Here is a 51510-nt window from a genome sequence, read left to right as displayed (position 1 = left end):
CGTGGGGCCTACTTCCGGTCAAATACAGTACTCGATATATTAATCAGGGGCCTCACACACACACACACACACACACACACACACATATGCACGTACGCATGCTTGCTGCAGACTACGGAATTACAAAAATTGCAAGTGTACAAAAGGGATAAACAGGCACGTTGTGTTTGAAAACTTTAGCTAGCCATGATATAGTAAATCGAACATAATAAATATTGTTAAATGATGTAATCTGAGATGAAAAGTTGATTGAAACATGCAAGCAGTTTTGCGTTAAAACTGGAAAAATTACATATCTTTATTACTCTGTGAAAATTAATATGCATGTATCGGCAGTTACCATAACGGCATTTCTATTAGAACACCTCGCCTAAATTTAACTTCGGTGACGCGTGTACCTTTTTACGAAAACATGCGACAGTTGTCGATTGATGCATAATTATTATTTTGCTGAGAATGGTCAACTTCGCAGTTCTTTCATTCCGATGTGATATATTGGTAAATTAAACTACCATTCTATGAAAATGTGCGAGGAATCCCGTTATGTTCCAAATTCAAGATGATTGTATTTTGGCAGAAGAATGCATCGACTACAAAATGTGTAACTCGCGCATGCTTAGTTTAGTCAGGATGCGGTAACAGTTAAAAACAAAACTGCATCGCGTACTGTATTTGTGCTAGGCCTAAATAAATTTTAAAATTCCAGGTGGTCTGACGGACAATCTAATTAAAATTAGCTCCACTATTACATGTGGATCTAACAGCAGCCCGTTGGAACTCATGTCCAGTTGACCTTTCATTCAACCAATCAAAACCTTACTTGCAAAATCATGCCAGTGATTTGAAAAGAATTTGAAAACATTCGGATTTATTACTGCACTTTTCCCCCTGTTTTTTCCAGTGCTGATATAGACCAACAAGTTCGCCTATTGCATAAATAGTCTCCGATATTTTTTGAATTTATATGCTCCCGAATAACGTTATAAAAGACGAAGTGTAATTGGTTGATATTTAAATTGTTATTTATAGATGAAATGTCACCTGGACATGGGAGTCCACGCAATGCTGTTAGATCTACTGGTTAGACCAGTAGAGCTAATTTTAATCAGACTGTCCGACGGACTACGTGTTTGCAGCTTCAGGTAGTCCTGTTAATTTTCAGGTATATAGTCTCAGACTACCGGACTACCGTTAAGATCGAACCCTGTAAAAATACTATATGAAATAATAATTTTAAAAGAAAAAAGTAAATAAATGAAAGCCTTAAAATAAGTAATGACCTGTAACTCACAATTAAAAAAAGAAGAAGTATATATATATATATATATATATATATATATATATATATATATATATATATATACATGTAGATATAAAAATAAAAAATACCCCCCCCCCCCCCCCAACTTTTAATGGCATAAATTTTACTAATGCATATAATGTAATCCACACAAAGCACACAATTCCATTCAGTTCCAAAATATTTCTTTTTATTGGCTGTACGTAAAATGCTCGATACGAATAATTATTGTTCCGCCATATTTTCATTCCTCATTTTCAATGTGCCAGGATAAAAATAACTTTCAAATTGTGGAAATGTGTCCTCTTCAAACATCTAATCCTGGAAAGGTTACCAAAGGTATAATGTACTGTTAAAGATCAAGATCGACTTTCATGCCGATTTACCCATTTTGGACAGAGTTATGGCCCTTGAACTTAGGAGATACGAATATTTGATTTCTGGACTTTTGTGTGCAATGCCTGAAGATATTAAGATGAAATTTTGTTTATAGCTTTATCACGTACTGTTTCGGATCATGTTTAACTTTAATGGTGATTAGAGTTATGGCCCTTGAATTCAGGAGATACAAAAAATTATTGGGTCCGGTTGCAGACATGTATTGCTTTAGAATGCTTGTTTTTCTCAGACATCATTCTCCATTATTAAATACCAGTTGCTTTCACACATCTCATTAAGAAATTCAGTTTGTTTGACCGGCCATCTTTGTTGCACATGCACAACTATAAAAGTGCTGTGATAGATACATGCATTGATGTCCACCACAGATACTGATGGTCTTGCTGAATCTTTCTTGCTGAGAATTAAGTTTCAGATAAAAGTTTGCCATTGAGCCATTTAAATTTCAAGGCTTAAAATACATTTTGTGGAGTGGGAAACAATCTTTGCTTGTCATATTTTAAGATGGAAACAAATGCTAGAAAGTGAGAAGTAGATCAAGTAATTAGTTTCGAAATTAGACGCCTAATTATACTTATGATGTAAAAAAAATTAATAGTCATGGAAAATAACAGCTGTTTGTGAAACAGATTATTCAAATTATTTAATATTGTGCATTTTAAGTGGCATTGGTTTTTCTAATAGAGATATGTGCAGTAGGGAACTTAATAGTTGACCATACATGTAGTTTTGATGTTGATGTAACTTGTGTCTTCAATACTGGATACCAGTACCATGGATGGATGGATGGATATTCAACCTTAAGAATAAGTGGCAGACAAGTCAAATATTTGAAAATCAAAAGCATTTTGATTATCATACAGGTACATTGTTCAACAATTTGTTCAAACTGAATTGACAGATCAAAGCTATTGTGGGTACTAGCTGTTTTGATGTTATGGATGTGGCATTACAATGTAAATATATATGTTACATTGTGTATATGCTACGTCCATAACAGGTTAATTACACAAATTAATTGGCTTTTTAATATAATATGTATGTGGTTGAATATAGTTAATTAAGTTATCATTGCATAAAAAAAATAAAAAAATGTGTGAGTTAATGCATGAAAATTAAATAAACTGTTGTCATTTTATTGTTGCAGACATGGCAGCAACAAATCTTAAAACATCTATATTTGAACTTCAAATTCTGAACATAATACATGATAAAATTAAAATTTAATAGAAGTGAAACCCTTGATTAAGTAGACTTTCCTATCTAAAATCACAAAACTGAGCAATTACTTCGTCCCAAAGAAAAGAAAAGTATCACTTTGGTATTGTGAGTGGTCGTTTTTGCTTGAACTTACCCTACCAATAGGCGTAATAATAAGCATTTTTTCTTTGGATTTTTTTTAAAGAGAAAACTATTATAACTCCATTTTGTTCTATTGATGCAAATTGAAATATATTTAGTTAAATAGTTTATTATACTATCAAGTCATTTATGTTGTTTTACAAGTCAGGTTGATGAAAGCGAAGCGCCTTGTTGTAAATTAGAGCGTTTGTTTACACTGTGCATAGAGGAGATGGACGGAGCTGACGTCACTTCACCCCAAGCTATACCACCGGACATCACAAAAACTAAACAAAATATCTGCCCCCAGTTAGCAGCAATAATCATGTTTTTTTATTTTTTTAAAATTACGCATTTTTCATTTGTTAAAGTGTCAGTATGTGTTGACTCTTGTTTGAGTTGACTCTACCTTTAAGGTAAAAAAGAAGCACGAAAAATACTTTCATGTACATTTAAAATGATTATACACCTCTAGCTTTGCTACATGAAATAATGCACCACTGATCATATCTGCTTTATATTTTACTATTAGAAAGATGAAAAACTACATTTTATTTATTTAAAAGTTCTTTACTGTTATTTGCTCCTTTTTATGATAGCCTAAGTGTATACTAGTTGATAACATTGTCTCATAACATTGTTTAGGTTCTAAATACATCTACATTTGTATATAACTCATATGTGCATTTATTTATTTATTCTGTAATGATTATAAGTTAATTAACCTTCTCTAGTTAATGCAGGGAACATTTTGTTCAGTATTGCAATTCGCTACACAAATTTCAGCGATCACAATATAATTTTAAAACATTAAACAGTAATCACTGATAAAATTTTGAAAACAAATGTTCCCAGTAATGTATTTGTACCGTGTCAGGGTTGTTTTTTTTTTTGTTTTTTTTTGTGAAAAGTGTGATTTTATTGTCACATAATTAATAATAATAATAATAATAAGGCGAAAATAAAAATTAAGTTTGTTTGTCCTCACCCGACCGACCCACAAAAATCGGCCCGTGTCAAAATCTTTTTTGACCTCTTTTCAAGCATTTTTTTTTTTTTTAAACTAAGTTGTGTCAAGCAAACGTTTTAAAACCCAGATATATTTAACCAAACTTTATTAACGTTTGTCGATTCGTTGAAAATTAGAAATTCTGTAGGCCTTGCTTTTAGTATTAACAATAACGAGAACACGTATTTCCCGTGATAGCACGAGATCTCGCAGTGCATGTTGATGGCACGTGCACGTGATAATGGCGTTTCGCTTGGACATGAATGAAAGTGTGAAACGAAAGCATTTGTGCAACTTTACACTGTGTTGTTCCGTTGTTCTACACTGTGGGACGTTATCAAACATTATATGCAGTAATGTTATTTCCGATTTCGGCGATGATTGTAATTGGAATGAGGTACTCGAGTCATTAATTACGCATTGTGACCGTTCAAAAAGCGGAAACGACTTGTTTCGATTGATGGAATCCGACAAACGTTCAGTGTCTTTGACTTCAACATTGAATGGAACAGATATGTTTTATCCTAATATGCAGGAGAAAATAAGTGTCGTGCATCACTTTGACAAATGTTTAAAGTACGCCAAATTTGAAATTGAACGATGTGTTACGGAACCGTCAAACGACGAGAGTGCTTTGTTGACTGGCGGCGGTGTGAACGCATTTCGAAGGATGATGGACGCTAGAACCGAAACGAAACCACCGCCACTAAAGGACGTCAGAAGTGGTAGATTCACAGGTATGTATTTATGATTATTCAATACTCCTGAATAAAAATTAAGATTATAATTGGTAATAAATCTTAAAATAAAACATTATACAGTTTTGTGAATTACGTGTAGAGGGTGGATAAGGGAGAGTCTTCAAATAAGTTACTATTCTAAAACTTTTACTTTAGTTGGTTCATTGATTTATTGTAAGTAAGTCGCTGTTTAAAATGTCTATTTGTAGCATTGAAATGTGGAAATGGTTGGCATAACGTACATTGAACAACTTGTTCATGGGTCAGTGGGATGGGGGTGTTTTTGTCAGAGCATTGCCTCCCAGACCAGGCGGGTTAGCCCGGTGCGCGGAAGCTATGCTCAATTTTTTGTAGAAATTATTGGACTTTGTACATAAATTATTAATATATAATGAATGTTTTAGGATACCCCAACGCCGAGAAAATATCAGATATTGCATGCCAAGCAATGGTAAATAAGTGACGAAATGAATGCTATATAAATGACGATTTCATTTATTAAAGTGACAGCCTCTGGAATATTTTTTATTATTTAAGCATTTAGAACAGTTAATTCAATCACGTTTCGTGCATAAGTAGCAGCGCACTCCACATAGAATACGCTAGCTTTTCGTAGTCAATAACAGTGTCTTTCGAAACTGGGACGAGAAGAGCGGCTCACTTGAACTTCTGCTTTCATTGGTTGATCGCAAGCGTGAAATTCTCCAACAAGAGATACTTGCTTGTTCGATCAAGTCTTCCATATGTATGACGTCAAATACCGATAAAAATAGAACGGTTTAGCTAGACTGCGATACAAAATGGCGTTTTTGTTTTCTTCAAACTATAGTAAACATTTGATGATAGACGTTAATGGCAACAACTCGCCAGTAAATTAAAAGTGCAGTTATACTTGAATTTGAACTTAGAACTTGATTTTATTGGATTTATTCCAGAGAATGTCACTTTAAGAATTGAACATGATAATTTTTGAGGTTCATGCTAGTATGAAACACAAAACCGATTTACACACTGTATGAATGGCATAGCACAATAGCACGAAGCCATTCCTTCTAAAATGTGTAAATAGGTTTTGGGTTTCATAGTATCATGAACCTCAAAAATTATAATGTTCAATTCTTATAATTCCAAACATGGAAAATGTTATATAATGCAAATCGTTTTGATCAACAATCACACTAAATTCTCAATGTTACGTATTAACGCTCGCTTTAGGGGAATCGCCAACGTCATTCAAAATTTGAGCTTCTTGCAATATGAAACTCGATTTTTCAAATGACGTATGTTTTACAGATTTGAATCATAACCATATATATAATATGTTTTCCAGCAAAAGACAAACTCTACAATGACGTATGTGTGTAACTGAAACGATCTGGAGCAGAATTTCCAAAATCTCTTCTCCCTGATGAAGTTATGAAGCAGGTTGGGGCGATTGTTGACCTGCTCTGGTACATTGATGGGAATGTATCTACTATTCAGGAAAGGTCTACACACGTACCAACAGAGATCACACCAGTGCCAAATAGGTATTGCTATTAAAAGCGTATATACTAAGGCCTACAATACTATCCCCTTTTATACATGATTGGTGTGCATTTAAAAGATCCATTGCTGCTATTAAACCAATATGTGGTGGGAGTAGTTTTCTTCTGAGACCAGGGATCGAATTGTGTTCAGTAGGTCAAATGCTAATCTGAGGAGCTTGGGTCGTTGGATCGAACTACCTCAGTTTGGCTTTTTCCTCGTTCCAACCAGTGTCCCATAACTGGAATACCAAATGTTGATGTAAGTACTGTCCTGTATAGTGAAGTGCAGATAAATGATCCCTTGCTGCTTGTTTGGTAGTAGACTAACCAATTTCCCATGGCTGGTACATCAGGTTTGGTATGTACTGTCCTGTCTTTAGGTAAGTGCACATAACAGATCGCTTGCTGCTTAATAGCCTAAGTGGTGTCCCATTACTGGTATACCACATCTGATCTCCAAAACCGTCGTACAGTCAACATTGTATCTGCATATAGTAGTTGAAACAATGTTTTATGCAAAATAATTTATGATATGTAGTGTCCTGACTGTGGGAAAGTATATAAAAAAGATAATTGCTGCTTTTCCGGTAGTAGCCCATGGAGTTGCAGCTACAGGTTTCCCAGACTAAATATATATCAGCCAGACTAGAAATTAGTAAAATATGCAAGATAAATAAAATAATGCAATATCTGTTTGAAATTTGTGTTCTACGTTTCGACATAGGATTCCATATTTCAGCTTTTATTTATGAAAAGTAGGTCATTATTAGAATCAACCACAAATTTAAATAACAGTGTAAGAAGCATATGCATATATGTATAGTCTGACGTTAATTTCATCTGTTACAAGTTATTGATTTTTTTCTTCAGGTTCTTGAAGTTTGAAGGCTACAATGATTGGAGGAAAAAGAAGTCAAAGAAGCCACAGCTACATGCAAAAGATCTTGATATGCATAGCCAAATTGTATTTCGTTTGACAAGCAAGCCCTATGTACAAGTTTGGAATAATGAACTTAAAAATGATTTAAATTCCTTGGCAGCTTCCCTCAGCTCTTATGCCTCCTACTTGAAGTCGAGCAACATCAAGCAGCAAACTAGGCAACAACAGCTTTATCCAGTTCGACAGGTAACTGATAATGTATGGATTGAGTACAAACCTGCTTCAGCAACAACAGTAGCACCAGAGTATGCAATTTTAGAAACAGCATTAGGCGAGTTAAAAGACTTTGAAATCCTATTCTTTGATCCAGATTTACACCAAATTTCAAGTAAAACTGGATCACAAAAGTATCAAGAAAAGTACAGATTTTTTGACAATCTTCATCTTTCGCAAGACGTGGCTTTGCTGTCCTATGATCCAGGTGGTTCACAAACATCTAGTAAAGTTATTTGGAAAATTCCAGCAGGAGTCGGCTCTTCAGAGTTAATGACTACTGCAAGTCGTGTTGTAAAAGACCTCGGTTCCAGACTGTCAGAATTCCATACAAGGCAAATGAAGCGAGATTTCACAAGAAAGTTCTGCAATGTAGCAGGAAGCAAGATTCCATCTCATGTGTTAAGGGCAATATATGCCGAATTGACTCTTGATGCATCATCAGATCAAAATCCTGTCATAGACGCCAGAGTTCGGCAAGCAGTACTGGCTGGTGATCCAGATTTGGTGGTTGATATGCGCCATTTAAATAAAGGCCGTCCAGATGATGCATTTGATGCATTTTTCCAGGAACTAGAAAAGCAAATCGAGTCAATAACTGCAGCTGATGAAAGACGTCATAATGTTGAACATATTTCCAGATTTATTTCTGTGCGGGACTTGATTGAGCAAGTAAAATCTCGCCTTCCCCCCAACACAGCAGTACCAAGTGAATCTACAGTCCTCTTTGCTTTTGTGCCAAAAAATTCTCATACTAAAGTAGCAAAACTTTACAAAAGTCGAGTGCCTTTGAGATTTACTGTGCAAACACGACAGCTTCGGGCTTCACACCAAGATGATCACTATTGTGCAGCACAGTTCAAATATATGCGTGAGTTTGCTGTCAAACATCGAGACAGAGTTACCTTTGTGTGTCTAGATGACAAATCAAAACTAGATTTTGGAGAGCCGGGTGCTGCCTTATCATCAGGAGTGCGCGGAAAGAAATCTGTTGTTCCTACTACATCAACTCTTTCATGTTTGGATCATGATGTAGGCCAAAAGGGCTCTATCACACCATCAGTGTGTCTGAATGTAGAGATACCTGAAACACCAGACGGTTCTTTCTACAGAGGCCAAGTAACTGTTATTTTCAAAGATAGCATTTTTGAGCCAAGCTCACCCTTTAGGCATGCTGTTGAACTTCAGAATATCCTAGCACAGGAAGGTACCTTCAAACCAGTCTTGATGTTGTTCACAGATGGTGGTCCTGATCACAGAGTCACATATCATGCAGTGAAACTTTCACTCATCATTCTCTTTCGGCGTCTTGGCTTGGACATGATAGTTGCTGGTCGAACAGCCCCAGGGCACAGTTGGGCAAATCCTGCAGAAAGAATCATGAGTTTACTTAATCTTGCATTTCAGAATGCAGCTCTAACGAGGAATGAATGTACTAGTGCTGTGGAACAGGCACTGAGGAGTTGCAATTCAATGGAAGACATCCGGAAAAAGAGTCGGACTGTACCAGGACTTGAAGATGCTTGGGTTGCATCACTCCAAGAGATGGAAAAAATGCTTCAGGAGAGAGTTGAGCGGATCCAGTTGAAAGGTCAAAACTTTAAATGTCTCAGTGCAGCTACAAAAGATGCAATCAATGAATTTGAGGATGATATCCAGAACATTGATCCAGAACTTGTTAAGGGACAATATCAGCAAGTGAATGTGAACAAAAGGCAGAAATATCAGGACTTTTTGAAGACTCACTGTCTAGAGCGCACATACACTTTTCAGGTCAGAAAATGTAATGATGCGACATGTTGTGTTCCGCCAGTTATTCAGTTTCCTTGGCTGCCTGACCCAGAAATTGCCTCGGATGGTCAGCACTTCAAGCCCTTTGATGAAGTACTTGGCTTTCCTACGACTGAAAAAGACCGTCCATCTTCTCAAAGGCAAACCCTGACTGCTATTGCGGAAGATCAACAGGTATGTGAGATAGACTATGTATAGTGACATCTGTTTAAATTGCACTTGACCAGCCTCGGGGGCGCAGTGGTTAAGCTATCGGCTCACAGGCTGGTAGGTACAGGGTTCGTATCCCAGTACCGGCTCCCAACCAGAGCAAATTTAAAGACTCAATTGTAGGTGTAAGGCCACTACACCCTCCTTTGTCTTAATAACACGTTAACATCTACTAACAATTAACCACTGTCCTGAACAGACTGCCCACATAGCTGAGGTGTGTGGCCATGACAGTGTGCTTGGACCTTAATTAGATATAAGCACGAAAATAAAGTTAAAATGCGATTGCACTGTATACAAAATATATTAACAGTATAATACCAATATGATTATTGGTATTAATCTCTTGACTAAACATATGTAAATATTAACAATATATTAAAGCAATTTATTGCCACTCTTTAATTGTAACACTCAAGAAATGCTTAAGATGTAATACAGTATTTATATTAGATTTAGACATCTTCAAAATAGTATTGTATTTAATACAAACAAGAAATCACATACTTGCAATGTTTATTTAATACTTTATTTATTCAGGGCTGCAAGAATTCAGTACTTGTTGGTCAGAATGTCCGGCAGACGGTTCACTGCCATGAATGTGGGAAACCACGCTGTGTCTACTCAAAATCCTCTTTCACAAGTCGTGATACCAGGTCCTTCAAGCGACTGATCGAGTCTCATGACTACACTTGTGGGTCCATCTTGACCCCTGATGGTGAGTTTTCAAGATTTTATTGATGACATCTTAATTTGAAATCATTGTTTCTCTCCAATGTGTGTATCCATATAGGACTTTTCACTAGTCCTGTTATCAGGTCCTTCATGCATACCAAGACTACACATGTGCGTACCAAGACTACACATGTGGGTCTATCTTAACTGCTGATGGTTAGTTCAATGTCAAATTTTTTATTGAAAAGATCTTAATTTGAAATCGTTGTTTATCTCAGATGGGTGTATACATTTATTGTTATGCAATAAATACAAGTACTAGTATAAGCACAGCAGGAAAACTGGGTTGAAGAAATCTCAATAGTGATGGTACTAATTAATTTTCATTCTTTGTAACACCAGTAATAATATTTAATGGACAAAAAGTATAATACAATGCACATATTAATTTTCCTTCTATTTGCATTTTAGGTCACATACTTCAAGGCAAGGCATTTGTCAGACTTCAGATGTGCTGTACCACTCCAATCGAGTTTGCATATTTTGCATCATCGTCCATCGTCCGCAAGGATATATGTTGTCATTGTGGGAGTTTTGGGGCAGAACGAGACAAGGATCTCATGCAGAACTATCGCGTTGTATTACCTGTTTGCATTAATTGCAAGCACCTTGGATCTCCAAAGAGGAATCCTATTCGGAAATGAATATGTTAACTAGTGTGTTAATCTTAACTATAAAACAGTACACTTTAAGCTGGTTGCTTTGTTATATTATCTGTAGAACAAAAGGCTACATTTTACTTTAAACCAATAGTGGTGCAAATACCGGTAAGTTAAATTCAAATGATTTATTTTCTTGAATATGTATGGAATCCCCACCCCACCCCACACAACTCAAAAAAAAAAAAGAAGATTTTTCCTACCAACCTACCCACATTTGAAATTGCAGGTCGGAAATGGACAAACAAAAATATTTTTAAGGATGGCCTAATAAAATTCTTTATTTTCAGAGGGTAAACACATTCAGTACAAAGTGACTGGTCTCCCATGAGGCCCTCTCTAATCTATACATGATATTATAGATACATACATGTACATTCAAAGAAACAACATGAACATACATGTAATATCAGGGTTTGAACTTAACGGTCGTCCAATTGCCCCTGGCGACTGAAAATGACGACTGGCAATTTTAAACCAGTAACTACTAACATTTGCAACGAATAAACATGGCTGAATATTTTAGATTCGATTATCAACATTTGATCCATGGTTTGATTTATTCACAGTATTTTCCACAAGTTCACCAGTTATAACACACATATTTTAATAAACTATTTTAAGAGCAAGAAACTTTTTTTAATGGCCACATCGAAGTTGATTGTAAATAAATGTATCATTAAAGGTTAAAATCTGTCTTGACTAGAAAACAAAAATTAATTTTTTTACCATGCCATGATAGGGTGTTAAGTCTGGGATATTTGGGCTATGTTTCCTCCAGTTGAGAAGGTTGAAGGTTGGCAGAATACTAGTTAACACAAACTGAGTACTATATAGGGCCTAAAAATATATGTGTGTTTCCAGTTTCCTGCCCTACCCTAATTTTATGTATCGACCCTAAAATATTTTTAAGCAAAAAGAATTGCAATCAGCAAACTAGATTCAGAACACCTCGGCCTATTACGGTTTCTCGGTTTGATTTTATTTTTAAAGGAAAAAGGTTCCTACCTACCTACCTACCCTATTTTTTTTAAGGGTGATATCTATAGCACATTTATTTTGTTTTAGGTTTAGGGTCAAGAATGCAAGGGGAATCCTTCTCCATAACTTTTTTTTTTTAAATCCCGTTTCTTCTCAGTTTACATTTTCTTTTCAGAATCTTGATTAACCAGACCTTGCCTTTTCAGGTGCGCAGGTGTGATCGCACTTGTACAGCGCACATAATTTCAATTTGGCGAGTGTGAAAAATAACACGTTCAGGGCTCCTAGTGTTTTTTTAAAATCCACTAGCCATGGGATCAGTGGTTTTAAAAATGTTGCGAGAACGGTAGCGTCCATGCAAGATTTTAATATATGACTGGTACTTATCTTTGCTATACAAATCGGAAAGCAATTGTTTCAAAGACATCTTCGAAAACGTACCAATCCGATCAAAACTTCTTTGCCTATTTTATTTATTATTAATTAGAAACAGTTCACTTTTGTAAGGTAATAGATCACAACGTCTGATATAGATAACTCATTTATACTGTTCATATAGTTATGACAAAAAGAGAAAAGGGATTGAAATAAATAGTGTCTTCTGTAGCCTACACAAATGAACTTGTCAGGGAAACCAGCGAAGTCAGTAAAATTGTCTCAATTAGTTCATATCTGTTAGCCTACAAAGCTTACGTGAGGTCCTGAAAATGGCAATCGTGTAATTTTATACTTTATTATTTATTTTTTTTAAAGTAAAAGAAATTTAGACGGAATAATAAAAAGAAGGAAAAGAAATGATAATAGGTATGTAGGAATAAGCCTAGGTATTTTTTTCACGTCTATTATTTTTCTCTTGTTTTTCTTTTTAAAAAATCAAATGGAACTTCATTTAAATATTTGTATTTCAGCCAGAGGTTAATGAATGTGCATATGTTATTTGTATATGTATGCATGTACACACTATAGTAACAGTAATCAATGATCATCGCCGACTATTTAATGTTTGTTTCGTTAGAAAGTCACAGACCATGCATGTGACTGGAATATCCTTTGATGTGCAGTACTCTGTGGCATTTTGACCAATCAGAGCTATCGGGGTCAGATTATTTTTACTCTTGGAATTCTGCACGCACACGCTTGTCTACTTGACAACTTATTACGCATTGATGATGATGTCTAAAATTAAGGGTTTTTTATTATCTTTATTATGGCATCCCACATTTGAAATAAAATCCTTTGTAATGACATAACGCTGTCAGAGCTGTTTGTAACTTGTAGCAGTAGATCAAATGGCGTGTTATAAAATGTTGAGGGAGGGAGACTGGTTGAGTAATTGTTGAATTAAAGGGACACACCCTAGTTACGGCTATTTGTTAACCATTACAGCATTGTTTTTCGCTATTAAACCCCATTTTTCACCAATAAAATTGCACTTTACTTACATTTTATTATTTAGAATACACATTTCAATTCACCTGAAGTGCTTTTTGGTAATCCTGATGTTTGTAAAACCACGAAATACATTTTTTGCATTTTTTCACAAGACGTGCTGTCGAGAAAAAACCGTTAAGCAAGCGAGGTCCAATCTATTTTTAGAGGGAATCTTAAAAACGGACGCACGTTTGAGAAAAAAACGTTGAGCAATAAATAATTTTTTAAAATTATAATTATGATATTCGATGCCTTCGTTTGCAGTGACTGATTTAGTGTTAAGTATTTTATTATTTCAAATGCCGATGACTGCAAATAAGATTCAGCAAAGAAAAAAAACAACGTTTATATATTTTAACCCATATTTTGAGGATATGTCTGAAATAGAATACTACATACATACTCTTTATATATCATTTACCTTACAACTCGTTGTTTAGAAATGTATATACCTGACTTCTGCTTGTGAGATACGTTTTGAAGCAACCCATTTACAGTAGTTACTAGAACATGGGTGATCAGTTTTTGGCTTCTTATATACACAGTACAAGATTGGCTGTTAGATACTATTTACTGTACACCAAGATGTTTCCTAATAAATATCAAAAGTGCAAAAAAAAGTTGGATACGGTCCTAAACAAACAGTTGTAACATAAATAGGGGAGGAGGGTAGGTACGTATTTTAGAGGGAGGGTTAACTGCTCCCACCCACTCCCAGGATCCGCCTCTGCTTATAAATCAGAAATTTGTGAATGTTTTCCAATTGTAACTACTAGTAATTTACATTTCGGTTGACTTTGCACACTTAATGTTAATCGCTGATTATTCAGCTCCATTAGAGCGCTGTATTTTAAAGTTTGTTTTGTTTAACGACACCACTAGATTACATTGATTTATTAATCATCGGCTATATTGCCTGACATATTGCCTCAGAGAGGAAACCTGCTTATTGTTTTCATTACTAGCAAGGGATCTTTTATATGCACTTTCTCACAGACAGGAAATAAAATAAAGTTTTTTCATATATATTAGTCGTGGTGCCCTGGTTGCGGCGGGAAAACAATAAACGCAGCGTTGTGTAATACCAAAACCTTGCTCATTTTTATCTCCAACCAAGGCGTAGACAACGTGCATAGACCTGACCAATGATTTGGCCTGATTTAAAATAAAGGTTTTTTTGTTGATGGGTCAAAAACACGGTACCGTTAGTTGTGCTCACAAGATAATAACACCAAACATTGCTTTGGAAATCTATACCATTCTGCTTTCTGCAGCAAAAAGTATCTATTTTTAAGTTAAAAAAATAAGCCATACAGCTATTTAGCACCCTTTGCACTTGCATTATCTCCAATTTATTTGCCACTCTCCATTTCCATTCAAGAAAGTAATGAATCGCTCTCTCTCTCTATCTCTCTATCTCTCTCTCGCTCCGTCCCTCCATCTCTCTCTCTCTCTCTCTCTCTCTCCCTCTCTCTCTCTCTCTCTCTCTCTCTCTCTCTCTCTCTCTCTCTCTCTCTCTCCTATATGTCACTGTGCATGCATTTTAAATTATTTTTCTGTTAACTTACAGGTATCCAATATGGGCAAAGAATCAGATCAAGGTACTACTAAAAAGGTCTTGGATATTCAGATACGAACAGATGGAGATAAATACAAGTCAATTAGAGAAAAAGCTGTCGAAGATTGTGACAAAAAGATATACAGTTACACGCATAATTGTTAAGCTCAAAATAGTAGTCAAAAAGACCGAAAACACACACACACACACACTCACTCTCTCTCTCTCTCTCTCTCTCTCTCTCTCTCTCTCTCTCTCTCTCTCTCTCTCTCTCTTCTCTCTCTCTCTCTCTCTCTCTCTCCTATATGTTACTGTGCATGCATTTAAAATTATTTTTCTATTAACTTACAGGTATCCAATATGGGAAAAGAATCAGATCTACTAAAAATGGAGATAAATACAAGTCATTTTAGAGAAAAAGCTGTTGAAGATTGTGACAAAAAGACATGCACAATTGATAAGCTCAAAATAGTAAAGACCAAAAACACAAAGCCAGACGAGGAATACAGTACCCAGAAAGGAGAATACGCAGAATCACAAGTATGTGATGCTATTGAAGATATAAACCTCACATATGGTGATGAACAGCTAATGTTTTTAATATCTAACTGTTACTTTGAATATTATTTGAAAACAGATCTGTATCCCAAAATTGATATTTCCACCAAGATAGCAGGCGAACACGATATTCTTCTTCTTCTTCTTCAGCATGGAGTAGTGTTCATACAAGTGAAATCAGTTGAAGAAGGTAAACGCGGAGAAACTAAGAAAAAGCGTGATAACTACAACAAAACTATTAGGAAACGTGTGGAAGAGGGGCTTAGCCAGCTGGACAAGGATGTTGAAATGTTTAAACACATCATGAAAGACCTAGACATAAACATTCCAGTAACCAAAGTGTTGGCTTTGCCCAATATAAGTAAAAAATATATATCAACTCTCACGACCACGGTGAAGCTTCTGCAAGACAAATTGGGAGAGAATGCATTAGATATATGTCTTTTTCGAGATGAGATTAAAATTAACACAAATCATGAAAATGAGAAAAAAGAGCGTTTCCTAGAATGGTGGAAACGTATCATCAGCACGAAGCATGGTTTCCGTGATGCAGATCAGTACAACCAAGTTATAGGACGATATGTCAGTCTGGTGTCCACTGAGAAAATAAGAACATTTGGAGATACTATTGTTGAGGAAAGCTATTAGAACACGAGAATCATTCTCACCCCAGTGCAGGTTGAGATTCTACGCTCAACCGAGAGAAAGGTGTACATCCAAGGCAGCTTTGGTACAGGAAAAACAATTCTTCTGATTCTAAAAGCCAGGCAGATGGTACAGGATGGTGAATCTGTATTAATGGTATGTGGAAGATCAACAAAACAATTGATGCACCTTGTTGCATGTGTTAAAGCTGACATGACTGAAGAACAGAAAACACTGGTTCATTATATCACAGATTACAGAACACTTCACACACTGGATTCCATTGAACAGTACAACATATTTGTTGATGGCTGCCATATTTTTGCACTTTCTTATATCGTAAATTACTGGGGGAAAAACAACAAACTCTGTTGGTTGGTAGGAAGATGTCTCCCTGACGTCAAAGAGTTCTCTGTCAAACAGCTTACTAAGGAATTACGGTCACCTGAGACAGTAACATCTGTTTGTGACAAATTAGATGAAGATTTCCTGTATGACGTTGTGAAATCAAAAGGTTTTCATGTCATAGATCATTTATCCCATGGACAATTTGAAGAAAACATACCCCATGCAAATGACAGCATGTTTAATGGAAGCACTATTTGGAGATGTGAGCAATGCTGGAAAGAGATCATTGATGTCTTTGTACAGATGAAACTAATAAAGAAAAATCGTGAAATGCTTGGTTCTCAAGCTGTTCCTATACAAGGGTCAGATCCATGTGGACAAACTGAAGAGGCATGTACAGAAGCCACGTATGCTAAAATAGCTAACAATACACTGACAAACGAGTTGAAAGATCTGATTGAACCCCACGGCCTGTTAGCTTCGTCAGATATAGACATTCTTCTTCCCCATTACAGCTTTATTACCAACATGGATATTGAAGCAATTGATCAAATATCTGATAAATTTGGAATACCATTCAACTATTGTCTTCTTGGAGACAGCAAAACAGTACAAAAAAAGTTTGAAGCTCAAGGGTGTAGAGAAAGTGGTGATGAGGATATTTTCCTGGGAAATAGAAATAAAGTTATTATTTGTGCAAGTTCTCAGTTTCTTGAACTAGAGAGAAAAGTAATAATAGTAGCTGGTTGGGAAAATATCACCACCGATGTGGAGATGTCAGACTGCCAAGCGTGGATCTCTCAGCTTGATTTGACGAACATTTTAACTGTTTATAACTCTCCAAAAGGTATGACAGTTAACACATTAGGTGATTTTTCCAGCCAGGCACCGTTTCATCTATATAGTTTGTGAAATGCTGGAAAATCTTTCTATATTTTCTCAGAGTATGCTGCTTTTAGCAGATACCTATTTGGCCGACTGCGATAATAAATGCCACTTCAATGACATTGCACAGACATTTGCATGGACAATTTTGAGATTTCATTGGCTAAATTTAAAAAAGATTTTGACAATTGTTTCACAGAAATGGAACAAGACTTCAAATCACGCTTCTCACGCTACTCTGATCAGTATGATGAAGCTGTGAGCTGGGAAGTGTTTTTGCGACTCATCTCATTATTAACTAAACCGTCTGTAGTGAATGATAAGGGAACAACACAGATAACTGAGCGAGATATAAACACTTATTATATAACATTTAGTGAAATATCTTAAAATATCAGTGAAAAAAATGTTATCAGTGACGATAACACATTTTAGAGTGAACATTTCACTATTTCACTATTAAATGTGTTATCATCACTGTAGAAAGTATTATCTTCACTGTAAGAAAGACGGAACTATTTTGCTGCTGGCATTTTAAAAATAAAGATAAATTGCCAAAAGTTATATAATAAATAGAAAATTTCATATGAGATATGATTGCAAACTTCACTCGATGAGATATAAATCATATTTGACAAAAACGTGAAATATCCTCTATATCACAGATAACTGAAAGATATACAGAAACATAACAAATAATTAAAGGAGATGTCAAAACATTACAGAGACTATTTTTTAGAAGATATAAAAAAAAAAAACCCACCTCTAGATACTACAAATATTAGAGCGATCATAAGCACATTCAGAAATATTGAACGCGGTTAAAGAGACATTCCCGAGTTTGCTGCATTGTAAGATGTTTTCAACTAATAAATTATTTCTATGATTAAACTTACATATTAAATATATTTTCTTGTTTAGAATATCAGTGTCTGTTCATTCAATGTGTTCTGGTCGTCTTAATATTTGTAAGAAGCCCAAACTGGACTTTTTCTTCAAATAATTTCATACGTACAATTTTTTTTTTTATTAGGAAATAAAATTAAATTTATTCTACTACAGATATTAGAACGATCAAAAACACGTTTAATATACAGTCATTAATATTTTATGCAGAAAAATATATTTGATATGTAATTGCCTTAAAAATTGCAGCAAACTCAGGAATGTCTCTTTGAAACTATAGCAGGTGTTTTAATGACTATACAATGTAGCCATAGATGTGAATCAGTGGTCCAGACTAGATATACTTATATAAATAAACCAGTATTTCACAAGTCGGTGTTAAACAAAGCATTGGCTATGTTTAGTTGTGGTTAGTGTTATGGTATATACTAAACGTTTTCTAATCAGGTTATTTTATGAAATAATACTTGGCCGTCAGTGACTAATGTTAAATCTGATTCTTTTGTACCCTTCGGCTGTGTACATACGTGTTAGTTAATATAGTGAAAATAGGATAGGATAGGATAGGATAGGATAGGATAGGGTAGGATAGCATATTAGCATGCCTATATCCAATTAAGATTCAGGCACGTTTTAATGAAGAAAACATTTCCTAATTATAGACTGTGTTGGTGACATGTATCATGGTTAGGCAAGACACTTTACTTTCATGATCACTTAATAATATATCTGTTTTCACAGAACGTAATGGATAATAGTTAGACATTGTCCTCCGATAGGATTCGAACCATGGACCAGCATGTGAGAATCCAGCACTTTAACAACAGACAACAAGAACATTCCAACTGACGGCTTTCAGTAGAACTTTCTGCACAAACTAGTACAGTTTTTACTTTTAAAAATGTTTGATGATGTCATTTTATGCATATATAGTACTTTGCATGTTTTTAATGACTTTATTGTTGCTTTACATAGTGTGAAAACACGTTTAGGTATATAACAGTAGAAAAATACACGTTTCAAATTATTGTTATGTTTTGATGAATTATACATACGGTGTGCGTGTGCGTGCGTGCGTGTTTGTATGTGTGTGCGTGCGTGCGTGTGTGTGTGATCGATATATTATATTTATGAAAAGAATAGATGTTTAACATAGCATAAGTGGCAAAAGAGATAATATATGATGGAACATACACATGCACATATAAAAAAATCAGATGTTATAACACGTATTAATACATTTATGTCATAAAAGGTACAATAAAGCCAAATCATTACTGACTTTTCTCACGCACCCTTCGTGGAGAACAAAATGAGCCATTTATGATATACTGATATCATGTCAATAGCATACATGTGTGTTATAGATATAAAGGCATACTATTGCCTGCTTCTAGGTGATCATCTGATCGCCGCAGCCATTGAAATAAGCACGATCCACATCGATTTCTCTTTGACATATAATTGTAAGTGAACTTGAAAATTATTTCTCTGTCACGCATAGTTGGAGAAAACACTAAATTTATTTTAAACCTGTTTTTCTTGGATATGTCAGCAATTATTTTATGTCCCTTAGATACCATTGACATTTATCCAATAATTTGGTGTTTAAAATAGTACCCAAATAATTTTCGCTCATTAGATAGTTTGAAATAAGTCATACGATAAATTGTGTCAAACTCTGACACTGTCATTCTATGTTCTGGGGACAATAATTGTATTTTAAAGAAGAAGAAGATAAATGGTATCTAATGGCAACTCACGTTGTATTATCTATATAAAGATATTCGGCACAGTGCCCTTTTGTTATACCACTTCCACCACCTATGTACCGTTGTCATTAGCTATAAACTGTCAAAGACGAAACTGAATTTGATGAATATACATGTATGTGTAATTGTATTGATGATAAATTTAACAAAACCTAATTTTAGAATTAACATTTTTAACAAGCCTTTATTTACATTTAGCTAACAATATTTTTTACAGATTAAAGTGGCTTTTCGTTCATAAAGACACGCTTTGTTTTCATATGTACCTTATATTTGTTTATTTTTCACAATGTTTGACTTTTTGTACATTACTTAAATGAATGTAAAATATTTACTAATTACTTATATGCACATTATATAGTTTACACATTATTATTACTGATTGCAAAATGTTAGGATCGAATCCAGAATGGGTTCTTGGGGTGTGCATCACTTCTCAAATACAACAAATTCCTTAATACAACTCCAGCCTGCAATGACTTTCTTATCGATATTGACATCCCGCGTATGCTTTGTATTGTGCACCTTCCAAATAACCAAATTGTGGATCCGTCCCAGAATTTATATCTTTTATGTTTACACACATTTATAATCATTAGGGTTTGATTGTCCAATCGATCGTTTGTCGGAAAGGTAATAGTATTCTTTATGATAAATTATACTTATTTGTGTTTTCTTGCATTTTGTTTTCCTAAGACAACAACCTAACATAGCTACACGTTTTTCACAATTTTCTAAATTGTTAACAAAATAATATGTGTTTCTCTTAAACCCTGAATAATGTATTCCGTTATTTGTAATACAATATAAACGTTACATATTAGAACATTGTCTAACATTTAATACATAGTTTTTGTATTACATATGTATAGTTTTGCTTTATTATTTGTACATATAGCATACATATTACTCTATCTTGCACATTGGTTTTAATACATAGCATATGTCATACTATTATAATTTAAAACTTGCATATTGTTTTAATATAAAGTTATATGTTTATACCTGGGGTATTACTTTTAATATGACTTGGCCATGATTAATTGAATGTATGTTTGAATTTTATAAGTGTAATCCATTAGTCTTTAGGGCATCGATCACTAAACACAAAAACAAATTATATTTAATTTGATTTAAATAGTTTATTCTATAAAACTTTAGTCTAGACTCAAATATTTAATAACGTCACATGCATAATATATGTATGGCATTGACTGTGAACATTTTATAAGTGCCAGGCCTAGTCATGTTTGGTCATGTAAAATTTATTTTCGAATATAATTTATTTTCGAGTATAAAACATAATATCTGAATTAGCATTTTTTATTAGCTTTTTTAAGGAGTTTTTATTTAGCTAACAATATATTTTTTCATTAGTATAGACACATGCTTTGTTTTCATATCTACCTTATATTTATGTTTCTTTTTCACGATGTCTGACGATTTGTACTTTATTAAATTAACACAAAATATTCACTAATTACTTATATGCTCACTATATGGTTTACATATTGTTTTAATGAATGTCAGATGTTAGGAGCGAATCCAGAATAGGTCCTTGGGATGTGTGTTACTTCCCAAAGAGAGCAAATGTCATAATACAATTCTAGCCTACGACAAATGTATTAACGATATTGATACACCACGAGTGATTTACTTGTACTTTGGGTTGAACACCTTCCCAATATAATATTCTGGTTCCGCCCTTCAACGTTACTGTTTACCAACAACCGTGGTTTGATTGCCAAATAGATTGTTTAACAGAAATGTAATAATATTTTAATGATACTTAATAAGTATGTTTTGTTGTATTTTATTGTCCTAAGACAACAATCATATTAATATGAATATGCTCTAAAGATGTTACTTAGGTATACACCATAATATGTTGACAATAACTTTGAAAATGAAGATTTTGGCACAAAATGCTGATATAAATCCTACCAAATGCACCATATTTTTCAGTTTCCAGTGATAACTGTTAACAAGTGTAATCATGTGCCAGTGTCTTGGAGACTACACTATCTACACAGTGTTGTCTTGGAAAGATTTTGAAATATTTAAAGAAAAACAAATCAGTCATTAGATTTTACTTCATTTTTAATGAAATATTAAATTTAAATTCAAATATTTTGAAAAAATAAATAAAATCTGTATTTGTAAACTATTGCATTTTAGATATGATAATTCGAGGCTTATTAAAGATATTGTGACTGAATTCGTGGTACCTTATTAGAAATGTGTCAGAGGTATGGTGAAAGTCACAAGCCAAATGTTAACCTTTTTGACGTTAACATTTTCTGCAATAAACTTGACAAGATAAAAACCATTTTTGAAAAATGACTGAAGTGTGTAATTTACATAAATGTAGCTGAAATGTATTATTAGAGTACTTAATCTTGTTAAAAACTGTATACTATTTATTTAAAGTGTTTAGTTACATCTAGTAGTGATATATTCATTATATTTAGATCTTCCTTCCAATTGCAATAATTGAGAAACTCATTAAAATTCAATATTTAAAAAAAAATCTCAATATTGACCAACAAAATACAACTTTTGTAGACCTTGCCTTTTAAGGTGCGCGGGTGCGATCACTCTTGTACAGCGCACATAATTTCAATCTGGCGAGTGTGAAAAATAACGCACGTTACACTTAACAAACATCGCGTGTAAAATAGTGTATATCTATTGCCACTATTTACCTTATGTAGCTGATAGAAAGATCCGTTTAATAATACCAGAAAAAAATGTTGCGAGAACGGTAGCGTCCATGCAAGATTTTAATATATGACTGGTACATATCTTTGCTATACAAATCGGAAAGCACAGGTTTAATAGACATCTTCGAAGACATACTAATCTGATCAAAACTTCTTTGCCTATTTTGTTTATTATTAATTAGAAACAGTTCACCTTTGTAAAGTAATATATCACAATGTCTGATAACAATAACTCATTTATACTGTTCATATAGTTATGACAAAAAGAGAAAAGGGAATGAATTAAATAGCCTACACAAATGAACTCGTCACGGAAATCAGAGAAGTTGGTAAAATTGTGTCGATTAGTTCATAACTGTTAGCCTACTAAGCTTACGAAAATGGCAATCGTGTAATTTTATACTTTTAAAAAAAAAAAAAAAAGAAGAAGAAAGAAATATGTAGGAATAAGCATAGGTGGGGTTTTTTTTTTTTACGTCTATTATTTTTCTCTTTTCTCTTTTTTTTATTTTTTTATTTTGTTTAAAAAAAATCAAATAAACTTCATTTAAATATTTGTATTTCAGCCAGAGGTTAATGAATGTGCATATGTTATTTATATATGTACACACTATAGTAACAGTAATCAATGATCATTGCCGACTATTTAATGTTTGTTTCATTTGTTAGAAAGTCACAGACCATGACAACTAATTACGCATTTATGATGATGTCTAAAATTGTGGGGGGGGGGGGGGGGGGGGGTTATTATATTTATTATGGCATCCCACTTTTGAAATAAAATCCTTTGTAATGACAGATTTTGTCAGAGTTTGTATTTGATTTTTTTAGCAATAACATTGAGGCCGTTCTAGATCAATGACCTAACGCTGTCAGAGCCGTTTGTAAGTTGTAGCGGTAGATCAAATGGCATGTTACAAAATGTTGATGGAGGGAGACTGGTTGCATAATTGTTGAATTAAAAATGCCACGTGAATGTCAATGTCCCAACCAACACTACCAATTGATGTAATTGTAGGCCTACGTTTCACGAGTTATTTTAAAAAATGTTTTAATAATATGAGTCGGTAGTGCACACCTGAGATGCTTGGGTCGTAGTTCATGAACCACGTCATCGGAACCAGTGGGTTTTTCCCATCCCAACTATCCTAATCATATTCGTTGTACATAATAATGAAATTCAAGACAAGTTGATTCCTATATATGTTTAGCTGCATGTTCATCAAACCATCTAACACTGAAAAGGTATATATAATTGTGTGCATCAAATTATCTGAATAGTACGTATTGTAATTAAAAAATCAAATTGTCTGCATCAGTGTATACATGTCATAATTATATTTCTATAGTACTACTTTTAAATAAATTATAGCCAGACTACTAAAGTTAGACTACACTAATGAATCAAACAACATAAAATTAGAAGAAAACATTATTGGGTTATTGGTTAATTTGTGCAACATGTCTCAGCATTTACATGTACCAATTACTTCATAAATTAATAACGCTTGGTTTTCACTCGCCTTAGCATTTTGATGAGTGCGATGTTTCACTCACCTAAACGTTTTGAGGTGTGCGATTTTCCACTTGCCTTTGTTTTTCAAAAGCCAAGGACTGATGTGTGCGTGTGTGTATATGTATATATATATGTGTGTGTGTATATATATATATGTGTGTGTGTGTGTGTGTGTGTATATATATATATGTGTGTGTGTGCAATGAATTAAAAGAAATGCAATGTATCCTATTCAGAGTTTATTAATCGGTGTTGGATGCCAATGAATGCAACTACATAGTGTATATTCAAAACAAAACAAACTCCCTGCCCTCCCCTCCCACCCCCCCCCCCCCCCCCCCCCAAAACCCCCCCCCCAAAAAAAAAACCGAATTCAAGAAAAACCACTAAAAATTACAAAATAAAAAATCCATTAAAAACCCCAAACATCCACACAACCCACCAACCAATCAATCAATCAGTCAACACAAACAATAATAATAAAAAAAAATATATATAGATAGATGGATAGACAGACAGACAAACAGATACATTTTTAAGTGATATCAAGAAGAAAAAGTAACACCCCCCCCCCCCCCCCCACCCCACCAATTGCCTCCTTTCCTTTCCCGATCTGGAAAGTCCTATTTTTCAAGTTCTTTCGCAGTCCACCTCCATATCCCAGTCCCATATATATATATATATATATATATATAGATAGATAGATGATCTTATATCAATCTAATTAAAATTAGCTCCACTATTACAGCAGCCAGTTGGAGCTCATGTCCAGTTGACCTTTCATTTGACCAATCAAAACCTTACTTGCAAAATCATGCCAGTGATTTAAAAAGAATTTGAAAACATTCGGGATTATGCTTCAGGTGAATTACTAAGTATACCTGAAACTAATTGCAATATAAAATTTTGTATAAAATTAGTTCCAAGACGGAAAAAAACAAAAACGTCCCCTACTTAATGCACCAGTTGGAAAACTTAAGAATGGTCATTTGGAGGTCCCCATCTCACTAACTAACGATTTTAGCTCTCAAACCTTTCGTACTCGAGATGTAAGACAAATCTCTGTTAGCTCCCAGACTACGTCGCGGCGTTCGACTGACTGCCAAACAGTGGAAAGAGCTCCAGAAATGCTTTGACACTATCTACGACTTTGTGCCGGAACTGAGAGACGTCATACCGTGCAACTTACGAGAAGATGATCAGAATCTGATGGGTGCCACAGAGTGTTCGGAATGCAACCCGAGATATTAGACGTGTCCAGACATGCTTGGTGACGTCACGGGAAAAACCCACGACGTGTTTGGACATATATAAACCTTAGATTTAGGACTGTTCGTCATTCATCAGTCGTCCACTGTAGAGTGAAGATGTGTGCTCCAGAGATGGCATCGGGATATTCTAAAATGGACAGCAGTAGTTGCAGTAGTTGTAGCAGCGGTGACGATGTCTTGGTATGCAAATGTTCTGAAAGACACACAATCCAATGTAATAGAGTGGCTACCAAACCAGAACATTTCACGGATCAAACAGACGCTGCACGTGAACCCGGTGAAATCGTGGTTGAAGCACCCATGGATACTCGTGAACCCATGGACGAAGAAACAATGGATCAGACAGATGCTGCTCGAGAATATAAAACAGACTCGGCTCCGTACGATGATGATGATGCCTATGACGCCGATGACGAATGGGATGGTCTTTCGAGACATTACTTGTTCTGCCATCGTCCCAAAATGAGAGGATTCTACAGACGACTCTACACATTTGGTCGGTGGCCTCTCCAGATGAGACAGAGGCCGAGGGAACTCGTCAAGGCCGGTTTCTTCTATACGGGAGACCACACTGCCGTCGTCTGTTACTGTTGTGGACTACGCACCTACAGATGGCAGAAGATGGACGATCCAGTGATGGAACATTACAGACTGTCCCCGAGATGTCACTACATTAACAATGTGTTCAGACATTAAACACGTATTTCATGGGTGTGCTACTTTTCGTTTTGTAAAATAAACATGTGAATAACACGTTTTGTTTGTTATTAATGTAAGGGTGACCCTGTGTGTGTGTACGGACCTGTGTGTGGCTCTGAGTGTGACCCTGAGTGTGGCACTGAGTGTGGTCCTGTGGCCTTGCATGTGGCTCTGAGTGTGACCCTGTGTGTCGCCCTGAGTGTGGTCCTGTGGCCCTGCGTGTGGCTCTGAGTGTGGTCCTGTGGCCTTGCAAGCCCAAGGCCAACTTCAGCCACATTTGCCAGTGCAACGTGGTGGGAAAAGTCAAATGATGTACAGTGTGGATCGATGTCTACAACTCTACGATCCCACGTGGAAAAAAGAAAAAGAGGAACAGAACAAGTCCCCAACACCTAAAGTCGTCATGGTCTCCCCAACTCAACAGGTGGTAGAGCAAGCCAAGGCCGAGCAGAAATGGAAACGAGAACAGAGTGGCATGGAACAGAAACGACGAGAGCAGACTGGGCAAAAACGGCTCAAGCATTTCTGAGAAGACTATAAAAGGGGGCATGGCAGTTTCAACATCGCCAGTTTACGTCGAATACTTCAACAGTCAACATCATGAATCAGTGTCACATTTGTGAGAAAAAAAATGTTTGGACCCACGACCTAACTCGGCACGTACGAAATAAACATGGACTCTTGGAATCCGAAAATAAGCCTTCCCAGCAGCAGCAGCAGCAGCAGCAACAGCAACAGCAGCAGCCCCTAAGACTGTTACATCCGTTCACCATGATTGTGTCGGGACCCACGTCGTGTGGAAAAACATTTTTGTTGTACAAACTGCTACAGGATGGTAAAATCCACCCACCTCCTCAACGCATCAGCTGGCTCTACAAACGATGGCAACCCCTCTATGATACGATCAAAATGGTTGCTCAAGTGAAATTTGTTCAAGGCATACCCGAGAATTTGGAAAAGGATCGTTATTTGGATCCCAGAGTCAGAAATCTCATCGTGTTGGACGACCTGATGTCTATAGATGGAAAAGACCCTCGCATCACCGATCTGTTCATGGAAGGAAGTCACCACAGAAACCTCTCTGTGATTGCCATCAACCAGAACCTCTATAACAGCAAGGACCCGACGCAGAGAAGAAACTGTCATTACTTGGCACTATTCAACAGCCCCATCGACAAACAACAAGTCCTAACCTTGGCACAGCAGAGGTATCCTGGAAATACTCGTCATTTGATGCAACGGTTTGAGGAAGCTACCCACAGTGCCCTACGGACATCTCTTGGTGGACTCGAAACAGACCACGCCCGAAAATTGGTGCCTTCGACCTAATGGTTTAGAGACGGGGCTGTCCGGATGGTATATAAGCACGAGCGTAACGGCAAATATCTCAGAAGAGTTTCAACCACCATCGAAGAAAGAGCTCTATGTGCAAATCATGCAAAGAAACGCATTCAAGAGAAAACTACCAGGCATACCCGCCTTCGAAAGTGACGACGAAGAAGAAGATGAGGTAGAGCCCTATTTGAAAAAAGTCAAGAGTATGCAGTCTTGCGATACGTGTGGTCTGGTCTTTAAAGAGGGGAGTGACTTGCATTGACACGTGAAAACGTGCGAGGAGGGAAATGAAGAGCCGTCGCCCGATCTGGAAAATGAAGGCATTCGTCTTATGATCGAGCGTGAATTCGACATCAATTGTGACTATCTTGAAAGCAAGAGGAAACGCTATGAAGAAAAAAACATGTCCCAAGATGCCATCGAAAGAAACATGAAGACTTTACAATGGAAGTTATTTAAAGACACGTACTCTCGCTTCCTGACATATATGCATTACTTTGACAAAGGCCCCAACACGAGGAAAATTCTACAGTCTGTGAATCACGACAGATATCTCAGACCTCAGTTTCATTCTAAATTAAATCAGTATCGTTCCTGGATCGGCGAACATTTGGACGAACTAGACGACGACGATACCGATGATGATGATACTGTTGTTGATGAGGACGAAGATGAAGAGAAATGAACACTCATATTATTCACATGTAGCCCTTAGGGCCTCTCGATGTAACCCAATGTGTGTCCATTTTATATATGTGTAGTTGTCACCCGTAAGGCCTCTAGATGTAACCCAGTGTGTGTCCATTTTATATATGTGTAGTTTGTGATTTGTCATTTAGAAATAAAATGAAAAAACCAAACCACTGCGTTTGTTTTTTGTGTGTTTTACTTCATGACTAGATTTGTGATTGGATGTCAGTCTCTACCGCTACCCACTACTTTATAGTAGCAAGGGACGTGTGCACAGGATGGCACATACCATGACCCTTGACATACCAGTTGCACTAGTTGGCTATAGCCTATTGGACCACCGACGGGGATCGATCCTAGATTGACTACTGTAGTTACCCATTTGGTAAAATTTATATTAAACGGTCAGGGCTAATACTCTAGGGAAGTACTCTGTGTAGTTATTTTCTTGATCTATAAATATTCTAATAATATATAACGTGGACTAATAGCAAAAAAAAAAAAAAATAATAATAAAAAAAAAAATAATAATATATATATATTGACTTAAACGTATATGGTAAGGGGGAGAACTCTTGGAGTCGTAATGCGAACACTTTTGTTTTTAATGCAGTTATTTCCCTTTGATTGACACGTGATACTCGTTAAGCTCTTGCTAGTCTGCCTTTCGCCGAGTTAATGGATTAAGCATGTGTGGCCTCGGATTACAGTTATCTTCCCATTTGGTTGTCCGGACTCTTGGAACCCGAAAATCTGACCGCGCAAGTAGTCTGCTGTTTGACTGTGATTATTTCATGGCAGACAGCTATGAAGTTGCAACTGTTTGACTGAAGTGACAGGGGATAGCATGTAGTTTGTAAACATGTGTAACTTGTTGACATTAAAGACTTGTTTGTGGTAATTCCGGCCCATGCAAAAGTAGTGCTTTTTGTGTAAAATGGGTGTACTCCGGCCTGATTTAGAGGGTGTGTCTGTTTAAACCAATATGCTTTGAGAAAGAGCTGGACAACAGGGGTTGTCCGTTTCAGGGTTTGTGTCCCCCATGCAGGCAAAGGTACATACAAAACTTCACGGGCCTGCTGATATTAATAAAAATATTATAGCCACTATTATTAAGGTACATTATCATTATCTAAATTCTGATTGCAACTTTCAATAAGCGTATAACCTCTTTCATTAAACAAGCCAATGGTCTCGGGGAACCACAGATATCCGTTTTTGTTTTCAGCCAGTTTCCACACCAGATCACAGTTACTAACGACAGATTGCTCAATGATATAAATAAACACCCTCAGCGTGTGCGCGACAGACGTTCACATAAAAACGTACATCAAAGAGATTAAATTATCCATTCGCGACACGTTTCTTTGTGTCGACATCCCTTAAATACCGCAGATATTCGGTCATTTGGCACATGGAACACTGTTTATATTTATTTTCCGTACCTCTATTCAATCACGCTATCCTGGGAACACACACACACACAGTTACCTAGGGCTGTTTAGGACAGTGGGGATAGTGCTTAGTTGTTGAGATTATCTGGTCTAACACTAATCCAATAATCCATTAAGGTTTAAACACGCTATCCTGGACACACGCAGTTAAGCTATCTAGAGCTATTTAGGACAGTTGGGGACAGTGGAGGCGTGAGAGAGATTCTCCGGTCTAACACTAGTCCAATAGTTCATTAAGGTTTAAGCACACTATCCTGGACACACGCTCGCACGCATGCGCGCACTTAAACCGTGGGGCTACCTGTCCAGGACAGTGGGAGGTTAGTGAAACGTCTGAATACCCGTTGATACGCGGATACGAACCCAGTACCTACCACTACTACACCAATGAGGCCGATCATAATGTGGGATAAGCCATGTCTCGGATGTGACGTCACACCCCACGCCATCCATAGTGTCCCCACGCTATCTTGAATTTTCCACTCCCCGTTGACTCACATCTGGTTGTCACACACGTCAAAACGATTAAACCCACGCTATCGTGCCATCTGGTAGTCATTAACTACTTCCGCACCATCACCAGGTAACAGTTTTAGCTACATTTGTTACTATTGTCGTCTATGGGGTTTGATTTGATAGTATACACCCTACAAGAAGGAATGCATATCAGCGACAATAAGAAGACGGCGGCCGGTGACTTGTTAATTTTTCTTATTAAGCAAATTGTATTCTAAGGGGTATGTATGGAAAATGGCACAATATAACGATAATTTGTTAATGAACAATTAATGAATGTGGTGATGCCCATGAGTAGATGTAAGGCCACTACATCGACTTCTCGCTCGGTAGCCACTAATACCAATTAACTACTAAACCACTGTCCTGGTCAGACAGTCCAGATAGCTGAAGTATGGTTTAATACAAAGAGTGTAAGGCCACTATACCGACTTCTCGCTCGGTAGCCACTAATACCAATTAACTACTAAACCACTGTCCTGGACAGACAATCCAGATAGCTGAAGTATGGTTTAATACAGACTGACAGTCTAGAGTTTTTGTCATATAAGATTTAATACAGACTGAGAGACTAGTTTTTAATCACATATGATTTAATATAGACTAACAGACTAATGTTGGTGTTACGTATGATTTAATACAGACTGACATACTAGTGTTTTTATCATTTTATCATGTAGGATAGTGAAATATATATGGTGTATTATTTCTTATATCTTGAAGGTAGGGATTTGCCTGCTTCATATGGTGGTGGAAATGCACTATCATTGTTTCATTTACTGCATGTATATTTCCTCCCTTTCTATAAAAAGAACACAACCAACCACTCTCTAAGGGCTTACATTATTATGTTTGGAAGGCTGGTGCCAGAGGGGACAGCTTTCGTGGTCATGTGACATGACCATATGTGGAAAAGGGCCAAAGTTCTTTGTTCTTGGTGTGGATTTCACACAAGGCATTCCACTCTGGTCACCGAGCAATCAACACCGAGTTACTCGAGCCATCTTAAGGTAAGCATCGTATTACATTTAGTTACAAGGAAGTATATTTGCTATTTAGGAATCAAGCTATTGATAATTTTTATAAGATTGAATGCATAGTTATAGTATTTTATAAAGTTGGTTTCTCTCCCGAAAGTATATTAATGATTAGTAAGTGATCATTTTATTTCCTGTTAGTACTGTTGCCATAATGCTTAAGAAAGAAAGAACAAAGATGTCATAAGGTTCCATATCATGATGTATCATAATTATCGACATTTTCTTGCACTGTATAGTTTGGGAGCTTTTATTTGACATTAAATATGTTGGCGCCGTTTTATTAAATATGTTAGCTCAAAAGAGATAAACCGCTGCTTTAGCAATTTATATTAACTCTTGGTGAGAGGGAATCTTAAAAAGATCCAATTAATGCCTTATTGCTTTCATTTATTTATCTGTAAAACGCGACTGATAATTGCTTGTTTTTGTTCAGGTTTGGACTCTGGTCGTGTGGGGTAAGTGATACTGGCATCATTAGTTTGTTCATTCATATTATACTTTTACAGATATGTATATTATAATTTTCATAATTTGTACTTAAATGGTACATATGTGATCAGTCATTTTTATAAACGAATGTCCAAGTAGACAGTACAAAACCTGAATTTAGTGGACACATATTTAGTATGCTTTTAAACAGAGGTTCCCTTTTTAGTAAAAGGCTCATCTCTGTACTTATTTGAATAATTAATATTAGAATATTGCATACATATGTATTCATTAACGAGGTTAATGGTTTGATTATTATAAATGTTTATATATTAAAGACATTGTTAGTATTGAAAGGAAAGAGCTGAGTTAGTGAGCAAAATATATTTTATCACCAAATGATCACACATGTAAACGATTATTGCAAGGGAACAGTTGGTATTTAGCCTCTCTCTCTCTCAGTAGGGGATTATGGTGTGTGTCCTAATTAGCACCAACAGCTCTAACTCTAAGAGAACAAAGCACTTGGAATTTTGGGAAATGGTCAGAATGACTGGGGTCATTCCTTTAGCAGACGACCAGTTCGACACCAATATCTGGTAAATCCTCAGCTGCAACATAAACATTGGTCTCAGCTTGAAATTAATTGACTTAAGCTGAATAACCTTTGGTAATGTGTTTGTCTTTGTGGGGGAATGGTTTTCTGACTTTGTTTTAATGTGAAGGATATACATGTACACTAGAGAAGAAACGTATACAAATTTACATAATTAGAATAGGAAAACATGTTTATCAGGATAATATTACAGTAAAAATGCATTTCTAATAATAGAGTGACAGTTCTTATTAAGTGTTTATATGGGTTGAGGATGATTACAAATGTCTTATTCATGTTACTTCTTCTCGAAGCCATGGTTTAATGATATTGTGGAAGAGTGTTGATATTAATGATTATGTGTATTTGGTTTGATAGATGAAGCTTGGTTACTAATGCTATTTAATTGCTTAGCCTACACTTTTGTTGAACATGTATTTATATAACTGTTTTCTATTTTGTTAAATATTAGGGCTATACCTGTGGGATATACACTACTTGTATATTGATTTATAGATCCTGGGGATAAATTATCCTATATGGAAACCCCAGTGTTCTAATTTACTTATAATTAATTAACCCTATTATTAAAGCCCTTCAGATCCTGAACCTCGTCTTTCTTATTTATATTAATACATATTTACTATATTCATATTTGAGGGTGAAGGTAGTCAATCTGCTCCCTCTACACCACTAAGATTATTACTGCCCCCCCCCCCCCCCCCCCTTACATATGGTTATTAAATTAATACAGACTAATAACAGACTAGTATTTATATCGCATATGATTTAATAAAAACTAACAGACTAGAGTTTTTAATCCCATATGATTTGATATAGACTACCAGATTAGTGTTTGTGTCTCATATGATTTAATAAAGACTGACAGACTAGAGTTTTTAATCATATTTGATTTGATATAGACTACCAGATTAGTGTTTGTATCTCATATGATTTAATAAAGACTGACAGACTAGAGTTTTTAATCACATATGATTTGATATAGACTACGAGATTAGTGTTTGTATCTCATATGATTTAATACAGACTGACAGACTAGAGTTTTTAATCACATGATTTGATGTAGACTACCAGATTAGTCTTTGTATCTCATATGATTTAATACAGATTGGCAGACTAGAGTTTTTAATCACATTTGATTTGATGTAGACTACCAGATTAGTGTTTGTATCTCATATGATTTAATAAAGACTGACAGACTAGAGTTTTTAATCACATTTGATTTGATATAGACTACCAGATTAGTGTTTGTATCTCATATGATTTAATACAGACTGGCAGACTAGAGTTTTTAATCACATATGATTTGATATAGACTACCAGATTAATGTTTGTGTCTCATATGATTTAATACAGATTGACAGTCTGGTGGTTTTGTCATGTATGGTTTAATACAAACTGACAGATTAGTGGATTTATCAAATAACATTTAAGACAGATTAACAGACTAGTGCTTTCGTTTATGTTCTAACAGACGTAATATTTGTGTGTATTTAGAACATAGCCCGATTATACACAACTCTACAATAAAACAAAATACAATAAAAAAAAAAGGAAACTGAGCCAGATATAGGAATTGGCAGATAATACATACTTACCAAGTAGTCCAAACGAGGTATCCATACTGAGACATACACATTCGATCAAAGCATTCGATCGTTTTCAAAGTGTATTTATAAACGTGTTCGGCGTAGAGAGGTAGCTACCCGTGATAGGTATTGATTCAACAATGTACAAAGGCCTATACCTATTTATTGACTTGATTGTCATCACATGATATATTATCAGCATGTTCGGTGAAGTGCAGCTGTATGTCCAGATTTGTTTATACTAGCCGTCACTCATGAGAAATATTTGTTTGTAACTGTCACGGGGATTCTATAATTCCCGTAACTGAATAAAACACGATTATCAAAATATTTCTCCTAACTGTATATCTATTAGATCTCTCTGTAACAGGCTGTTAAACCCTAGTATGGCTCGTCTCTAGGTATGATCAGAGATACGATCTTACATAAAGTATATATTAATATAGCACGTTAGTTCTCTAGAAACACAACAAAAACACAATACACTTTGGAATCTGTATTAATCTACGCTGACAAATGTACAGCCGTAGTAGTTCATTAATAACAGCAATAATAACAACCCAGAACTGATCACTTAATTAGTTAATCTCTAGGTGTCTAGTTACACAATATGCGAATCACTTCACCGTTACACCACACCCACACGTGTGATAATTGAGAAACGCTTCCAGGAGAAGTTAATTAATAAAGGAATTACAACACCATTCCTAACTGGTTAATTTTTAATTAACCCTTACTACTCGTTCAGTAACGTGTGATAATTTAGAAACGCTTCCAGGGGGACTTAATTAATAAAGGAATTACAGCTCTATTCCTAACGGGTTAATTTTTAATTAACCCTAACTACTCATTCAGTAACCTTGTAACACAGAATTAATACTTATCACAATAAAGACAATAACCTACAGTTTACCCAGGTCGTCTAGGATGACTGGCTAAGCTTTATATTACCAAATACTCGTATAATGTTAGAACAAAAAGTCTACGATTTACTTCGTCAGATGACCGAAGACACTGTCTAAAGAATATTGGTATAATACAGTATTAAAATATTTAAAGTCACATCAATCACATCAAGGTTATACACAGAGCAGAAATGATATTTACCAAAGTCCAAACGGACTACGTTCCCTGGAGCCGTCCTTTTCGTTCTCCTAGATATCTCTAAATTCTAGCTATTTATTATAATTCAGGATTTTGCCTGGGGGTACAAGGCGGTACCTCACGTATCATCTCTTATTCTAACTCTACTAGAGTCGGTATATTTCTCTCTGATCGTCAGTCTGGCTGTCGCCAACCGCGAGCAATCTCCTGGCCATAAACAGCACTACCGGAGATATTACGTAATTACTCGCCACATGGCCTCCACAGCTGGACTAAGTGCATATTGGAATGTCCGATCGCGCGAAGTATTACGTAACAAGTTGCCCACCTGGGCTACGGGCAATAAACTGCACACGGCCCTCTAACACAATTAAAATCGCCACAGGCGAAACAAATTTAAGAGAATGTACCGTCACAGTAACCATGGCAGATAACACGCCCCCCCCCCCCCCCCCCCCCCGGTATATTCCCTGCGAAAAGAAATAAAAGGCAAACATACTAACACATTTAAACTATGGCTATCTAATATAGGGGAAGCTGGTGAATTTGAAAGGACAGTCTGACAACCTCGAGTCATACTACTATTTTTATACGGTGCCGCGCCTGGTACCTTTACATCGATCATTTTCGAGTTAACTGATTTAAAAAAATCCACATATTAATCACTAATACACATACTACAGAAAGAAATCCGACAGCACCCACATTCAGCTACGCTTCGTGACACTCCGTCGCAAGAATTACAAAGCTCGGTGACCTATTCCGCCTTGTGCAACAGTTACAGGGGCCGTCCCATACCAAGCGACGTTACAACATGGAAGAGTTGGCAAATGGTTTCCTCTCTAACACAGTGATAAAATTACCAAATATTTGACATCCAATAGCCGATGATTAATGAATCAATGTGCTGCAGTGGTGTCGTTACACAAAACAAACTTTTGTTGGTGATTGTCGGGCACTTGTCGTTTTGAGACGGCCCTTGGAAGACGGAATGGCTGAGTGGACGATCATGTGACCATCGTCACGATATAGGTTGGCGAACTTAGAATTCTGTTGTCCGGAGTTTGCCGAAGCTTAGCTGAATGTGGGTGCTGTCGGGTTTCTTTCTGTAGTGTGTGTATTAGTGATTAATATCTGAATTTCTTTTATTCAGTTAACTCGAAAATGATCGATGTAAAGGTATTTGACGTCAAACATAGGATTGTTGTGGTATTAAAGCGGAAATCTTTGCCAACTTTTTGGTTGTCGGGATGTTAAAGTTGAAGTCAATTCCGGAGGTGTCCACAGAGCGTTCCTCAAGCATTCGTGCGCGTAACATCCGAGCGGATGCGTCACCTACTATACGGATGACAAAGTCATTGCTATATATTATAAGCAGGTCATCCGGGTAACCACTAAATCGTTTAACGGACGTCCCTGAGTATCGGCCAGGCTATCTTTTTTTTATTATATTAATAGTTGGTCGATCAAGTTAATAGCCTATTAAAACCTATTTCGATTTTTTTTTAAAGAAGATATTAGCATATATAATAAAAAAGGTAAAGGATTAAGATTTCTAAGAGGAAGAGTTAACAACATTACATTTATTAATTAATATAAGTTAAAAGGGCCATAGTTATAGTAGAAGAAGTCAGGAAGAGAGGCGACGCCATCTACATGTGGTCGACCTTCCTGTCTTCTAAATTATTAAAACAAAATAAAAATTATATACATTATAAAAGAAAAAATACGGTAACAGCAGGCGGGAGGCGCAAACACTGCCAGATGTATGCGCCGCCAAGCCCGCTGAAACATACCTTTCACTCACACAATCACTCTACCACCAGGCTTACCTGAGTAAAATTAGTTACCGAGTGCGAGTGCGAATAATTTTTACATGCTCATATACCACTAGTGTTTCGAGCATGTCCGTCCCGGGGCCTGTCTCTGGATAGCCAGAGGCTTGTCCCGGGACAGAAAAAAATTAAGGGGACAATTTTGAAATTTACATCCAAAAATTAAATAGTGGGCCTTTAAAATTTTGATGCTCATCTCTAATTAATATAATTAATAAAGAAAATGCTACTCATTAAATTTGGTCGCTAGATTAGATTGGGTGGCCAAAAAGAAATTAGATAAGATCGGTGGCCTGACTCGGGATGGGGATGGGGGGGGGGGGGGGGGGGGGGGGGGTGTTGAAAAAGGGCAGAATTTTGAAAATAGCTATTAGCAAAAAAGTTAATAGAATTTAAAAAAGAAAAGAAAAAAAAAGTTACAAGCCAATGGACAAAGGGAGTATCCAAGAAGTGGGAAAACTGTCGAAAGCGCAATTCATGGTCTCACAAAGAAATGTCGAATATTAATATAATTTGGAGCATTTAAGAAGGACAGTCCAAAAATAAATTGAAACAGACAGGTAAGCTGTTCGTCTTGCTTGAATGTTTTTTTTTGAAAACCAGCTTAGCAGCTATCATACTGTCACACAATTTAGGCTTTACAAATATAAAGTGCTTCTAAAAAGCATTACGGGTGTTATTGTTGTGACCAATTTCGTACCAAATGTTTTTTGTCCCAAGTCTTTTTATTAACAATTTGTATTATTATTTTTTTGTTTGTTTTACAACATGCTTTCTGGTAAAATATACAACTATTTTTCTGATTATCAATGATTGAAAGTATTTCTCTCATTAATATTGCAATATTGTTTGCAGTGCTCAATTCTCCTAACAATGATTTTTGTCTTTCTTTTTTTAGTTGCATTTTGTAATGGATATTTGTTTCAATTGCACATAATGGTATATGTTTAATAGTTTGCATACATATTTGAAATTATGTTACATTGTTTATATAAATTAAATTGATAAACTTATGCATTTAATTGGCCTTGGTGATCAGGCTTTCTGTTAGACAATAATTTGAGGGTACGTAATAAAAATGTTCATAAGCTTAAATTGTACCTACTAGTCACTCCCAGCCTCCATGAGCACAAGTCAACATCAAATAGGTCTATTGATTCAATTTTAGTTTTTTGGAAATAATTTCAGTTTCATTTGACAGACCTGGAAACACCGAACAATGACATCCTCGTGTATATTGCAAAATGCAAAACGATTTGTTTACAGGTATGTAAACAAAACACAATCAGAGATGAATGTGAGTTATGGACAAAATCCAGATGTGATAACATTAGTGGTCATGGTTAACTAGAGTGTTAGAGTAGTACAACTGTCTGAAATTGTGATACCCATTCAGAATCACGAATGCATGCAAAGTATAAGCCAAACCCATATTGTAGGTTTGGAACAAACAATAGAAATGCTACAGGCAGTAAACATTCTGGAGAAATATGTAGATTACAATAGTAAACTGCTATTTTGAAAGTTATATTATTTCAAACCAGTTTCAATTAGAATGTTAAATCAAAGAAACAGAAGGATTCGGTGCATGTATTATGAAACAAATTGTAATAATTATTTGCTCACAACCTTTCTTTTTCAGTTATCCTTCATTCCAAGCCCGCAGTTACTTGGCAGCTATTGATTTATTACCAGAAACATCTCAGTTGGCCATATGTGAAAACCAAAAATGGCAAATGGAGGTAAAACCGTCAGTATTGAGTCTTCTTGGAATATTGTTCAATAATTTACTTTAGTAGTAACATTTGCTGTTGGGGCGGGATTTAGCTCAGTCAGTTGAGTGCTCGCTTGAGGCGCTTGCATCACAGGATCAAACCACCTCGGTGGATCCATTCAGCTGATTTTTGTTCTCATTCCGATCAGTGCACCACAACTGGACAAAGGCCATGGTATGTGTTTTTACTGTCTGCGGGAAAGTGCGTATAAAAGATCTCTTCCTCTGATGACTACAAATGTTGGACATCCAACAGCCGATGATTAATTAATCAATGTGCTCCAGAGGTGTGGTTAAACAAAACAAACTTTAAATTAAAAAAATTTTTTTATTAGAAAAACGTTAAATATGTTAAATACATGCAAATTGTTTACAAATAATAATATTACATTTCCCATCATTAACCTTTTCCCCATCATTAAAGGTTAATGATGGGAAATTTATTATTATTATTTGTAAACAATTTGCATGTATTTAACATTTTTAACGTTTTTACCAAACAGTATCAACAAGACTACAGGTTCCACCCGTCCACCTTCACAAATAATTATATATATGTTATGTATGTGTTTGAAATACATTTCAGTTGCAACAATGTACAGCTTATTCACAAATAATCACATACATTTAAAATTTGGGGATGATTTGTATAGTTAAAATAAGGTAAATTTTACATTACAGAGCACGATATTGTCAGTCTGTGTATATATAAATGTTGTGATCGTTTCAGGTACCAGAGGGCATACTCGAAACACAGTAAGCATTGGTGTGTGTGGCTCAAAAAAGTGGAAACAGAATACAAGTACATCCCAGACATGATGACAATGACTCTACATGGAGAACAAAACAATGAGAAGCAGAGTGGAGATGTTGGAGACGGATTTGAAAAGAATCACCTCCACAATTGCACCTATTGTTCTTCGACCAACATTAAAAATTGTTGCAGGACAGAAATCTCGCTTTGGGTCCAAATACTGAAGACAATCTTGCGAACACGGGGGGGGGGGGGGAGCAGAAAGTGGATCATTGACTATATCTTTGCATGTGTATACTTTATGGCAATTTGACATTTTAAACAAAAATTAATTTAAGCTATGCCTCATCTCCATACACCATTTACACTAATTTTCTGCAAGTGGCTTCATTATTCAGGTAGCAGTGTTCAAATTCAACAAAACGCCATGGTAAAATTTGAAAAACCCCCAAAACAAGCCAAGTACTTAATAAAGAATTTTTTAATGGTTAACAGAAAAAACGTTTACACCATTCTTGCTGGCGTATACCCATTATGCGTTCCGTTGGGGTCAGGGTATGTATTTCTTATCTTTAAACACAACAACTCGCAATGACCCTTCTATCTCCTTTGTCCGAACTGTCATAAGATCAGCTGTCTATATTCTGCTTGCCTCATAGACCTGTTATAGTCCTCATATCGAATGGCATGTATCGTAATCACATTCCCTCACTTGCCTTCTGCCCCTTCCTCATGGATATTTCCAAACTCAAACTGAAAGAAGATAAAATCTTACAGTATGTGATGTGTACACCATGATAAACAATATTAATTAATATAATTCAGTATAGTGTTGTATATACATATTTACTAACTATACTACAGTTACAGAAGAATATTTCAGAATTGAAAATATGCATATTATTTTATGTAGCAGAGCCATACGTACTGTAATCTTTTTTTTTTAAATATGTACATCTCAAATGCCATAAACTAAGTTTTAGGTCATAATGTTTGAAGACTATTCTTTCCCATCCTACTAGTAGTACTACCACCATCACCCACGTAGGACATGTTTTTAGCTATGACATGGCTCGAACTGCAGAATTTCTATACCATTACAATGACAATTAAAATAAAATGTCATGGGTGAAACAGCAATTTTGAGCCCGTGACAATTTTTGAATGTTTACTAGCCAAAGACTCCGTTTTGTAGCCATTTTGTATAAAAATTAGCAATTGGCTAATTTAACAATGTACAGGGTGAGCCCTTGAAAAAACCTGACCTTTGCAGAAAAATAAACATGACTGACATATTTCAAATGTACAAATGTTATATACTTGCAGATCATGTATGCATGTGCTGTCGGTAGTAGAATGGAAACATATTGAAAGTGAAGGGTCAGTGGGCTCTCTGTATGTGTGTGCATGTGTATGTATATGGGGACATTTATATCTCAACGACAGCAATTGCTATCATTACGTTTGAGCCCTGTATCATACCATAATATGGCCCTAATATAAACGTGAGTTTAATATAAAAGACTAAACAAATATGTATATTGAACATTGTTACACAACTGTAGAAATGTTACAAATAAATAAATTTGCCTGTGCTATTTATTCTATTATTCAATTCAAAACAAATATCTGTTGATGTTCATTCAGTTGTATACCAAAACATTCACCCTCCCACTGAATCATTTTTTTTTTCATTTTTTTTTTCAGGTGACCCCATAAACGTTGCCAATAAATTCTTGCACACTCACTTGTTGCCGAGTATTCAATTTGGTGAGGTAAAAACAAATCCCAGATGAGATCGTTATATTTAGTAGAGGGCTAGCTCTGAGTGAGTAGACCATTTTGAGCTTAAAAACAAATCCCAGATGAGATCGTTATATTTAGTAGAGGGCTAGCTCTGAGTGAGTAGACCATTTTGAGCTTAAAAACAAATCCCAGATGAGATCGTTATATTTAGTAGAGGGCTAGCTCTGAGTGAGTAGACCATTTTGAGCTTAAAAACAAATCCCAGATGAGATCGTTATATTTAGTAGCGGGCTAGCTCTGAGTGAGTAGACCATTTTGAGCTTAAAAACAAATCCCAGATGAGATCGTTATATTTAGTAGAGGGCTAGCTCTGAGTGAGTAGACCATTTTGAGCTTAAAAACAAATCCCAGATGAGATCGTTATATTTAGTAGAGGGCTAGCTCTGAGTGAGTAGACCATTTTGAGCTTAAAAACAAAATGCAGAAAACCTTTTATTTTCTAACGATTATCAATTATCACATGAAATTATTTTGCCAAATTAAAATAAAATTCACCAATTGTTTTTAAAATAAGCAATAGGTAAATTTGAGAATGTGGGTACTTTTAGAAAGTTTGATTTGTGCATATGATTGTGACACTAACATTGTACATGTCAGCCATTTAGTCCTTTTCATCTACTTGCGTCAGTGGACTAGTGGTTAGCCCATCTGGCTCAAGGCTGGTAGGAACCGGTTCATATCCCACACGAATATGAGGCAATAGGGGAGTTTTCATTCAAGTACCAACTCCAAAAAGGAGCAAGTGACCCGCTAAGTTCAGTTGCTACATAGACATGTAAAGCCATATACACTAGTTTCACCCACCTCACATATTCTATTATGGATATCTCTTACAAAACACTCCTGATACCCTGTAGGCTGCACCCCGGGCTCGGGTGATGGTGAGATAAATCAACTGACAGTAAATGTGGAACAGGGCCAAGTCGAGTAGACCCATACCAAAATGGAAATACTGTGGTTTCACCATTCCTCTCATCACGATCTATATACGTTTGTAATGTCCAAACAAAAACAAGTCGTGGGGGGGGGGGGGGGGGGAGATATTCTCTTGGTAAGGGTGTTGCTTTTGGGTGGGTTTACTGCAAGTCAGTTCTATTTATTATTATTTTTAATGTATACTTTTCGATAAATGTAAAGAACAAATATTTAATATATTCGTATTCCAAGTTTACAAATGAATCTAACCAATTTACTAACTTCATAAGCGTTCGGGACTGCCCCCCCCCCCCCCCCCCCCCCCCCCCCCCCCCCCCCCCCCCCCCCCCCCCCCCCCCCCCCCCCCCCCCCCCCCCCCCCCCCCCCCCCCGCCCCCCCCCACCCCCCCCCCCCCAAGTGCTGTAGCAAAACAAAATGTGGAAACCGCAGTCCAACCTCTGAAGGCAAGAAACTAGACACCAGTGTATACAATAATCATTCCATATCTGCAGTAAGAGTACATGATATTCACACTTGCTAATATATGATATTAACAACACGCAATATTCGAAACAAAATAAACAATGAGAATAGGTGTAGAACAAACCTCTTACTCCATCTTGAATTTGATGCAAAAAGTTTCGGTCCAATCTTGAACTGGAGACGAATTCTTTCGCAAGCGATGAAAGTATCCCATCTCAATCGGAACATTTGGACTATTTCCGGCAGCGGAAATATTTTTGCCGAAAAGATGCGAGGAATTCCGATGTTGTAATTTCTGTACTAAGTGTGAAAGAATTCTAAAATTCAAAATTTTAAATTGATGACAGGGAGACTGGGAATCCCTTGCACTGTGATTTAATTAAAACGTTTTGAATGATACAAAAGTGAGGTTTGGTATTTCAAATAAATGTAAGTTTCATTTATAATCGATATTTAGAGGAATAAAAATAAATAAGGATATTAAATTCGTGAAGGAGCGCCTTTAATTTACTACCAATAATATTTTATATTCCGAATTATAGCCTGTATGAGTCATGGTTTGAAAGGAAAAAATAAAAGGTGGATGGGAAAAAGAGGTGTGATTGTGTTGGGGGGGGGGGGGGGCATGGTTCTCCATGGCCTCCCCCTCCCCCCTCTCAGGCTACACCAGTGGCTGTAGCTTATTTCCGATCATTAAATGTTCAATCCGCCTGTAATACTAGTACTGTAGTCATAATTCACAGTAATCCGTATAGCCTGTCTATGTTTAACTATAACAGGTATAAGACAAGTTCCTAGATAATCCATCAGCTGAAAGGCCATTATAGAAGGCAGGCCTCGAAATTGTAGAACTTGTACGCCATATGTCATACTTAATTTGTCATGATTCAGAGTGGATATGTGCACTCAATCTCTTATTTAAACAATATTTGTTAATTCATACTTAATTTGTCATGATTCAGAGGGGATGTGTGCACTCAATCCCTTATTTAAACAATATTTGTTAATTCATACTTAATTTGTCATGATTCAGAGGGGATGTGTGCACTCAATCCCTTATTTAAACAATATTTGTTAATTCATACTTAATTTGTCATGATTCAGAGGGGATGTGTGCACTCAATCCCTTATTTAAACAATATTTGTTAATTCATAGTTAATTTGTCATGATTCAGAGGGGATGTGTGCACTCAATCCCTTATTTAAACAATATTTGTTAATTCATACTTAATTTGTCATGATTCAGAGGGGATGTGTGCACTCAATCCCTTATTTAAACAATATTTGTTAATTCATAGTTAATTTGTCATGATTCAGAATGGATGTGTGCACTCAGTCCCTTATTTAAACAATATTTGTTAATTCATAGTTAATTTGTTATGATTCAGAGGGGATGTGTGCACTCAATCCCTTATTTAAACAATATTCGTTAATTCATAGTTAATTTGTTATGATTCAGAGGAGATGTGTGCACTCAGTCCCTTATTTAAACAATATTTGTTAATTCATACTGACTCGTGCTTACATCCACTGAATGTTCAAGCACGACTATCTTGGGCATATTCTCCGAGATTCCCCCAGTGGATGTGTCCAAGACACACAATTACTTAGGAACACAAAATTGCATTTGTGTGTAGACTAGGAGAAAAATTAGTTGACATTTTGATGTTTAAGATGTTTACCATGATTCGATTACTATAATTATGTCAACAATTGGATTTATTTACTACTGGAATTTACATAGACAACACATTTGTACTTCTTTGCAAACCGGGAGTTGCGATATATTGAAAAATATATTAACATTAATCAACCAAGCTCTTAAATGAAAATAAAGCTTAACAAGCTTGCTTTAAAATACTTTAATGCTCTCTCTCTCTCTCTCTCTCTCTCTCTCTCTCTCTCTCTCTCTCTCTCTCTCTCTCTCATCCTCTGTCTGATTCCTTTGTTGTTTTTGTTCCAGTCTATCTGCCTTCTCTCTCTATTTCACGCTGCATGTATGTGTGTGCGTTCTGTGTTTGTGGCGTAAGCATGTGTGCGGTGTATATATGTGGTGTGTGTATGTGCATGTAAATCTATTTTACAATTAAACTTCTTAAATGCAGGTGTCCACATTTGACCTTGAGAAGAACAGTTCTGCTTAGTTATTTGAAGCATCAGCCCTAGTTTCTACTAACGAGTTCTTAGATATCCAGATACGAATACTTGGAGACGAATAAATGACTGTGATAAAAATTATCTAGATTGTGGCAAAACGGCATATCGAGTGCTACCTGGGAAAACGTTAACCATAACAAAATGATAAGAAAGCAAATGGAAGAAGAACCTGAGCAGCTGAAGTGAGATGCAAAATTGTTCAGTCAATATCTATTCATTTTATAACCAAAGTGCTTTTTTTCAATATCTTGTTAAAACTAACAAAATCACATGGTATATTCCCTCTTTGTGATCACATTAACACTGATGAGGTGAATACAGCTGGTAATTGAGACAAAAGAACCAGAAAACTTAGCTGGAGGTAAATGCATGTCAATGAAGTGGGGAAATTTGGAAATTTTTAATAAATACTATTCCTATTCTGACAAAAAGACATATCAACTGAAACTAAACTTCACTAATTCCAAACTCGTAGAGAAAACACCATACGAAGTGTACAGTGTCTTGAAAGAGATAAATTTAAAAAATACCAAAGGAGTCAATTTCAAGTTACTTGATTTACTGGATAAATTAAAGTCCTTCATAGGTGAAAAACCACCAATGTCCAAATATAATAATTTTAATATAACCTCAGATATTCAGATACAAACATTTGGAGGTAAATATGAGTCATTAAAAGAAAAAACATAAACGACTGTGATCAGTATTATCCAAATTGTGACAAAAAGGCTTATCAAGTCCCACCCACACATTTCAAGTACAGAAACGTAAAGAGAAATGCAGATGAGGAATACAGTACTTTGGAAGAGAAAAATGCTGAAAATGCTAAAGGAAAACAATTTGAGTCTCTGGTACTTTATTCACTGATAAACGTAATATGCATACTTGAAGAACAGGCATCGTTTTTAATATATAACTATGACTTTCGACATTACTTGTTTAAAATAAAAAATGAAAATCCTGAAGTTGATATTTCCTACCTGTACTAATAGTTTGTGGAATATCTACAAAACTGGTAAAGCACATTGTTGCATGTGTTAAGACTGACATGTCGGAGGAACAACAAAACCTGGTGCATTTACATCACAGATTATACAACACTTCACTCACTGGATTCCTGACAACAGTACAACGTTTTTGTTGATGAATGCGATGCTACTGTAATTTATTACATGATGGAATGTTGTTGGAAAAACAGCAAACTGTGTTGGTTGGCAGGAAGATAGGTCCCTCACATAAACGGATTAACTGTCAAACATTTTAGTGAGGTACTGCGACTACCTGAGAAAATTAAAACTGTTTGTGATAAACTAGACGAATCAAATGATTTACCTACCATCAATCATTCGTGCCATGGGAAATCGGCAAATTAATGTTTGTTTGATGCAAGTACCATTTGGAAATGTGAGCAGTGCTGGAAACAGATTATAGACATTTTCTCACAGATTGGATTAAAAAAAAAGAAACAATGCAATGCCTAACGCTCATTTAGTTCCCACAGCAAGGACAGGTCCAACTGGAGAAGTCAAAGAGACAACATTTAAACAGAACAACACATCAACAAAGGAATTGAATACCGTTATTGAACACCAGAATCCGTTACCATGGTCAGATATAGCCATTCATATTCCTGACTGCAGTTTTATTACTACCAAGGATATTGAAGCAATTGAATGAATGAATGAATGTTTAACGACACCCCAGCACGAAAAATACATCGGCTATTGGGTGTCAAACTATGGTAATGCAAATAAATAAAGTGATGATCAACATCAATATAAAAATTCAAGGTTTAAACAAAACAGTGTAAAGAACTGTGCAAAAACACAAATATCACAGAATTTTACGGATACTGAATTTTACTCAAAACTTCAATTTTGTGCTGTATTGGCCATTCTCAAAGAGAATGTTACACCCCTGCACCACGGTGAGGTTACAGCACGCGCAGGGGTGAAGCAATAGATGACATATCTGCTAACAATGGGATACCATTGAACTACTTTCTTCTTATAGGCAGTGAAACTGTACTACACAAAGCTGCTGCTGAAGGGTGGACAGAGAGTGATGATGAGGATAGTTTACTGGGGAAGAGAAATGAAGTTATTATTTGTCCAGTTTCTCAGTTTGTTGGACTAGAGAAAAATAATAATCATATCAGCTGGTTGTGGAAATGGCACAACAGATACAAAAATGCCAGACTGCGAAGATTGAACCTCTATAATTGATTAACAGTCTGTACTAGCTGATACTCAATTACCCAATACCGAGCTGTTGAATTTGTAAGATTATCATCTATTGTCAGATATGCTGGAACCCCGTTCTGTCTTTTCACAGCTGTTGCTGCTCTTGGCAGGTGATAACAATACTAATCATACTTTCTGCACAGTAAACGCTCAGCTGCATTGTTTCTTGATATTCATGAGCATCATTAACATGTCCTAGTTCAGCAAGTGCGGGACAAACGTTCACAACATTATCGAATCCTGCTCTACACATCAAACTAATTATAAGGATGACAATTTGATTTCACAGCTCATCTCAGTGCTGAAAGAAAACTTGTCAGAGAAGACCTTGCAGACAACTGAAGAATGTTCTGCTACATCAAATCTGCCACAAGAATCAGTTGTATCAACTGAATCGGATTTAATGAATAAAATCACGTTTCTTGCGATCAAAAGATTTCCTCCACCTTTCAACTGATTGCCTCACACCATTTATTGTTTTCATGTTGTCGTTAAGATGGTGGCCAAACGTTTATCCACTGGTTTCATGAAAACCATTTGCACAAAGTTTGCTAAACGAGTATTTTACCAGTCTTCTATCTCAAGAAGTACACCGCAAGTGTTTATCTGGGGTTAGATATGACTTGTTTCTGCATTATAAAATAGCGAACTGTGACACTAGGTATGCAATTATAGGAAAGGAATCCACAGATGCCACATTTACTCTTCTTATTGTATACCAGAATGGAATCTTGCATAAGACACTTTCTCACAGACAGAAATATACCTACTACAATTTTGGCAGTTATATGGATTAACAAATTAATACTGTACAGAATGTAAGGGCAATCACTATGTACACTGGCGTATATACAATTCATATCACCTCTATAGGCTCTACTGATCTCTTTATAACATTTAAAAGTTGATAAACAATTCCAAAAGTACTGTACATGGTAAATATATAGGAATGGATCCTGTCCAAACAGGCGTCTGTGCAATTTAGATCTTTGTGTAAGCCAGAACAATTTCAAAATCTGGTCCAGCTGCATATATTACTCTTTATTACCTTCATGTTATAAATACAGTGGACTTTGTAAACACCGACACGACTAAAGAGTGATTTATTCACATCAGCTGTGTGTAGTGGGGATTATACATACTTATGCATATATGAAAACCTGTCACGTTGGATTGAGAAAATACTTGACAGTTGTTTTAACGTGGCCTCCTGCAGACTTTGTAAACAGTCTCTGCATAGTCATTTCCTAAAATATAAAAAGTATAAATGTACATATATGGAAAAATTATTATTGAAAAAAACTTATCAGCTGAATACTGTGCCCTGGTTGATCAAATACTATATTATTCTGAGCACTTGTTATCATTAGTGTTTTCACCCATATTATTGACTTCACGTTATTCGTGTGTCTGTGAGTCTATAATGTTGATGAATACACATTAACAGTGACATAATTATGTGTTATCTAATGTAGCAAGTTATGGGGGGATTTTTGTTATTAGTATTATTATTCAGCGAACTGGACTTCACAAACAATACAATATTGCCAAATACAAAATTAAAGTTGATTAATGTATATTCACAAAAACAATTTTTAGGATACATAGCTTGATTCCAGAGCTTATGTTTAAAAGGCCTATGTTTAGTGGATATGTTAGGTCAGCTCAAATCACAGTACTTATATGATGTTTACTTCATGTACATTACCATCGTCGTATATCAAAACGTTTTTATTTATTTTCTAAATGTACACAATATCAGGAGCGTATCAAGAGTGGGTTCTTCTGGTGGTGGAAAAACAAACTAGAAGAAGGGTCCACTTGGTTCATATTCGAACCCCCCCCCCAGGTCCAGATCACGCTACGCCCTTGCTGTAAATAAAATTTTCGAGTTGAACGGGAATGCTGTCACTACCCGAAAATATGTACGTTGAAGTTAAAAACATATAGAATCACCATGATTTAATTTAGCTTTAGACTGTAAATTGAACTAATATGCATTAAATTTGGGAAATATATAAATACATTATTAAAATATGTTGTTGTTTTTTAAAATAAGACATACTTATTCTCACATTTAGCCCGAGTACTCTGACGTTAAGCCAGCTAGACGGACATTTGGATAGTTATCACGCTCTCTAACCGTTATAGACCAATCTATATCAATATTGCGCAATATCTGCCTACAAAGGCGGTGGTCAAATATTTCCAGTTCTAATAAAACAGTAATCCTATGTTTGACGTTAAATACCTTCTATCATTTTCGAGGTCCCTGACGAAACCAATGTCAGATATTAATCACTAATACACACACTACAGGAAAAAACACGACAGCACCTCCCTTTCAATAACGTTCTAGCTAAATGCGTATTTGCTGACGGGTTTCTTCCTGTAGTGGGTGTATTAGTGATTAATATGTGAAATACCCTTAGAGTACTCGGGCTATCTCACAAAATAGGCACATTTATGATTACGAGACTATTAAAGTGAACCCTATGTTCTCTGCACGTATTGTTTTAATCTATTAACCACATGAACCTTGGGGCACATCAGAGAGAGAGACAGAGAGAGAGAGAGAGAGAGAGAGAGAGAGAGAGAGAGAGAGAGAGAGAGAGAGAGAGAGAGAGAGAGAGAGAGAGAGAGAGAGAGAGATGAGAGAGAGAGATTTTTTTTTTTGAGAGAGAGAGAGAGAGAGAGAGAGAGAGAGAGAGAGAGAGAGAGAGAGAGAGAGAGAGAGAGAGAGAGGGGGATGTTCCATAGGCTAACAATTGTATTATGAAGAACAAAATATTCACATATACTCGGATATTTTATTACTGGATACTTTTATACATATGTTTTTAATCAGTTATTTGATAAATGTGTACATGCATTTCTATGATTTGTTTTAAAAGCAGTTACTGTAGTCAAAATTCCCATCGATCATAAAATTCTTTATATAGTCAGGTTTTATATATCAAATTATTTTTCAATGTGCAGTTTGTCAATAATGATGGCTCATATTGTGTTTTTGTTTATCCCGATGTTCTATATTTTCTTTATGTGTATATAGTGCTTTATATTAATAATCAGCCAATTAATAAAATTATTTTTAATAAATTACCATACATACATACATATATATTATAGTATATATTTTAACAGATGTTGTTGATTTTGTACAGATTGTGTTGAAGATGAATTGTACTTTTTATTGTGGTGCCCAATATATGAAGATCTTAGATATTTTAACTGTACATAACCATTATTTACATGAGCATTATAACACTCTTTGTTTACATACAAAAACTAAATGGGTTTAATAATAAACGATGATTCACAGTCTTTAGTTGCTCGTACCTGATCTAATATGTTCCAAAGGTTAATTAAATACATATTTATGTATTTTGTTTAATTTTTAAATAATAGTTAATTAGTAGCGTAGCGTATTTGTAATTGTTTTTTGTTTTTTTTACATATTATAATAGGATTTTCAGACTATAACATTTTGAAGTTCATTATTATCATTTATTATTTTTCTTATTATAGTAGATATATCACTATGAGTAGCAGTTGCATTATTATAAGTAGTAGATTACTAGCAGCATTAATATATATATATTTGTTTTTTCTTATGGGGGTTTTCTATAGTTTTATGTCATGTAACATTATTCTTAAAATGTTTTAGGTGTCCAGTAAGACTAGTTAATCTAGGTGGAAATATATTCTGGGGGGCACGGCGAGTGTTACCTTCGGTTTAATAAGAAAAATTAGGGCACACAGGCAAGTTGGAAGGGCACGAAGGCAAACTGTTCCTTCGAAAAAGGGGCACAAATGCAACTTGTTTTCTATCAAGTTTCTGGGACAAAAAGTAGTTCACCTTGGTCATGGACTCTAATGTTTATTCTTGATACAGATATGTGCTATAATAATGTGTTTTACAAGATTAATAACATGTAGCATATATGCTACATTTTCCTTAACTTCCAATAAATATAACCTGTTTTCTAGAATATGTAAGCAATTATTTTATGTCCGTTAGATACCATTGACAGTTATCTTACAATTCGTTGTTTAAAAATTGTATCCAAATCGCTTTCGCTCGTTAGATAGTTTGACATAAGTTGTAAGATAAATGGTATCAAACCCTGACACTGTCATCCTATGTTCTGTGGACAATAATTGTTTCTTAAAGAAGAAGATAAATGGTATCTAATGGCAACTCATGTCGTATTATCTATACATGTATAAAGATATTCGGAACAGTGCCCTTCTGTCATACCACTTCCATCGCATATGTACCATTGTTTGAAGGGTCATTCACTAAAAAATTTCAAAAACGAAGTTGAATTTGATGAATATAATTGTATTCATGATAAATTTAACAAAACCTAATTTTGGAAATAGCATTTTTAACAAGCTTTTATTTATATATAGCAAACAATATTTGTGTACAGCTTAAAATGGTTTTTCGTTCATAAAGACACATGCTCTGTTTTCATATGTACCTTATATTTGTTTATTTTTCACAATGTTTGACTTTTTGTACTTTACTTAAATGAATGTAAAATATTTACTAATTACTTATATGCACATTATATAGTTTACACATTATTGTTACTGACTGCAAAA

The 51510-nt window shown here is 35.6% G+C and overlaps 2 protein-coding genes across 2 annotated transcripts; both read left to right on the top strand.

Annotated features, from left to right (window-relative positions):
• Nucleotides 1–6159: 6159 nt before the first annotated feature.
• On the top strand, nucleotides 6160–10897 carry LOC121391937. Its single transcript, XM_041523385.1, has 4 exons — nucleotides 6160–6318; nucleotides 7189–9436; nucleotides 10013–10190; nucleotides 10619–10897. Exons 1-4 carry the CDS (start codon nucleotides 6206–6208, stop codon nucleotides 10849–10851), a joined length of 2772 nt encoding a protein of 923 aa, XP_041379319.1. The 5' UTR covers nucleotides 6160–6205; the 3' UTR covers nucleotides 10852–10897.
• A 20162-nt stretch (nucleotides 10898–31059) lies between these two features.
• Nucleotides 31060–40071, top strand: LOC121391936 (the record flags this gene model as incomplete). The annotated part of the gene is made up of 5 exons (XM_041523384.1): nucleotides 31060–31164; nucleotides 31628–31649; nucleotides 38410–38509; nucleotides 39272–39529; nucleotides 39955–40071. Coding segments are annotated over exons 1-5 (602 nt in total), but the record flags the coding sequence as incomplete, so codon positions are not given.
• Between the last annotated feature and the right edge of the window lie 11439 nt (nucleotides 40072–51510).

This window comes from Gigantopelta aegis, unplaced genomic scaffold, assembly GCF_016097555.1.
Source record: "Gigantopelta aegis isolate Gae_Host unplaced genomic scaffold, Gae_host_genome ctg3125_pilon_pilon:::debris, whole genome shotgun sequence".
Taxonomy (NCBI): domain Eukaryota; kingdom Metazoa; phylum Mollusca; class Gastropoda; order Neomphalida; family Peltospiridae; genus Gigantopelta; species Gigantopelta aegis.
This window is presented reverse-complemented; position numbering and strand designations above follow the sequence as displayed.

What these genes read in the sequence shown, in the direction of transcription:
- LOC121391937 (XM_041523385.1), top strand. Translation starts at nt 6,206, where the DNA reads ATGAAGCAGGTTGGGGCGATTGTTGACCTGCTCTGGTACATTGATGGG. An exon ending in CTATTGCGGAAGATCAACAG is followed by an intron (nt 9,437 to 10,012) that starts GTATGTGAGATA and finishes TTATTTATTCAG; the next exon opens with GGCTGCAAGAATTCAGTACT. An exon ending in GTCCATCTTGACCCCTGATG is followed by an intron (nt 10,191 to 10,618) that starts GTGAGTTTTCAA and finishes TTTGCATTTTAG; the next exon opens with GTCACATACTTCAAGGCAAG.